This window comes from Pezoporus wallicus, unplaced genomic scaffold, assembly GCF_028554395.1.
Source record: "Pezoporus wallicus isolate ANWC-B61680 ecotype Strahan unplaced genomic scaffold, APGP_CSIRO_Pwel_v1 contig_3486, whole genome shotgun sequence".
Classification (NCBI taxonomy): domain Eukaryota; kingdom Metazoa; phylum Chordata; class Aves; order Psittaciformes; family Psittacidae; genus Pezoporus; species Pezoporus wallicus.
The window spans coordinates 3,387,454-3,458,844 of NW_026642292.1; the positions used below are offsets into that span (position 1 = coordinate 3,387,454).

General features: G+C 42.8%; 2 protein-coding genes and 1 long non-coding RNA gene across 4 annotated transcripts; 1 reads left to right on the top strand and 2 right to left on the bottom strand.

The window, feature by feature from the left end:
• The first annotated feature begins 19,979 nt into the window (after positions 1–19,979).
• ZDHHC22 (zinc finger DHHC-type palmitoyltransferase 22) lies at positions 19,980–25,884 on the top strand. The gene is made up of 2 exons (XM_057428571.1): positions 19,980–20,952; positions 24,708–25,884. The coding sequence occupies exons 1-2, from the start codon at positions 20,391–20,393 to the stop codon at positions 24,971–24,973; spliced, it is 828 nt and encodes a 275-aa protein (XP_057284554.1). The 5' UTR covers positions 19,980–20,390; the 3' UTR covers positions 24,974–25,884.
• A 9,136-nt stretch (positions 25,885–35,020) lies between these two features.
• LOC130609517 (uncharacterized) lies at positions 35,021–37,437 on the bottom strand. The gene is made up of 2 exons (XR_008974803.1): positions 36,145–37,437; positions 35,021–35,264 (listed from the first exon to the last, which is right to left on the bottom strand). It is a non-coding gene; the product is annotated as an uncharacterized LOC130609517 (long non-coding RNA).
• A 4,117-nt stretch (positions 37,438–41,554) lies between these two features.
• On the bottom strand, positions 41,555–50,612 carry CIPC (CLOCK interacting pacemaker). Of its 2 annotated transcripts, XM_057428543.1 has the most exons (4): positions 50,410–50,612; positions 48,810–48,984; positions 47,755–47,924; positions 41,555–43,947 (listed from the first exon to the last, which is right to left on the bottom strand). In XM_057428543.1, exons 2-4 carry the CDS (start codon positions 48,880–48,882, stop codon positions 43,069–43,071), a joined length of 1,122 nt encoding a protein of 373 aa, XP_057284526.1. In that variant the 5' UTR covers positions 48,883–48,984; positions 50,410–50,612; the 3' UTR covers positions 41,555–43,068. The 2 variants fall into 2 exon arrangements, with proteins under 2 accessions (XP_057284526.1, XP_057284525.1); XM_057428542.1 differs by lacking the exon at positions 50,410–50,612 and having other exon boundaries at positions 48,810–49,267.
• Between the last annotated feature and the right edge of the window lie 20,779 nt (positions 50,613–71,391).

Below are 71,391 nucleotides of genomic sequence, written 5' to 3' on the forward strand. Positions count from 1 at the left end.
TGGGACTCAGACGATTTATGCTCTGCTGGAGCATGGTGCAGAGCACAGGTGGGCTACAACAAGGTGCATTTAGATAAAACTTTACTATAAATAAGACCTTTTCCTTGACTGGTGACTTCTAGAAGCTACTATAGCGCAAACAATAGAAGCCTAAAACTTTAGGGAACAGCTGAACAAAAAAAAAAGATTTCCAAATCTCTTTCATTGTCATTTCCTTCAGCCCCAGCAATACGTGTGATGTGGAGAAGTCACACAGCTTGCCCCCTTTACTCCAGACAAGCCAGCACCAGTCCTACAGCGTCACTGAGGCTTGGCTGCTGCCTGGCAGCAGGTGACACTGTCTGCCTCAGGAAAAGCAGAGAGGACTGTGCTGGTTTAGTACAATATGTGCTGTGCAAATGCTGAGAGGCAGAGGCTTGTGGGAGAAACAGATCTGTAGGTTTTCTAAAATTACTTGTGATTATGATTTGCCATTGAGTTCCCAATATCCAATATACTACTTCTCAGCAAGTGCAGACTGTTTTGCACAAGCCATGGCTTCTCTGACATACTGAATTATAAAATGGTTAGGATTGGAAAGGACCTTAAGATTGTCTAGTTCCAACCCCTCTGCTATGGGCAGGAATGCCTTGCATTAGACCATGTCACCCAAGGCTCTGTCCAACCTGGCCTTGAACACTGCCAGAGGTGGGGCATTCACAACTTCCCTGGGCAACCCATTCCAGTGCCTCAACACCCCCACAATAAAGAATTTCTTCCTTATATCTGACCTGAACTTCCCCTGAAGCACTGCTTAAATGGGTAAACCCATTACCCCTTGTCCTACCACTACAGTCCCTGATGAAGAGTGCCTCTCCGGCATCCTTGTTAGGCCGCCTTCAGATACTGGAAGGCTGCTATGAGGTCTCCACGCAGCCTTCTCTTCTCCAGGCTGAACAGCCCCAACTTTCTCAGCCTATCTTCATACAGGAGGTGCTCCAGTCCCCTGATCAACCTTGTGGCCCTCCTCTGGACTTGTTCCAACAGTTCCATGTCCTTTTTATGTCGAGGACACCAGAACTCTACCCAATACTCCAAGTGAGGTCTCATGAGAGCAGAATAGAGGGGCAGGATCACCTCCTTCAACCTGCTGGTCACTCTGCTTTTGAACTTCCTTCATAATGGAAACCAATACGCTCCATCAGTTAAAGTGGCAAATGCTGCTGGGAAGTCTTGACTTCTGAGCAGAGCTGGCAACCTTGCTGCTGGTGAGCTAGCCCAGTCCCAAAGGACTGACCACCCACTCCCCCTCCCTTGGTCTGCCAAAACATCAGGATCACACTAAGCTGAGAAAACCTACCCTGTGCCTATGCCATTCCTTGGAGATCACAGTATCACAGTATCACAGTATGCTAGAGATTGGAAGGGACCTCGAAAGATCATCTAGTCCAATCCCCCTGCCGGAGCAGGAACACCTAGATAATGTTACACAGGAATGTGTCCAGGCGGGTTTTCAATGTCTCCAGGGAAGGAGACTCCACAACCTCCCTGGGCAGCCTGTTCCAGTGTTCCGTCACCCTCACTGAGAAGAAGTTTCTTCTCAAGTTTAAGTGGAACCTCTTGTGTTCCAGTTTGTACCCATTACCCCTTGTCCTATCATTGTTTGCCACCGAGTAGAGCCTGGCTCCATCCTCGTGACACTCCCCCTTTATATATTTATAGACACTGATAAGGTCACCCCTCAGTCTCCTCTTCTCTAAACTATAGAGACCCAGCTCCCTCAGTCTTTCCTCATAAGGGAGATGTTCCACTCCCTTAATCATCTTCGTTGCCCTGCGCTGGACTCTCTCCAGCAGCTCCCTGTCCTTCTTGAACTGAGGGGCCCAGAACTGGACACAATATTCCAGATGGGGTCTCACCAGGGCAGAGTAGAGGGGAAGGAGGACCTCTCTCGACCTACTAACCACCCCCTTCTAATACACCCCAGGATGCCATTGGCCTTCTTAGCCACAAGGGCACAGTGTTGGCTCATGGTCATCCTGTCGTCCACTAGGACCCCCAGGTCCCTCTCCCCTACACTGCTCTCTAACAGGTCGTTCCCCAACCTATACTGGAACCTGGGGTTGTTCCTGCCCAGACGCAGGACTCTACACTTTCCCTTGTTATATTTCAACAAGTTATTCCCTGCCCAACTCTCCAGCCTGTCCAGGTCTCGCTGGATGGCAGCACAGCCTTCTGGCGTGTCAGCCACTCCTCCCAGCTTAGTGTCATCAGCAAACTTGCTGATAGTACACTCAATTCCCTCATCTAAATCGTTGATGAGTATATTAAATAATACTGGTCCCAGTACTGACCCTTGAGGCACTCCACTAGTTACAGGCCTCCAACTAGACTCCGCCCCATAGACTACAACTCTCTGGCTTCTCTCCTTCAGCCAGTTCGCAGTCCACCTCACTACCTGATCATCCAGACCACACTTCCTCAATTTAGCCGTGAGGATGCTGTGGGAGACTGTGTCAAATGCTTTGCTGATACTTGTTTCTTCCTAGCTCTGGCCCAGATTGTGCCTAGAATAGAGCAGAATAGAGAAAACAGAACAGAACTGAACCGAACCAAACCAAACTGAACTGCATGGAACTGAACAGAAGAGAACAGACCAAGAGGTAAACCCAGAGAAATCCAAGCAAGGAGAAAAAATCCTTCATTTTCCAATATGTATTGGGCCTCGGTGACTGTGACTTCATTCCAAGAAGATCCTTACAGGTTCTTCTTATGGATTTACAAGGGCTTAGGCATTGCAAGGTTTTAAGTCCCTCCACACCCCTGGGAAGCACAAGCAGCGTGTGGCTCAGCCTCCAGCTCTATGTGCAGAGCAGCCCTTTACCTCCTTCCTGCACTGCTTAAACCCTGCAGCAGTGCAGGAGAGATGCAGAGCCGCAGCCAGAGGCAGCACGAAGATGCAGCACAGGGAGCTGCTTCATAGTCGGAGCTGTAGCACTGCATCCTGCTGTCTGTGTGATGCTCCCAATTGCAATTCCCCTTTTCCATTTCTTACGGCTTTTACTATGTAAGCTGTAAAGCCCAGGCAGGCTCAGGGACTCAGGCTGAGTTTGTCTAGACACTTTTCAGGCAAGATGGTGACTACTTGAGAACAAAGACTGGAGAAAAAGACTGCTTTGCTCATCTGAAAAGAAAAAGGCTTGTAGTTTCTCCTTGGGCAGCTCCTGTGTCTCCCAGCCTCAGAGCCAAGTGCTGGCAAAGGTGCGGCATTTAGCCAGGGATGTGCCTTTGAATATCCCTGTGGAGCTGGTGTATGTCCCTGGAAAACTGCAGCTTGTGCAGGCCAGGGGCAGACTTGGGGTGGGTGTGAGTATGAAAACATCCTTTAGCTGCTGTTTCCTGCTCCTGGAGCCAACACGACTGTGTCTGTGTGCCCAAGCAGGCCAGCCTAGCATGGCACAGCAATCCCAGGATGTCCCCGTGCCGGCTGATTACCACCAGGATGGGTGGGCCAGCTGGGGTGTGGCGAGCACAACTCACAAGCCCTCATCCAGGGTTTGCCTGTAGGCAACCATGGAAGAGAGCCCTCACTTCCCTTGCACACGTAAGGGAGCCAGTGGGGCTTCATGGGGCTCTGCAGTGTGGACAGGTCTGAACATGGCAGTGGGAAACAGGGCTGGGAATAGCTGGTAGTGGCATAAGCTGGATGTTGCCTCAGACCTTCTCACCTGCAGACTGCTTCCAGGACAGAATTACTTGTTTCCTTGGAGGATTTTTTTCTTATCATTACATTATGCTCACGCTTCAAAAGGAGGAATGAATTTCTTTTCATCCCTAGGACAAGGGGGAGATTATCCCCTGGGTATTGATGGAAGCTCACACCTGAGGAGGTTAAAGTGCATTTGCCCAGCGATGCTGGGTGGTTTCCTCTGTTGTTGGCACAGCACAGGGCACAGACCTTCTGTGCTGACTTCAGCCGGGCTGTGGGCGCTTGGCATTCCTTCCAGCTGGATTCAAGTCTCCGAGCAAGCACCTGGAAAATGGAATCTGAGCAGTCTAGTCCTGGTGCAAAGGAAGGGTGAGTGAGCCTCAGGAGGGAGGCTGCTCCCCACACCTGCCTGCCTCCTTCCTGAAATACCTCCTGCCTCCCATAGCTAAGGAAACAGAGCTCCAGCAGGCAGCAGCTTCTCCCAGTGCACCACTGCTGGATCCCTGAGCATGGGAGGATGTGAGCACTGTCCGGGCAGGCAGCATCAGCCATGCACAGCCTGGCCAGGGCCTCAATGCAGGGCAGCACTTCCCACCTACCCCCCAAAATCTGTGTCAGAGCCGGCTTCGACAGACCCACATCCCCCTGCACAGGGCAGGGCTCTGCTCCTTTCCCCGGGATCTGCCTGCAGGGGATCTCTGGTCCCGAGCAAGATGCTTCTCCTTTCCCACAGGAGAACACAGGGCTCGTGCTTTGCAAAAGGAGAGGCTGGAAGAGCTGCAGCAGAGGCTGAGCCACCATCACAGCAGCCACCCCAATTCTGTTAATTAAAGGAAGTTAATTTCTTAATTTTCAAGTGCTCACCCTGGACCTTTGCAGTGCTCTCTGAAGGCAGCTTGCCATTGGGAATAGAAACTGAGGCTGCAGCTGCTAATCCAAGAAATTGCCTCTCCTCTATGCCAGCTCCCTAGTGGTCTGGTGCCTGCATGCTTGTAATTTCAAATCCACTTCGAGCATCACCAACCACCCAGGCAGCGTGACCAGGCACTAATCCGTTACATTAAAATATGCTAATTGGCTCTTCCCAATTGCTAGTCAGGCAGGACAGTGCTCAGCACTTGCAAGCATGGGAGCACTCCATGGCTTCTGGTCCCGGTTTTTTGGCTGCCCTCGGGAAGCAAGGTCTGCCCACAGTGCTGCCCAGCCACTGCCAGCCTTGCTCCAAAAGGCACCGTGGTTGGGCCATCAGCACAGGGAGCTCAAGTTGCCCAAGCCACCAGTGCAGCTGAAACCCAGCTGCTTATCTCAAAGAATACCACCCCAGCCCTCCCAGAGATCAGCCACTGCTGCCTCCAGAAGGGCCCTGAGGCTTCTCCCACCCACTCCTGTATCACTGCAAGCATCTGGTGCAGCTTCCTGCTCAGGGTTTTCCTCTATTTATCCCAGCATCCTGCCACTAGCCAAATGTTCCTCCACTCTTCCCACCCCAGATCCTGCCTTTTGCAGCATTTAGCACTTTGCTCACCCCCTTGAAGAAGGACCCATTGGATTTCTTCTTCTATACCTGCAGGCTTGCACTTGGTAACACCAAGCCAGCTTTTGTACATCAAACATCCTTTCATTACTCTGGACGCAGCTAGTCTGTACTTCCCCAGAGGTCAGGCCCACTGCCCACCTACCCTTTCAACAACAGACACACTGACCTGTCCCCATGTCTGCTCTGAAAGCCCAGGGCATGCTGTGTTGCTTCCTTGTGGTCTGGACATGCATGCAGATACGAATGCAGGTTAATTCCCTCTGGGGAAAACACATCCCCCTCTGTGATGCACATGTGTGTAAGAAAGAAACAAAATAAATATGTGGTTTATGGAGCCTAAAGTGGAGGTCATGGATCAGAGTCGAATCTTTCCTGCAAGTCTCAGGGAAATGACCCCTCCATGTCACGAGTTGCAACTGCCAGTTCCTGACAGAGGAGAAGATCCAGGCTGAGCACCTGACCTTCAGGAAATGGCATTTGCTGTGATGATTCGAGCAATGAAAGATTGATTGCAGAGATGCCAGGGAAAAGTGATGGTGTTTTTAATGAGAATGTCAGTGGATTATGGGGGAAGGATGTAAGCTGACAGGCTGAGCCTAGAGACCCAGCGAGGAAGATGCCCATCATGTAATGAACCATATTACTGTTCTGGCCAAAAGCAGGCCTCTGTGTGCAGGCTGTCCCTGCCCACATTCCCAGCCTTCCTGGGAGCAAACACTCAATGCACTGATGTTCTCCCCAGCTAAAATAGTTGCCAGCAGCGCAGCTAGCAAATACATGGTGGCCTGGCCCTTTATGAAAATCATTAACTCTAAATAGGCTGTATCACATACAAAATGCACAACAAAACCTAGCTCGTCATCCTTTTCTCCATGTACAGAATAGCAACATAAAAAGATATTTCTGTGGACTAGCATTCTGCTTCTAGAAGCAGCTGGTAGCAAACACCTCTAGAAGAACATAAGAACAGAGCACTGTCCTCTCCCACTCACCAGCACAAGGCATCCTGTACCTGCAAATTGTTCTTGTAAGAGATTTGGGTGCCATATACAATGTGGTCATCCAGAACACCTTGCAGCAAAGGGCTGCATGGGTAAGCCACATGTTGTGTGAAGAGCACAACTCCTCTTTACTCTTCTGACACACTCATGAGCTGTTTTCACCCACTTCTTAGCCTGGAACATGCAGTCAATTTTTGAGCCTAGTCATCAACAAGTAATTATTTAGTAATTTCCCTGATCATGGTGTTGGCTTTACTTACAGTTCATCATCTTCAACTTGCTTCATCGTGATCTTTACACTTCCTTTCTCCCTCCTCTCCTTTCCACATGCGCTAAAATGAAGCCACCACTCAAGTAGAGGTAATATAGGGTTGAACAGGCTGGAGTTACAAGAAGGAGGATCTGGGAATGCTCAAATGACCTGAAACTAGAAGAGAAACATGAGTGAATGACATACGATTAACGGCTAACAATGCTACCCCAGGACAAGAGTAGAGTCCTGAAACACTGGTGGTCACTGGTGATCAGGGCCTTGTTTCTGGTCCTTCATCCATCTTCTCAGGTAGCTCAGCAACTGGCAGCTCTGCCACTGCTTCAGCAGATCTCCAAGAGCCTCAGGCAGAGCTCTAGCACACTGACACAAGGTAGATGCAGCAGCTCTTTTGCTCCCTGTCGGTGACCAATCCAGTATGTGTGTCAGTTGTGCTGGAGTGAGTTTGGTGGTCTGTGATGATTTTCTCTCTGTAGCTCCTTCATTTGCTGCTACTTCCCCTTGGGCAAGATGATGAAGGCTTTGGGGAGGTGACTTGATCCCACCCTGGCAGTGAGGGTGGGATTGCAGCTTCCTTTCAGCTTAGTTGTTGCTCAGTTTCCTCTGGCTGCCTCTCTGGTAAGGGAGAGCATAGGAAGGAGTCATGCTTCCCTGAAGAAGACCATGTTTGTAGATGTCTGGGGCCTCCAGCTGGGGGGTAGTCAGGGCCACACAAGGGTTGCCCAGACTACCCAAGTAGGAGCAGGCTTTGGAAGCAGCTTGTCAGGGCTTTCTGTGGTGAGTCTGTTTGTAGGGCTGTGCTTCCTTTCCCTTCCCTTCCCTTCCCTATTCCTTCTCTTTCTCTTTCCTTCCTTTCCTTTCACTTTCCTATTCTTTTCTGAGTCCTTCCCTTCCCATAATTGCCCTTTCCTTCCCTTTCTTATCCTTTCCCTACCCCTTCTCTAGCACTTCCCTAGTGTTTCCCGAGCCCTTCCCTAGTCTTTCCCTAGGGTTTCCCAGGTCTTTCCCTAGTCTTTCCGTAGCCCTTCCTAGCCATTCCCTAGTCTTTCCCTAGCCCTTCCCAAGTCATTCCCTAGTCTTTCCCTAGCCCTTCCCTAGTTTTCCCTAGCCCTTCCCTAGTCTTTCCCTAGTCTTTCCCTAGCCCTTCCCAAGTCTTTCCCTAGTCTTTCCCTAGCCCTTCCATAGCCCTTCCCTAGTCTTTCCCTAGCCTTTCCCAAGTCTTTCCCTAGTATTTCCCTAGCCCTTCCCAAGTCTTTCCCTAGCCCTTCCCAAGTCCTTCCCTAGCCCTTCCCAAGACTTTCCCTAGTCTTTCCCTAGCCGTTCCCTAGCCCTTCCCTAGTCTTTCCCTAGCCCTTCCTTAGCACCTTCCTTAGTCTTTCCCTAGTCTTTCCCTAGCCCTTCCCAAGTCTTTCCCTAGCCCTTCCCAAGTCTTTCCCTAGCCCTTCCCTAGTCCTTATTTAGTTTTCCCTAGTCTTTCCCTAGCCCTTCCTAAGTCTTTCACTAGCCCTTCCCAAGTCTTTCCCTAGTCTTTCCTTAGCCCTTCCCTAGTCATTCCTTAGTCTTTCCCTAGCCCTTCCTTAGCACCTTCCTTAGTGTTTCCCTAGTCTTTCCCTAGCCCTTCCCTAGAATTTCCCTAGCCCTTCCCAAGTCTTTTCCGAGTCTTTCCCTAGCCCTTCCCTAGTCCTTCCTTAGTCTTTCCCTAGTCTTTCCCTAGCCTTTCCCTAGCCCTTCCCTAGTCTTTCCCTAGCTATTCCCAAGTCCTTCCCTAGTCTTTCCCTAGCTCTTCCTTGTCCTTTCCTAGACCTTCCCTAGTAATTCCTTAGTTTTTTTCCTAGTCTTTCCCTAGCCTTTCCCTAGTATTTCCCTAGCCTTTCCCTAGCCTTTCCGTAGCCCTTCCTTAGTCTTTACCTAGTCTTTCCCTAGGCCTTCCCTAGTCCTTCCTTAGTCTTTCCCTAGTCTTTCCTTAGTCTTTCCCTAGCCTTTCCCTAGTCCTTCCCAAGTCTTTCCCTAGCCCTTCCCAAGTCTTTCCCTAGTGTTTCCCTAGGGTTTCCCTAGCCCTTCCCAAGTCTTTCCCTAGCCATTCCCTAGCCCTTCCCTAGCTGTTCCCTAGCCCTTCCCTAGTCTTTCCCTAGCCTCTCCCAAGTCTTCCCTAGCCTTTCCCTAGCCTTTCCCTAGCCTTTCCCTAGTCCTTCCTTAGTCTTTCCCTAGTCTTTCCTTAGTCTTTCCCTAGCCCTTCCTTAGTCTTTCCTTAGTCTTTCCCTAGAATTTCCCTAGCCCTTCCCTAGCCCTTCCCAAGTCTTTCCGTAGTCTTCCCCTAGCCCTTCTCTAGTTTTCCCTAGCCCTTCCCAAGTCTTTCCGTAGTCTTTCCCTAGTCCTTCATTAGTCTTTCCCTAGTCTTTCCTTAGTCTTTCCCTAGCCCTTCCCTAGTCTTTCCCTAGCCTTTCCCTAGCCTTTCCCTAGTCTTTCCTTAGTCTTTCCCTAGCCCTTCCCTAGCCCTTCCCTAGTCTTTCCTTAGCCTTTCCCTAGTCTTTCCTCAGTCTTTCCCTAGCCCTTCCCTAGTCTTTCCCTCTCTTCCCTAGTACTTCCTTAGTCTTTCCCTAGCCCTTTCCTAGTCTTTCCCTATTCCCTCCCGTCGCTTCCCTGCCTCCCAGCGAGCTCCCAGCACCACCTGCCGGCTAGCCCGGACATCCCCGCCGCTCCCGGTGTGTGGGGCAGCTCTGCAGTCCCCATGTGCCAGCCGCTCCCCAGTAGCCCCGGCTGCCGTTCCCCATGTGGGATGGGCTCTTCCGTCGTACGGGGACCTGCAGCTCTTCCCCGGCTGCAGAGGTGCCGGAGAGGGGCCAGCGGCAGTCCTGGAAAAGGGGGTGGGGGGGAGGAGGGGCCCGGGGAGGGTAGCTGGGTGCCCGGGGAGGTCGCAGGAGAAGTACTGGGGTCGGGAGGGTGCTTTGGAAGCCGGTGTCTCCTGCTCAGCCCCCCTCCCGGCCATCACCCCAGCCCCTCCACTGGCTCTTTCTAATTCCGACCACCCTCGTCTTTCCAGCTTTCACAACACACAGAAGTCCCCTTCATCCCCACGTCTTCACCTCTTCCACTCCTATTTCCCAGCTCCTTCCACACCACACCAGGGCTCCCCTTGGCACAATCCACTCGGAACCCCCAACGTGACCCTGTCCCTGCTCCCACCTACGTGGCTGCTGTCCCTGTGCTCTCTGGACACAGGCTGCTCACTGCCCCCCTCCAGCTCTATGGGGCAGCCCCCTTTCCTCAGCTGTGAGTGAAGCAGATTCTGGCTTCTGCTGCTGGCTGGCATTTTGGAAAGCTGGTACTGGCTGTGCATACCCCAAATCCACCACACAGGAATCTGAGAGAAGTAAGTGAAGACAAGTCTGGAGCAAGTCCAAGTCTCACTGCAAGGGGACTTCTCCCTTGTATTTATTCTTCTTTTTCCTGTTTTCTCCCAATAACTCTTACTGGGTCTTCAGGGGTGAATAATTCACCTCGCTCATTGCTGTTTACACTGCTGTCCTCTGTAGTCATCCTCTGCAGTCCTCCACTGAGGAGGTCTGCTGCTCCTCCACTGCAGTGCTCTCCTGGGTTTTCCTTGTTCAGTCACTGCCCCTGCAAAGAAGGGGCAAGAGCTAAGGCTGAAGGTAGCACCCCCACAACAGATACTACACTGGCTCTGTTGGCCCTGGACCATCACTGGCCTGTGGAGATGCCCAGAAGCTTGAGAATGAGGGAAAATATTATCTGGCAGGAGTATGCCCACTCTTCAGGCAGTCAGATGTGTGGTTGTCTCGATATGGTGCCATCAGCCTAACCCTGGGCTCACTCAGAGCAGTGCCAAGGGTTTCATTTGTTTGATACCAAATACATCAGGTGGTTCCTGGAATGCGGCAAACAGCTATCCATGATCTAATTGTGGCTTTCTTTTCCTTCAGCCAAGAAAAGAAAGGAGCATCTTTAGTTCTTTTTCCTTGGCTTATTTAGGGAGATGATATTACTGGGACAAGGTTTACCCTTCAGCCCTGCCCAGCTCAGAAAGGATATTGGCCTCAGGGCCCAAGGGATATCTTCATACATCCCAGGCACAAAGAAATATTGTTGCCTCTCCTGGGAGTCCAGGCCACATGGGGGCTGGAAACCGGTGAATGTGGGGCTGCCTCCAGCCTCCTCAGAAGAGAACCTGGTTCTGCCTCTCATCCTTTTCCTGATCAGGGCTTAGAATTTCTTCCTCTAAAGCAAGCCAGATCTGTTCCAGGAAAAGATGCTTTTCATCATCAGTATGGACAGAATGCTGCCTAGAGGATGCCCTGGATGGTGAATGGGACTCAACAGAGGTTTGGCTTAGTGCTGCACAGAAAACACCTCGTCCCCCTCAGGGATCAGTGTGGGAATCTGTTCCATGTGAGCACTGGACTGGTCAGGATAATGGCCCTTTTTCTGCACCAAATCCAGGGCTTAAAGGCTTAAATATGTGCTCAGAAAGTGAAGTGCCTGGGCTCTAGCTCCTTCTAATCTGTCAGAGATTGAGCCCAGTATCTTTCATACCCAGGTACCTGATGGGACGGGACTGGCTGCTTCAATGGAGCTGGGCAACTGTCCATATGGCACATGGGGACAGCAAAGGGGAAGAAGTGAGATGGTTTTTGACTTGGCACTAGGGGCTGGAGGGCTGGTCTCTGCTGTCGGTGCTGTTAGTGCATTTTACATAATGGAAACAGCACCACTGGGGATGGTGGAAACAAAGCAGGCAGAACCTGGCCCTTTGTTTAGCAAACACGTAGCTAAAACCATTGCCACCTGCAGTGTGGCTGAGGCAGTGGCTGTGTGCAGTGCATGTAGTGCACTAGCTGAGAGCATTTTTGCAGAGCCAAAGTAATTTAGGAACTGCTGTTATAGACCCACTGGAGGAGCATCTTGATGGCAAGGGCGGCAGCCATGTGGTGGCAGGGAGAGATCAGTTCTCCCAGAGCACTGCTGTGGCAGGCAGGAGGATTAATCCTAGTCTATTTTCTGGAATTGATTTAACACTCTGTTCATTTATCTGCAACTTCTGCTGAAACATTTCATATTTCAGATCTGATTTCACTGTTCCCAAGGCTGAAAGGCTTACTTCTCTGGAGAGCAGCAGTTCTGCAAGAGAACAACAAGTAGGAGCCCTAGGGAAGCAGCAAAAGGGAAGGAATATTTTATCTTTAGTAACTGGTCATTTCCATTTTGTAGACAGTGCAAGAAGAACCATCTGGTGGGTGCTGAATATTCACTATGTAAACAGTGGCTTGGTTATGAATATGTGCATGTGTTATTGTTCTTTATTATTTATAGGATTGCCTAGGTGTGCATGACACTTCACAAGCAGAAAGGAAGACCAGGACTCTTGTGCCTTTATGTGCCTGATACAGATTTGACACAATGCTTAACAACAACAGAGCAGATGAGGTTTGGGCACCCAGCTGGAGGTGGGGAGGAAGGTGCCAACCCTGTGAAGCAGGGCAGTGCACAGCTTTTGGAGCTGCTCCCACAGACAGTAGGTTGCTTCAGATTACCACCCTCACATATTTATGTCCTTTACTTTGGGTTTTAATCCTCCCCTGCAATAAGCACAATTTACATTTATTATTTTGATTCTCTACTGCTTAAGAGCTCTGCCCCGCAGTGTCCTGTCTGGAAATGATGCAGAACAAAATGAAAATGGGTTCAATACCTTTCCTTGCTGTGGTATTCACCTAGGGGTGATGGAACCACTCAGTTGGCTTTATCTGTTTGGCTCAGGAGCTTCAAATCAGTCAGCTGAAACAGAAAGGGACATTTTGTTGTGTACTGTTCTACTAGCCGAAGTATCTTGAAAGCAGGAAGAGTCCAATCAAATCCCTGGATGACATCTTGTTGTCAGGGTATAATGTCTGGTACCAAAGCTTTCTGGGGATGATGGGAGTTAGAGAGCACCCAGACACCTGCAGAAGATACTCAGAGCTTTGCAGGAAGAAATGTAGCATTTTCCCCTTCTCCTCCTCCCTTTTCTTTGCTCTGCCTAAGCTTTCCTATAGTTTTTTTTTTGCCACAGCATTCATCCTTTTCTCTGGTACCCAGCCAGATGTGGTCAGGGTTTAATGAAGGGGGCAGCTGTAGGCACTTGAAGGGAAGGATCTCGGGTCCCTTGGGGTGACACTTCAAACACTGTTATGGAGACAGGGCTCAGGGTCACCTGCAGGGCAAAGGGGATGGAGGAGTGGGTGCACCACTGCCAGGGACAATAGCCATGGGCTGAGCTAAGGCCCATAAGTCCCTTCTACCCTGCAACAGTCCCTTCCCTTCTGTCCTCAACAGTTTTCCTTCCTGCTGTTACACTCTGACACACTGAACTTTACTGAATTGCAAAAGTTTGTTTCCTGACACCACCAGCAAGCAGCAAGTGAGCCAAATGTTGATTTTTGTGACAGCTTTCCTAACACAGCAGGGCACACTCTAAACTGTGACTCAGTGCACTTGTTTCTAGCAGGCCTGGTGCTTCATTGTACAGGCCAGCTAGAACAGCCCAGAGCATCACCAACAATGCAGTATCCCAGCTCCTTGGAAACACATTTTCCCTTTGGTCTTTATCATCTGCTCCCAAAAAGATGACAAGATGTCTATATGACTCCAGGGATGAGGGAGATAGGCTAGGAAGGACAGAGAGACACATAAGGACTTTCACACAGGGTGAGTCAATGTTAGTGACTGCTCTATGATTTTTTGTGACAATAGCTCTGTATTCCTTGTTCAGCATCTGTAAATAGAGGGTATCCCGCAGTCACAGGTCTCCCCCTGTGAGTCACCACCAGCATCAGAGGAATGCAACCATCATGGGAGCTCCTTGGTTGCAGGAGGAGAAACAGTCCCATGTAGCCAGCTCAGGCAGAGCACAGAAAATAAATTAGCTAATGTTTTAAAGGATGGCCTTCCTTGTAGTGTAGGCACCAAGTCCAGTTAAAAAAAAAATAAAAATAATAAAAGAAATATATATATATACTGTGAATTAGGAGACCCCAAAGACATGTATTAGAAAGCCACAAGTTTTTTCCTTGTCTAAATATACCCTTGGTGCTCTTGCTACTGGAGTCACCAGAGTCTTGGACTTTCTGGCAGAAGCAACAGCCTGGTCTGTGCAGTGGGCTGCTATTTAGATGTTCGGAAGGTAGGTTTTGGTTGATAGACATAAAATATCTTTTACAGCCTACTCAAGAACTTTTTCTTCATTTGGAGGGGCTTGACCCTTTGTCAATAAACGTTTCACTCTGTCTTCTGAAGTGCTGGACATCTACTCACTAAAGAACATCGTCACGGGGAAAGGTGGAGAACAAGCTCTTTTGAAGAGCTGGGTTCTAGGTGCATTTTTCCCCTCTGAATTCCATTTCTCCTCTTCATTCACATGGCTTACTGACCTGAAAATGTCTCTCAAATACAAAGATACAGCAAGCCATGGATATATCATTGGGTGGCAGATTATTTTACTCATTTACTTTAGAACTGTCTGGATTGGTTTTCAAAGCATGTCTCTATTGGAATCATAATGTGTCCCTGCATAAATACCTTGTACACCAAACGTTACATACTAGCTTAGTTTTACACTGAATGATAAGCTGGGAGGTTTGTAATGAGAAAAGAGCAGCTGTACCAGCCTGGGGAAGCCTCGGCATACTGAAGCAGGAGGTATGGCTGTATAAAAATGCTCTCTTTCTCAACACTGTCCTTGAAGGAAGGAAGAGGGAAGGGCAGGTGAAGATTGGCCAGATGGGAGCTGAAAAAGAGTTTCAGTAGCTTAAGTCATAAATTGAGACACAGCACACACTTGACAGTGTGCTAAAGTCATGCCCATCTGTCAAGCATTTAGTTACCATCTCTCCTCTTGTTAGTAAGTGTCCTCCTCACTGAACCTCCCAGCAGAACTGATATACCACAACTGGCAATCTACATCAAAAATGTAGATGATAAAATATGACTACTTGCTGTCGATGAGCCTGGCCTCAGTGCTGGGGTCCCTCTGCTCTCAGGTAGTTGAACAACACTACCAATATCCCTGGTCCTTCAGTCTTTTTTTCAGAGGTTTCCAAAACACAATCCAAAGGAAAGGATTGAGGGAAAAAGGGTGGCTTCATCTAGAGAAGACATGGTAGCCACTTTCAAGTATGTGAAAGACTGCAGAGTGAAAGGGTTCATCTTTCTCTGTAGCCACTAGGCGAGGACTAAGGCCTTAGACTGCTACAAGGGAATGTGTCAAGTTAGGCATGAAGAAATACTCTGAAAGGATAACAGTGAACTGAATAGATTGCCTGGAGGTGGTGGAGAAGCTCCACCTCCAGAGATCTTCAGGACCTGATCATTTTTAAAGCTAAATAACTGGGAAAAGAGAAAAAAAAAAAAAAAGGAAAGAAAAGAGGCCCAGAAAGCCTTGATAAGACTTGTATTTAAGCGATAATTTAAGGCAAGCAGCACCGGATTTATGACAAACCATAAATTTCTTCCTAATGATCACAGCAAATAGCAGAAATTAACTCGCTCATTTCAGAGAAAAACCACCATCAGACTGTATCATGAATGCTAAACTAATGGGGCTGTCTGAGGCAATGCACGTTTGGAGTTGGAAGAAATTATACATAATTTGGGATTCAATTTAAATCGAGACCTTGAAAGATGTTGAGCAGGCTGTATCAGAGCATGGCATTCACTGAAACTGTATTTTATTCTTCTTAAAACATCTGAGCACAGACAACTCAGAGATCTGGGAACCAAGCTACCAAAACTGTCACCTGCCAGTCATCATCAAGTGTAGCCCAGGTTATTGAACTAGAAGATGAAAGCACCAGTTGGATGACAGCTGTATAGATTTTTCCAGCGCCTTCTCACCCCGCTTGCTGAAGGGACATAAGGGAAAGGGCCCATAGCAGAGAAAGCCCCCGCCTGGACTGGACATAGGGGAGAGCAGAATGGTGACACTCAGCAATGTCAAGTCTGGGGTGAGGGAGAGGGGCTGGCTGTGATATGCTGTGCTAATTTCTGGAGGACATCTACACAGTATGTAATAACAACAATAAATTGCTCTTACAGGAATTCCTTATGCCCAGCTGTCAAGGTTTTCCAAAGAAAGGCATACAGCATAATCTCTACCCTATTCAAAAACCAGGAAAATATTGACACATGGGTGAAGTGATTTACCTATGGTTGAAAGGTGGGATGGGGAAATACTCCATCTCATGGGTCACAAGCAGACTCTGTCCAAGGGAACTCTATCTCCACAGAGAAGGAAAACTGAGATAATATTTATGAGTGCCACACATCCAAGTTCTCTCATTATGTTGGTTTTACAGCAGGAAAATATCAAATTCCTGCAGTAAATATTGTTATTTTCTAATGCTTGCTCCAAATTAACTACTGTTCTTGTTATTCACATACTCCCTGTGCTCATCTCCTTATCTACCCATCTTGCATACACATGCACGTGCATAGGCAAATTCATCCCCAGACAACTTCTCCCCCGTCCTGCCAACAGCTCATCATATCAACACTACAGCACTGAATGAGGAATTACTTTTTTTTTGGTGTTTTTTTTTGGTGGGTTTTTCTTTTTTTTTTTTTTTTACTTTATCCTAAAATATGAAGCCAGTATTTTGACAGTGACAGATCATAAGCATCACTTTGCAGGAGCATCTTAAAGAGAATGGGGGGGGGGGGAATCTGCTTCACCATTCTTCCATTCCAGTGGAAAATGGATTTTTCCTTCCCTTCCCTTCCCTTCCCTTCCCTTCCCTTCCCTTCCCTATTCCTTCCCTACCCTTTTCCTATTCCCTCCCTTTCTTTTCCTATTCCTTCCCTTCCCCTCCTTTCCCTTCCCTATCCTTTCCCTGTTCCTTCCCTTCCCTTCCTTTCCCTATTCTTTCCCTTCCCTTCCTTTCTCTGTTCCTTCCCTATTCTTTCCCTTCCTTTCCCTATTCCTTCCCTATTCCTTCTCTTCTCTATTCCTTCACTTCCCTATTCTTTCCCTACTCTTTTCCTGTTCCCTCCCTTTCTTTTCCTATTCCTTCCCTTCCTTTCCACTCCTTTCCTTTCCCTTCCCTACTCCTTCCCTATTCTTTCCCTATTCCTTCCCTTCCATTTCCTATTCCTTCCCTTCCCCTCCCTTCCCTTCCTTTCCCTCTTCCTTCCCTTCAATTTCCTATTCCTTCCCTTCCCCTCCCTTCCCTTCCTTTCCCTATTCCTTCCCTTCAATTTCCTATTCCTTCCCCTCCCTTCCCTTCCTTTCTCTATTCCTTCCCTATTCTTTCCCTATTCCTTCCCTTGCATTTCCTATTCCTTCCCCTCCCTTCCCTTCCTTTCCCCATTCCTTCCCTATTCCTTCCCTACTCTTTTCCTATTCCCTCCCTTTCTTTTCCTATTCCTTCCATTCCTTCCATATTCTTTCCCTATTCCTTCCCTTCAATTTCCTATTCCTTCCCCTCCCTTCCCTTCCTTTCCCTATTCCTTCCCTATTCCTTCCCCTGCCTTCCCCTTCCTTTCCCTGTTCCTTCCGTATTCTTTCCCTATTCCTTCCCTTCCATTTCCTATTCCTTCCCTTCCCCTCACTTCCCTTCTTTTTCCCATTCCTTCCCTATTCCTTCCCTTCCTCTCCCTTCTGCTTCCTTTCCCTATTCCTTACCTATTCCTTCTCTTCCCTTCCCCTCCCTTCCCCTTCCTTTCCCTATTCCTTCCCTATACTTTCCCTATTCCTTACCTATTCCTTCTCTTCTCTTCCTCTCCCTTCCCCTTCCTTTCCCTATTCCTTCCCTTCCATTTCCTATTCCTTCCCCTCCCTTCCCTTCCTTTCCCTATCCCTTCCCTTCCTTTCCCTATTCCTTCCCTATTCCTTCCCTTCCCCTCCCTTCCCCTTCCTTTCCCCATTCCTTTCTTTCCCTTCTGTTCCATTCCCTTCCCTCTCCCTTCCCTCTTCCCTTCCTTTTCCCTTCCCCCTTCCCTTCCTTTTCCCTTCCCTTCCCTCTCCCTTCCCTCTCCCTCTCCCTCTCCCTCTCCCTTCCCTTCCCTTCCCTTCCCTTCCCTTCCCTTCCCTTCCTTATTCTTTCCCTTCCCTGTTCCTTCCTTATCACTTCCCTTTCACTATTCCTTCCCTTCCTTTCTTCCTCTCTCCCTCCCTCTGCTTGGTTACAGCTCCTGACACTCCCTACGGAGGCAGGATTAATGTCATCCATGAGACACAGTCCCTTCACTCAGTCTTCCAGGACATGAAAAGGCTTCTCTGTATTTTTTGTTATTATTATTTTGATGTAAGCTGTTAAAACATGGAGAAAACACAGTCTGCTTATGTAAAGATAAAACCCAGGCTGGATCCTGTATCTCTATTGCAAGGCTCAGTCTACTTTAAATTGATGAGTTGAGGGAGCATTGGAGATTTTTATTCTCAGTAGTTGTGACAGGAGAATGAGGGAGGTGGGAGTGAAAGCTGGATCAGTTCTGAGCAGCTTTCCCTCCAGTTCCGCCGAAGATGTCTCTCGGTGGTTTGTCACTGCAGATCCAGTGCCTACAGGCTTGGTTTGCTCCTGCTTTTATTAGTGACACTGTTTTTTCTCAGAAATGTTGAATCATGGAAGTTATCTGGGACAAAAAAGTTAGGTCTGATGAAGAACCCTGCTACACCTGCGCAGCAGACAAACACAGCCACTCTCCTCTCCTCCAGGCCTCTCTCCCTAGACACTGAGACATGAAACATGTTTCAATCTTGCTCTGAACCTCCAGGCAAAGTGAGAGTCTCTTTTGGAGGAGCAGAATCTGTGCTGAGAGGCTGGCTAGTAAGCCCAGGACCTGAGATTTGGTTAAACACATCTTTCTTTGACTTTTGACCAGAGCAGAGTTTGCCTGCCTCCAGAGGCAAAGCTGCAGCTCAACAGCTCTCTTCTCTCCCTTTCTTCTCTCATGGGTGGCTCATCTGTGGGAGCGAGACAGGGATGCTTTTCATCAGAGCTGGGAGGGTGCTGCACGGAGGTGTGTAGGAGAGCGAGAGGCTGCATCTGTGTAGACAGTACAAGGGCTGTGTAGGTGGGCAGAGTGGGGTGAGGGTGGGCAGCTGTCAGAGGGTAAACACATGTCTGCAAAGCTTCTACCAGCATGCCACAATGCCCAGGCACCACCTGCCCAGCTCAAATCGTTTCCTAGCTACCTGCTGTTGTGCAAAGGTGCCCTACAAACCCAGGTTGGCTCTGAACCTGCAGAGATGTTCCCTCATTTTTCCTCTTGCCTCGTATGCTGGTTCCAACTGGGGCAGCTTTGGGGCATAGGGAGACACACTGCAACCTCATCCTGCCTCCCACATCCACACTGCGGGAAGGAAAGATGCTCTACTGTCTGGGAAGAGCAGGAGGTCCCTTTCCACCCTTCTGCTCTCCCCGTGGGTCTGTCAGAACCTCAGCGCCCCAGGCAGATCTCGGCACAGCCAGGGGCAGGTGGCGGGACCCGGCGCAGGTGCGGGTGGTGCTGAAGGGAGAGCTCCAGTCCATCGAGCGGGGACGGGCCGGAAAGGGGCACCGGCAGAGACAGGAACACCGGCAGGGATAGAGTCGAGAGAGGGAGAGGACCAGGCAAGAACAAGTCTGGGGAGGGAGGGAGAGAGAGCGAAGGAGAGGGAGAAGAGAGGACAGGGACTGAAAAGCACAGAACAAGGAGAGAGAGACAGGCAAAGAGACGGACAAACACGGGTCGAGAGGGTACGGCAGGCACAAGGCCGAACCGGGCGGGACAAGAAAAAAGGGAAAGGGAGAGGGAAAGGGAGAGGGAAAGGGAGAGCGAGAGGAAGGGGGAGTCCGCGGCTCGGCATGGCCGGGGGTCTCGCCTCGGCGGGGGGTAGCAGCGTCTCCGCCGCCGCCAGACATGCCGGTACCGGGCGGCCCCCGCCGCCCCTGGGGACAAGGGGACTGCAGGGTGGCGGCGTGCAGCCCCCCGCGCCGCAGGGACAAGGGGAGCCCTATCCCCCCGGCCATGGGGCTCTGCAGGCACCGCAGCGCTGAGGAGCGCTGGGGGTGCTGGCGAGGGAGTGATTGGTGTGCCGGGGCACTCACATCGCCACCCGGACGTCTCCCCTCTGCGTTTGGTCCCCCGGGCTTTTCTGTGATGCAAGGCAATGCAAGCTGAGCCCCGGGGCCGGGGGTTCGGGTCTAGGGTGACCGTCAGGCCAGCGGAGATGCGCCGTGCCCGATCGGAGCCGCGGCTGCGGGGCCGCCCGGCTCGGTAGCCCCGAGCCGCAGGTTGCATCCGAACAGCACTTGACCAGCTGTTTCGTGCATTTTCTAATTTCGTGCAGAGCAGGGCAGCGGTCATAGAGGTAATCTGTAGATCCGTGGCTTTAAAGGATAAATTAGAGCGTTGGATTTGATCCGTAATGCAGTGGATTAGAGCAACCTCTCCCCCCTCCCCTTCTCCCCCCGCCCCCCCGCCTTTTCAATTCACTCCCCCCTCCTCCAGCACCACCTTTTTTTCCTCTCATGCAATACCAAAACTGACCCCGCCTGGCAGAGGGACTCTGCTCGGCGAGCAGAGCGGTGCCCGCACCGCCGGCACACCGCGGGAGCCGCCGCTCCCCCCGACCCTCCGCAGCACCTCCGGGGCACCGCGGCTGCAAGTACCCGCGGCAGGCGCCGGGCTGGGGGGACTCCTCCGGGCGCTGGGGAGCGGTCACTGCCCACGGGCTGTTCCTTTGTCCCAGCCCGGCCGCGACCGTGGGGCGGCGGCGGCGGCGACTGAGAGCGGCCCCCGGAGGGCATTTCCAGGAGGCAGCGGGGCCGGGACCCGGCAGGAAATGGAAGGATGAAGTGTGCAGCCGGAGCGGTGATGTTCCTTCTCTCCTTGCTTTCCCCTGCAGGAACGTAATCCGCAATGCTAGTTCTCAGGTTTCTCAATGTTGTCGCTCCAGCCTACTTCTTGTGCATCTCCCTAGTGACCTTCGTCCTCCAGATCTTTCTCTTCATCCCCAGCATGTTCAGAGACCCTTCCACCACCCCACTTTTCTCTCCTGCTCTGCTGCATGGGGCCCTCTTCCTCTTCCTCTCAGCTAATGCCTTAGGCAACTACGTCCTTGTGATCCAGAGCTCCCCCGAGGACTTGGGCAAGGGCTTAAATTTGGGCAAAGGATCCGAAGTGGTGGCGGACTGGCTGGATGGAAGCAGGTCCCCTGGTTCAGCCTTGCCCAGCACTCACTTCTGTAGACTGTGTGCCAGAGTCACCCAGAGGCATGACCACCACTGTTTCTTCACAGGGAACTGCATTGGGAGCAGGAACATGCGAAACTTCATCATGTTCTGCCTCTACACCTCCCTGGCTTGCCTCGATTCCCTGGTGGCAGGCATGGCTTACATTTCTGCTGCACTCTCCATGTCCTTTGCGAACCCTCTGGCCTTCCTCACTCTGCTGCCTCATTCCATCAGCCAGTTCTTCTCAGGTAAGGACTCCTTCCTCAGAGATGAGGAGCATGTTCCTTCTCCCAGATGCTTGGGTTGCAGGGGATATGATCTTCCTCTGGTAGCTGTGTGGGTCAGCTGTGGTGGGGAAATGGGCCAGAGGGACAATTGTCTGTGTTCAACAAATCTCACTTTGCAGGCTAGAGACAGCCTTTGCAAAGGACTTCATTTCATCTGAAATAGAGGCTGGGACTTACTCTGGATTGCAGACACAACCCGATTTCTAATGCATTAGGTTCTGGAAAATGCCCCATAGCCAGCTTGCCAGTGATAGAATAGGGCTATCTGTCATGCAGGAAGTGTGTTGCGATTAGATGGAGGAGAGGGATTTCCTCTTTGTACTGCAGGTGAGGGGGATCTTTTGCCTGGCCTGCATGCAGAGGTAGGGAGGACTGTAGGGTTTTGTATCCTAAAAGTCTGCAGGTTCCCCTTATCCGAGTCAAGATACTCTCATTCTCTTCACTCAGGTCCACTCTCCCCCTTCACTATGGGGGGGGACTATGCTGACAGCCTAAACTCTTACTCTGTCCTGGAAGTGACTGCTGGAAATGCCCTTTCTCCCTCCCTGCCCCCGCAAGCAGCTCATGTCTTACACGCTTAGATCAGCTTTTGTTAGACTAAAATACATATCCCATATATTTTAGATTTGCAGCTTCAGTAAGCAGGGCCTGGAGTCTGTTTTGGCTCATGCACTGTCACCAGAAATGTTGAATGGGATCTGAGTGTGGAGTCTGCTGCTGGGAATACAGGAGCCAGAGAGGCCCTTTAGCTGTTCAGATTCCAGCCTGGGTTTGCAGGATTGCCCTCTGAAAACAAACAAGTATCTCTCTACTTGGCAAATTAGCAGATTTGTCATGGTAATCACTGAGAGACAATAAACACGAAATCCTGCCATGGCATTTTTATGGAGTCCTTTTTCCAAGTAGAAGAATTTTTGTAAATAATGTTGCATGAGCTTCACTAACATTAAAAACACTGGAAATGTTTTTCCCTTGTGCCTAAACTCAGCACAGCAGCCTGGGAGGGAGAGCAGGGGTGTGGGAGGAGATTATCAAGGAATTAGTTCTCTCTCTTTGACTCTGAGGATCCATCTGCACCGAGCTGGGTTCTGGCATGTGTTTGAAGAGCCACTGAAGTGCCCCAGCTCTGGTGTCAGCAAGTGCAGTGCCAAAGACAGCACGTGGGCAATGGTTGAGAGGGACACAGAGGGCTGGGAGCCAGAACACCCTCTGCAGGCAGCAGCTCCCACCCAGCCTCTAGCTCTGTCAGGGTGAAAACTGCTGCCTCACAGAGCAGTATATAGTTGTCTTGGTTGCTTGGGAGGCAGGGCCTGCCAGGTTTCTACCGGCGCAGTTAACCTCCAGTTCGGGAAAGAGAAACAGCCCAGAATAGTTGTCTATATAATATTTTTCAGCTAACATAACTATTACTTTAGTGTTGTAGGATCTAAACAGAGCATTGCCATAGTAGGGAAAAAACTTTCTTCGTCTCCATCATGCTCTCTGCACTGGAGGAGGACTAAAAGAAGGATGAAGGGTGAATATGCTGGACTTATGTCAATTGAGTGTTCACTGCTTTCATGCTGGGAAAAATTTCACTTGGCTTACTCTGCCCAGACTTTGCTTGGACATGGATTTCAGAATCTGACCCAGAGTCTATAATTTCAGCCTGTGATTCAGCTTTTCTAGCATAGATAATGTATGGCAATAAGATTGAGATCACAACAGCTCAGCTAGAGCAAAAGTGAATCTGAGAATAAAATGGGCTGTGGTGATGATGGACGAATGGAGGGCCTTTTTGTAAACACAGGTCAGATTGGATCCATAAATTCTAAAAAATGCTTTATGTAGGTAACCTGAATTAAAAAATCACATATCTGAAGAGCATGGCTCAGAGATGCTTAATATTTGCAAGGGGATTCAAGGATAATTACTTTCTTGATGTTAAATTTCATCAGCTCATAGAAATAAAGCTTACAGCTGCCTTGTAAAAGCTCTAAAGAAAACAGTTATCTTTCTCCATATCCTACCTGAATAGGAGCTGTAAGAAAGAACAAATGTCTGTCCCAGTCTGGTCCAGTAAAAGAGGAGCAGAGAAGCCCATATTTAGCTTAATCTATCTACCTGATAGATTAAGATATTCTGACAGAATTAGTATGAGGATTTTTCATCATCCCAAGGGGCTTGTTCTTCCCTTGCTGTATTGCTTACGAAGCCCACTGAGCTGAATGGAATCTAATGAGAAGGGAAAGACAACATTGCATTTAGAAAAAAACTGAATGACTTCTGTGCCTTTTCAAGTGAGGACAATCTCTGAAAGCTTGAGACTGTAGTTAGTGTCCTTACAAATCATCCTCAGAGAAGCCTGCTAGCTGAGCCCAAAGCTTGATGTGATTGTCACTGCTCAGCCCCTATCTCTCACTTACAGCACTGCCAGGTGGAGAAACTGGGATTCACAGATTGCAAAACTAAATGACACCACCTAATCCAGCCTTCTGTATAAGAGGCAAGAGATTCTTATTCAGCCACACTTGCATTGAACTTCAAACTGGAACAGCCACGCACCTGTTTTATGCACCACACCTCTACCTTCCATGTAATCCCTGCTCCAGAAGAAATGCTTTTGTAGGGCCTTAGAGCAACAAGAGCTTTTACCTGCCCAAGCCCGTCTGCCCCATGGTCTTCCAGAGGGACAGGAGCATGTGAGAGCTTTTTCATTGCTAAGCCTCACAGGAACCAGTGAGAGGACAGCCACTATTTATACCAGTATTGACATGCATTTAATTTGCTTTCTGTGCCTTTATATAAACATGGATATTTAATAATATACCAACATACACAGAATATGTGTGTACACATTCATATGCACACACAGAGTTATTATTTTAATGGGTTTTAGATCTGCCTATGCACTGTAAGGTCACCCAGTGATACCTGCTATTATTCTATCTTCCAGAAGGAGTTCTAAAATCATTGTAGAGGAAGAGGCCCACAGACTATTTTTATTTAACTATATTCAACATAAATACATACTACAAAAGCTGTTGAATTAGGAGTTTCTGACCTACAAAGTATTTTGAGTATTCTAGAAGCAGCTTTAAAAAGGGTATTTGGATTGTATTTTGGAAAGTTTTATGTTTCTGTTTCTTGTATTCATATGAAAACTGTCTGTGCTCAATGGTAGAAAAGTAATTTCTGTTTTATTTTTCCTTTAACATTTTTATTTATATATACATATATATATATATGCACATAGCAATATGAGAGAGAAATACCAGTATTAATGCACATGGTAAAGCTTCTGGAAGCATCTACATGCTGTAGGACCCACATCTTTTTTCAAAAGGAACCTAGAAATCTTAGATTCACTGTGATGAGGGAGTAGATCCTTAAGTAAATTAACCAAACTTCAAAATAGTGCTGAAGTCTTACAGATATGTTTCACTTCTGACTGAATTTGACCCTATAATCTAGAATATAACAGCAATAACAGCAAAGGAGAAGTGTGTGGAGACCATTATCATTTTATTATTTCCCCAGCAAGGTCCATTGCATCAGATGCTACAAAGGAAACAATTTTACATAGTTAGAGGAACCAGCCTGTCTCACTCCTAACTCCGTGCTTGTGGTGAGACAATATAGGCAGCTTATCTTGGGGCTGAGTGTTACCCTGGCATGTGAAGTGTGTCTGAACTCTTTCTCTTATTGTCCTACCCCCCCCGACTCTTGTCCTGCAGGAGCTCTCCTTAGCTCTGAGATGTTTGTCATCCTCATGCTCTACCTCTGGCTTGGGATTGGACTGGCCTGCGCTGGCTTCTGCTGCCACCAGATACTGCTGATCCTTCGTGGGCAGACGCGGTACCAGGTGCGGAAGGGGATGGTGGTAAGAGCCCGGCCCTGGAGGGAGAACCTGCAAGAGGTCTTTGGCAAGAGGTGGCTGCTAGGACTACTCATCCCTGTGCTGAACGTGGGAAGTGACTGCCGTAGGCAGAAAGAGAAATAAAATACCTGGGAACGTGTGTGTGTATCCCATGTACACACCACCTTCCCTCTTCTCTCCCACTGTCTCCTGGATCACTAAAGAGATGGGCTACTCCATCTCTCAGGATTGCAGTCTCCGTGGGAGGAAATGACTGGCTATCAAACAGAATAAATTTAGCATATTAACAAGGAGATCACAAACCACGTAGATGAAGAGTTACTGCAGCTTAGTAGTCACATCAGTGCACCTGCATATGTGGCAACAGTCTGTGAACTAGCAGAAAAATTAGTCAGACCCTTCTGTGGCTTCCTGCCTTACTCCTCCAGCCCCCAGCCTCATTAGCCACCCTGTATAGTCCCTAATGAACCGCAGCAGGAGCTTCAGAGAGCGTGGGCTGTTGTGGTAGACTGCAAAAAGGGTGTCTGTTCCATAGGAGGGATTTGCAGGGTGCCTTTTCTGGCTCTTATATACTTGAGGTGACTTCATAGTACTGAGAAGCCTTTAATGACAGAACTGCAATGCAATCAAGCTGCCTAGGAGCAGGATATGCACATGGCTAATGCGGCAGGCAAACCTCTCCAGAGGCTAGAAAATCAGGGAGAGAAAGAGAAATTCAGAATTTGTCATTTCTGTTCTTGATCTGCTCCCTATGCAATGGTAAGTCAGGACTGCAGCTCTGCTACTTATTTTTAGCAGTCCTTTGCCCAATGACACAGTCCAGGCAGAGCTGCCCTTCTGATGGGGAACAGCAAGCAGATAAATCACAATCAGACAGAGGCACAAGGAGAGGAAACCGCAAAGGTGAATGAAAAGGCTGTGTCTGAGAAGCTGTGAAATGAGGCAGGCTACGCCTGCCTGGGAGAGAGAGAGAACAAGTGTGGGTACACAGCGAGCTGTCAGGAGGGTGCCAGGAGCCCTGCTGATGTGTCTGAACCCTGCAGGGGGCACCTGCACCATTAATGCTGTGAAGAGCTCAAAATCCCAGCAGATGGGGAGGTTTTCCAGCTGGTCAGGGTGCTTCACTTTGCGCTAAAACAAACAGAAAGATGTTTACCTCGGACATCCCTGCCACACCATATTTACAGGCTCTCCAGCGCAATTCCCTCTTGCACTGCTGCAGAGGGGTAAATTCCTCCATGTTATAACTCCATTAAGGAGGTTAATGGAATTACTACAGGGATTAATCAGCCTAATGTGTTGGTTGTTTTCTAGCTGCAGCAACAGCCCATGAGATCAGTGCTGAGATCCTGTGCTAATAGGTGCCTTAAGAAAGGATACCCTGACATCTCTACCAGGATCATAGCACTGGATTCCCCAGCAGCTGCAGCAGGAAGCCTCCATTTTGGCAAACTGCATTGGCTTATGTGGGCTGGGTAGGAATCCATTGCTTCTCCTTAATAGGCTGGGGAGTATGCGGACAAGTTGTGAAAAATGTTATTTCTTCCCCAGAAACTCTCTCAATGCATCCCAGGTAGGGGAATGCACTTGCTTTCATTCTTGCATTTCTCATGAGGAAGAACAGAGGCACTCATTCCTACAGGCTTTGTAAGCATCTTATACCACTTGACACTTGCATACACGTTTGGATCAATAACAAACTCAGTCTATTGTGATGAGCAGAGTAACCATGAAAGTATACTGGAAAAACCCTTAGCTGGAAAATTAAAACATGTAGGATATACGTCCTTCCACATTATGTGTGTTCACATGAACGTACTGCTGTTTCCATGTGTAATATGCTGTATTTCACTAACAGTGAACAATAAAAAGTGTTCTGCTTTTTTTAGGTGAGCTGTATTGTGCTTTTTGACAGTTCATTAGCTGTCTCTGGACATTGGTTACAGCATACACACGGACATGTCGAAGGAAAAACTTAGGGTTTGTTTATTGGCCTTGCCATATAAGTTTGGGTAAGTCCTTTCACCCTTCCTACTTTAATGTTCAAATTCATCTAATAACCAACTTGCAGATCCATTCTAATTTCTATTTATAAATGACACTGTCAACCTCAACTGAAAGCTATAGAAAAATTAAGCTATTACCATTGCCCACAAACAGCATCTCAATGTAAATTATTCCTTACTGGCACAATGGCATCAAGGTGAGCAGACAGTCACCTTGTTGCTGGATCCAAAGCCAGTGCCTTGTGCCATACACCTTGCCTTGGAAGGATTCCCAGGATTATTCTTATTCCACAGACTGGTTGATCCAGCTTCTTTTCTTTTGTCTGTTTCTAAAAGCAACAGGCTCCAAACATTTCAGCAGCAGCTTTCTCACATAAACAGAAATTATGGTTTGATACCCTCTCCCTCTGCTTTTGATGTTTGTTTGGCACTGCAGTCTCATGGCACACAGCACCTGCAGCCACGCTGTCTCAGACTTAAGCTCTTCAGGGTCGCATGCTGAAAAGGGCACAACCAACTCAGAGTTTTGGTGGGGCACTCTGCAAGGACAGCCCCCATGCAGCACAACAGGATTAGCTGCCCATGAAGGCCGCTGCCTCTTCACACCAGGGTTGGATTGCACCCTGCCCTTGTGTCAGGGTCACAGATGTCTGCCCTCACTGTGAAGTCTCAGTCCTTGCTGGAGTACAGGCAGATCCCAGGTTGAGTAACTGCAGTGCAGCTCCATACAATTATTCTTTCTGTCAGACACCTGTGTTCCTGCCTGCAAATTGCTGTATCACCATTTTATGCAGCTAAACAGTTTCTTTGCAGCAAACTACTGGATTTCAGTAGTGGTGGGACTTTCAGATGGATACAGCCTTTACAGTTATGATCTTCTGGGATGAAAAGAGCTATAAAAATGTAACATTAGGCTGACCCTGTATATTGGCTTATTTCTCTGCTTGTTCCCAAGTGTGTGGAGTGCCCTGTTTGGGGTAGAGTAGTGGTTCTGCAGGAGCAGTTGAGAGTAGCTCTAATTATCCAGCCACCCTGACATCCCTTCCTTGTCATATTTTGTGCTTCCACTTACAGAAATCCTTGGCAAGAAAATGTAACAGGGCTCAATGACTGTGAACAGAACCTTTGCTCTTAGCTATGATTTAGTAAATGAAGGCTGAGCTGAATGGCAATGTCATAAAGTCTAAATCTGTTCGATGGCTCTGAAGTTTCAAAAGGATAAATAATAAAAGCTTCTCATTTTCTGCGCTTAGAGAGCCATTACTTATTATTTGCATTTTATTATATAGCAGCTGCAATAACAAATGTATTTTGGAACATGATTTATTGTGACAATGTTCTAAATACTTATAAATGTTTTAAAAATAAAACACTTTGGGCTTCTCTGGAAAATCAGATGAGCATCAATTCTTGTCTAATGATGCTAGTGGCTGAAGTAAAAGATTCCTATTGCTTAAGACGTTGGACAGAAACTATAGACTTTTGCTTAGTGGCTTGTCTATTTTAAGTGTGGCTATTTGAAAAAAAAATGGTGGCACCTCTAAGGTGTCAGAATTCTGCCCAATGACAGCATAAAACAAATTAGGGGATGCAACTGGGATGCAACACAGAAGTCTGATCTTATATATAGTAAGAATCTCATACAAAATAAGTAGATGGCTTTCCTCTTCATACTACACTATTAGGCAGTGCTCAAGGCCTGCATGCAAAAGGTCTTCATTGGACATCCTCAGAGATTATAGAGTTAAAACAAGAAGAGCCTCAAGCAATAAGGCACAGGGAACATATGAGAAAAAGATGACGTGAAATAGCATTTATCTTTTTTAAGAAATAGCCAACTAAAGGGAGATGATCACAGTCTAAAAATACTTGCAAGGAGACAGAATAGATGAATGAGGAGATTCGTTAACTGTAAGGAAATAGCTGGAGGAGGACGGGCAGTCTTGGGTTGAGGGAAAGAAAAGCTGAGGTCAGAGCTTAGGGTATCTATCTTTAAAATAGTCAGAAGAGAGCAATCAAAAAAAGTAGCCCCAGTGAGAGCAGAAGTGATTTGAAGTTGGTAGGGATGATGGACTGAGAGCCATCAGGCAGTGGGAGGTATGACAACAGAATTCAAGTTGTCTTCATTGATTGTTGACTGAATGGATACAATGAAAGGCCAGACTGAGAAAACTGATTTCTAATCAATTTCTGCACAAAACATCTAAAATCCCATTAGAGCCAAAAAGGTTTTCTCTCTTGAACAGCAAATGATGTTACAAGCAGGAGGTGCATGGGTAGAAGTCTTAAGTAGCAACAGCAGAGTCTTTATAGTTCTCTTCAAGTTATTTAAAGACTATCCAGAACTGTTATGATTGAAGTAAAGCAATGGCCTGCTTGCTCAGTAGAAATAAATAAAGGGAGAAGAAAATGTAAAGAATATGTGGAGTCTCTGTGCCCTGCTAGATATTTAAATCAATGGAAACACAATGTCAGATAACTTTTATTAAGACAACTTATATTAAGGAACACTAAGATGTTCTCTAATAACTACATGTCCATGTTGAGGTTCTCTGCTTTTCCAGCTCTTTTCCAGCAAGCTGGGGGAATAAGGAATCCTGACCAGCACAGGTGCTCATGGTAGCATGTATTGATCCCATTATTTTCTTCTCCAGGTAACACCTATAACACTCAGAAAGATGGATTTGTCTGATAAAACTTTGATTAATAAAGCCATTTACTACACTAAAAAAAAACTTGCTTGAGATTTTGGAAGTGTTATTGTCAAGGCAAAGAATTTTCCCTTTTCTCTTCAAGCCACAGTATAGGGTATAAAAAAATCTTTCAGACCCATCTATCCATGTCTCTAAACTAGTATGCACTAGACTGCAATTTTATGAGTGCTCTAGGTGTCTTCCCTTATGTGCCATTGTCACTAACCGTCCAAGGAAATAAGACAATTTCTGCATATGAAGCCATGAAAGAAGGCACAAGAAAATAAAGGGACTGACTACAGAAAGAAAAGGTGGCAACAAAGTTTTACCAAGCTACCAGTGATACAGTTCATGGAGATCTAAAATCTCTTTTAAAGGCTCTGGAAACAAAGCTCAAAAAAAACCCCATATTTTTTCATGCCAGGAGGAAAGCTGAAATTTCAAATCAAACTGTAAGACCCAGTTTCTGACTGCAATAATTTGAGTTATAGTTTGGGCATGAGTTCAGCCCACCACCACCTCAGATCATTCCGTTGCTTTAGGTAGTCAGAAATTTGTCCATGTAGTCAATGCAGATGGCAGGCACAGTAAGCCTGAGCAGAGCCAATGTCCTGCTGCAAGAGGTGCCATCAGCTCAGAAAGAAATGTTACTATCTGGGCTGTCAACAGCACACTAAAAGCCTCTTACCTCAAGCAATGATCTTTTAAGTAACACAGAAGCTTTCTATCAGACCCAGGTTTGGGGTAGAAGAAATTCTATAATCAGGATGGAGGCAAACACCACATCTCTCCCTTTGACAACTTCTTTTCGGCTTTGGTTACTGACTGCTCCTTATGAATTAATTTGCCCAAAACTTTGTCCAGCATCATCCAATCAGCTACTGGCATCTTCTGGGAAAGAATGAATTTCAGCAGGGGCTTGTTAGGTTATGTATTACGTTGACAGGAAAAGGGTAGAAAAGTGGGAAATATGTGAAGGAGGGTGCCAACCCTGCCTACGAATTCTAGAATGATGAACAAACTCAACAGGAGCCTGCAGAATAAGATGGCAGCATTTCAGACTGCATATGGAGATGAACTTACAGAAAAATAAATAAATTAATAATAAAAAAATTACAATGAGCCTTTCCATGGTGCTCGGATGTAATAAAGACATGGAATATTATATTCAGTTTTGCCTTCATTAGTTAAACCAGATGGAGTTCACAGAAAAGCCAGAAATTATTAAGAAGGTGAGAAATGGATTTGAAAGGGGGGAAAATGGTTATATTTGCCTGGCTTAGGTAACTACAGCCAAAGTGGATGTGAGGAAAATGTGGCAACCATCCATGTGTTTTGGAGGGTGGGAGAAATAATTCTTGTTGGATAAACAAACATTGACTAGAAATAGAGCTCAATTTAAGAAAAGGAAATTACATGTTAACATCCCAGGAAATATTTTCAAACTGCAGTTCTTCCACTGTCAGCCGTAGAATAAGCTTCTGCTGGGGAAGCTGAAAACTTCACATCTAGGGAGCTGCAAGAACTGAAAAGGGCAAACCACAGTGAATAGGGAACTGCCTGTGTTGCTGGAAAACAGTGGTAGAAAATAAACCAGAGAAACTTCCACTTTTTACCTAGACAGTTGCTCAAGCTTAAGCCAAGAGGAGCTAAATACTGATCATATTCACCTGAGATTTGTTTATATTATTATGACCCTTTCCTATTCTGCATTGCACTTCTCACCATCTCAGCTGAGTTAAAAGTATTTATTAGTACCAGTGCTTTATTCAATAGAGGTTACATGAAATACAAATAGTTGTGCAAATAATTATATATAGGGATATGTGTTGAAAGAAGCATAAACTAGTGTTTTGGTCTTCTCTTTACAAGGATGGGATAAGAGAATGTGATTCCCACATGGGTTCTGTGTGTAAATGCTACAGCAATGATTGAGAAACGGCAGAGAATATTATGATTTTATATCCCTAGTTTTTTATTCATTTATGAATTATATTTCTCAGCATTTCAATAGGACTAAGAGATACTTAAACAGCTTATGGTTTTACCCACTTTTGTACTTTCAAGTACTGCCTGAATGACCACTCTGTGTATGTATACTGAAGAAAACATATCAGTATTTCTATTTGATTTTTTTTTAATCTTTAAATGAACAGTGAGGTATGTTAACTTCCATAACACAACTTTCAGATGGCTTGGAGAAACACTGCATGTTAAGAACTTCTGGAAATGTAAGGACCCTTATATAGAGGTCAGGGAGGGGGAAGGAGGGTGGTGAGTATGTGGCTATGTGGTACTTAGTTGCTGACTGGGTTTAAACCACAACATAAATACATGCAAACTGAGACATGAAATAGATTTAAGATCACTTTCAAATTCTGACATCATTTTAAGATATTTTTTGTTCTTCACTCTTGCTCCGTCTCCCTCTCTTTATGAATCTAATACAGGGAAACCCTTTTGATAAAACACAGCAGGTCATGTAGAAAAGATTTACATGGAAGAACTGGGAGACCATCACAGTATCTGAGAAATAACAAAGAGGAGAAAGTAGACATTTCATTAGCTCAGCTATTATTATATATGAATCAACTAGAATGACCTTTTATACTTGTTTGAAAAAATTTACTTACTGAAACCCCAGTGGCAATGTAACCAATATGTAATTTAAATTTCCACCAAAAGCCTAAAATTAAGGTTTACATTTAAGTGTTAAGAGGCTCTATGGATTTTCAGTCCCCATGGGAAGTCCCTGAGGCATTAGAAGCATAACTCTGGTGGTCAGAAGTCTCCAGTACCACATGAGAGCAAGTAATCCTTTTGCAGTCAACTGGCTAAATGTCAAGTCTTTTAACAAATGTGAATTTTGCAAGGGACACTCAATCACTTGGGTTATGTAGATAAACAAATAACAAGACTGCGCCCCTAAAGTTTCTTCCAGGCATACAAAAGTTCCGCTCATTAATGAACTACCACAGATTACAAGCCATCTGAGAGAATTATAAATCTTTATCCTGTCTTGAAAATCAGTCCTTATAAATCCTATGTCCTGATCTTTTTCACCTTGGAATTTGACAAATCCCAGTGTTTCTCTAACAAAATTAGCAAACTGTGTAAACACAGATAAGCAAGCAGGACAGAAGCTCCATGGTTGAAGAGACAATAATGAAAATACTCAGTCCTACTAGTTGCAGAGCACCATAGCTCAGCGTGGGAAAAAAGATTTGAGCATATTCTTAGCTTCAAGCATATTCTTAGCTTCAAGCATAGACATAGTCCCAATAACTACATCTGCACTCTTCACACCTTCCATTTTACTCATGTGTTTCTCAGTTCTGTTGGCTCTGCTGCAGTACTCAATGTCTTCCAGGACTGTACTGAGGGACTTTTTCTCATTTCAAATACTGAAACTTTTTAGATACAAAATGTAACATCTGATAAGCCTCCAGGCATTTGACCCCAGTTTCACATGTTGCATTACTACAGTTACATGAACAGGTTTACATGCTGGGGAGGAAAATGACATGTGTGGGCATAAATGAATACATGAGTGGGGCGAGACAGATGTCTCCTTACACAACGAAAGGTTTTTTTAGTGTCTGCGACACAGTCAGCTAACACTCTCTTCACTCCCATAGCCTATCAACCTTAAGATATTTATAATAATTTCCTTGGATAAGCATAGAAGTAGAGATTTTAGTCCCCTATATTACTTACTTTCAGTTTTCCAAACCATAAGGAACCTGTCTTTATACTCACTTGTGGAATGTATTATGAGAAATTAGCCCAGTGAGTACATAGCTTAATTTATTTACATGAAATAAAATATAGGTTAGTATAACCACATAGATCCTCAGCCTTTAGAAAATCCAGCACCAGAAGCATGACAGCCCATAGCCGTAACTTGTAATAAATACCAATATTGCAATTTGTATACAAGAAGCTTAAAGCACTTTATAATAGGGAACAAGTATTGCTTTTTCATGTTACAGCTGAGAAGATCAAAGTGCCTTTTCTTAAGGTGAGACAAAGAGCAGAGCCTGGGGCCATCTCAATTCCAACCATATGTTATTGTTTGAAATATTTCATGCAGCAGTAGCACTGCTGGTGCCAAGTGCTTTTGAGCTGGGTACAATTTGCAGGATTAAAACCACAGACTTAAGCCTACGGCATACTTTCTGGCTGGAGGAAAGAGGAGGGGAGAAGAACAAGCACTCAATGAAAGCAGTGAATACATCTCCACCATCAAAACACATTTCTGCTTATACATCTAGATCAAATGGAAAAAAAAACCACCTCTTTGTGGTTAAAAGTACTGCCTTCAGATTTTTTAAAAGAAACCTGAAAAACTGCTTTAGGACACTGTGTGGATGGTTACCTTAAAATCTGTGAGAAAAATCCTTGGTAACATTGCTGTTCGGTATTCTTTCCCTTTCCTCTGCCTTTGTTTTCCTGCTTTACTAACAGCTGCCACCTACTTATGGCATTAACTTTGCGGAATTTACTTCATCTTTTCCACTTTCTTCCCCTCAAATTGCTGAGAATTTAGGCATCAGCCATATGGCAACCAGTTCCTCACTCAAATTTCTCTTATTTTATCTTCTACCTGATGAGACTGTTTAGACTACAGAAGAGGAATGGAAAATTACAGTGCACTGAGAACGGTGTATGATTTAAAACATTTTGTCATGCCAACAAAATACTGAACATCAATAATGATCCCTAAAACAAGATTGGGAGCTGATATTACACATCATAAATATCACATCTATATCAAGATCTTTTTTAAATTAATAAGAAAGAGACCAGGGCAAATCTCAAAGAAAGGAAAAAGTCCAAAAGCATATGTTAGACATGTCAGTGCTACTGGTGTTTGTTGGACATTAAATGTGAACACAATTGCCAATATTAATTTCCTCCTGTTATGTGTACTCAAGTTAGAGCAGTTCTGACCTGGAGCTTGGGTACCATGGAAATATCTGAGAAGAGTCCAAGAAGAACTGAGTGCTGCTATATTTGTTAGCATCCCAAACAGAAACAGTTTCAGGCAGACAGAGACTTATTTTAGTCACATTTATATTCTGAAGGGAATTTAAATGGATGCAGTAGTCCATTTACTGAAAAATGATGTGCTAAGGACTGACCTTGCATTAGAACAGGATGTGAAGAAATTACAAAAGCATGCCTAAACTTCAGCTAAGCTGTGGTGAAAAACTGGGTGTTTTCCTCCCTTCCCCATACTAATGTAAGATGCAGGCAGTGGCCTGTTACTGTTACTGTCATTATTGTTTAAGATAATAGTGAATATTTGCAGGACTACTGAGTGCTTGTTTGTTACTGAACCAAGTGCCAGAACAGCGAGATGAAGCAAGCATGCAGGTATTCCTCTAAGGTTTTCACACGTGGATAACAGAGCTTATCATGACATGGAACAGGAAACATTATATCGGGGGTAATCTTGCCCTCAGGAATTCAGGATTTTTATTCTATTGGCATTCACCTGCTTCCACTCACCCAACTAAGCTCACTGATAAACTAACCCCTTTTGCACGCAATGACAGTAGTGTCTCAGTCTGGTAGGTGTTTAGGTGCTGGAGAAGCAGTGGAATTTGAAAAAAAAGCAAGCCTTAGAAACTGCAATAATGCTTTCCATAACCTTGCTGGCTCCAGGATCAGGCAGAGGCAGTTCATGTAACACAGCTGGTTTAAGTTTGGCTGCAGAAAAAATGAACAGGGTAACAATTTCAATGTGCAGGCCAGTTTTATATTTGCATACCAGCCTTTCAAAAGAATAGATCCTTTGCGTTTAGCTTTGAGGCACATGTCTGAGCTGTCCAGCTTGATTCTGAACTGCTAGAAACCAGTCAGGGCCATTGGCATGCCTCTACTACAAGTCTCTACCCAAGTGCTGCCATTGCAGACCATAAGTGCTACAGCAATAGACCCTCAGTGCAGTTCACCACTCTGCTCTGTTCCAGTTCAGGCTGGCTGCAGCTCCTATTACACATCTGGAGGCATTTCATTATTATTATCTTCAAGCTCAGACTTGCCTTCCTTGCACAATTAGTGTGGAAATAAATGTTTCAGAATTCTTTCTGGCCATTTCTCACACAATTGAGGTCAGCAACACACTGTCAGATCTTCTCAGAAAGTGTGCTGCAAGCATGGTCAGCAATAGGATGTCGAAAAGTGAGAGGCAATTTCACTTTGATGAAGAGTATCTTATTCTGGCTTCCAAGCATGTTTGGACACTTTGCATAGCATTATCATTTGCATGGGAGACTATGCTTAGCAAGAATACAAAACAATGGGCATTGCTAACATTCACTCTGGGTAAAACAGCTTTCCTACTGTCTACTCATATTTCACACTTTCCACATGAAACACTGCTCATCTCACAAAATATTCGCTGCATTGAACTCTTCCTCTGGCAAATGTAGAGCAAGGCCTATCTGGCATAGCCATGTTTTGCAGCAAACAAAAACCTTTTTTTTTCTTTTTTTAATTAGAACTTTTAGGGATATGATGAAAAAATGGTATTTGTACTCTTTAAGCTAGCAATTTTCTCAGGAGATGCTGTTTCATCCTCACTTACCCAGGAGCTCTCTATTAGTCTCATCCATTGTAGAGAACTGAGCAGTTCTGGCTGTCTATGCAGGCTTCTGTTCTCCAGCATGAGGTGATGGAACCACTCATCAAAGTTGGGGTACTACTTCCTGTAGAGGCAACCCAAAACAATCCGGGAGAAGGGGATGAGGGTAAAGAGAAACAACATCTTCCCCCACTTCCACAGTCCACACTATTTCCATAGTGCTTGAGATTCACTGAAAAATGAATGCTATGACTAATGCTGCAAAAGACTAAGCTGCCAGCCAAAATACATTTTCATTTCCAATAAAAACACAGGACTTTTCCATTGAAAACACATAAATTTTTCAAGCAGTCCTATCTCTTAAAAAACAATAAGGATTGGTTTTCTGTCTGTTATTGGATTTCTTAGTCTTGGTAACTATAAGTGGCCTAAAAAAACCCCGTACTATTGCGATGAAAAAAAGGTAAGACTGCCTAAGTGGGCATGGTAAGAGGCATTCCAGTTCCATTAGACTAACTCAATTAATTTAATTGCAGTAAGAACAAGAAGAAAACAATGAAGAAGCTGATGAAACTCCCCTTTTGGCCCTGGAAAGCCCACTTCCTCCATTTCTTAAAATGCACAAGATGCAGAAGAAATCTTTCCACTGGCAGTGCTTCAGTTCAAGATGGAAATTACATTGCTGCAGTGCAGAATGGCAAAAGCATTTCACAAAATTTTTTGTTGAGCAATTAGAAAAAAGCCAGATATATTCCTTGCATTCATGACAACAGCTTGATTTCCACTTCAAAAAGTAATTCAGGACATTTGAAACAACAGTTATTAGCCATTTTAAAGTCAGCAAGTCTGAATAAGTTGTGATAGAAAATGTAACAGGTACTAACCAACAAGCTCTCTGGACCATCAATACTACTTCAATGAATTTTAGACCACTAGGAAAGATTTCAGAAGGCTGAGGGGATGAAAGAATTAACAAGGCATCAGCTTTTCAGTGGGTAGGTAAACTGATCTGAATGAACAAAGGCTGGACACCTGAGAGAAAGTAGTGGAATAACCCATAATTTGTGATTAATCAAGGACCTATAAAGCAAAAAAAAAATTAGAAGTGATAAAGCTTATAAGAAATAGAGCTGGTCAAGTAAAACGAACACCTTATTTTGATGAGCAAGAATTAAAAATTGGTAAAGGACAAAGCCAACAAAGATACAACATTTTACTTCTGTTGAGCATTTAACAGTGTGCCCCATGACACAGACTGAAGCCAGAATTATACAAATCAAATGGATGCTATGAAATGCGTTATGCTTTCTGAATTGTATAGAGAGATCTATTAAGCACTGCCTTCTACTCTTACCTTGAAAATGGTATGAAACTGGCATTATTTAACATTATTTTTAATAATTAGAATACAATGCAAAATTACCTTCAAAATCTGAAGACAAAAAAGTTTTGAGGAGAGAAGCAGAGGTAACTAATAAATGCAATTGGTCACTTATTAAAATAATTTGTTTTGCTTTCTGGCCGCAAACTACATTCAAAGGAGTGCGGAAACACATTTAAAGGACAGTTCGCCAACTGCAGAAGCAACAGAAGCAAACTTTCAATCAGATGCCATGGTCAAGGCTGCAATGAAAATTAGGCAGAATAGCAGTAGGGAGGGTTGATACTGGACAACTCTTCTAGCAATCCTGTTTTGCTATTAAAGTTACTGTTCCAATTAAAAATTAATTTAAATAATTTTAAAGGATCCAAAGAAGAGTGCCACAGATGAATAAAGGATTCAAATATTTGACAGCTTAATCGGTTACTTTAAAAAAGAAAGCTGACGATTGACTTGTTCAGTTTGTAAATGCCTACAATGAAACCAGCAATGTCACAGCATGAGCTTCAGTTTAGCAGACAAAAGGCAAAAGATCTGACAGCTGGATACTGAAAGACAACAAATTCAGGCTCTATGTAAGAGGCAGATTTTTAACAGTAAGTAATTATGTTTTGAACAATTTGGGTGGATTCTTCATCACTAGGAGCTTTCAAATCAAAGCAGGATGCTTCCTCTAAAAACACACTTTAGTTCAAACAGGAATTTGAGGAAGTCTTGGAAACTGTGCTCTACAAGAGAGCAGACTGAACACATGGTGTTCCCTTCTGCCTTCTGAATAGATTATACTGAAACACTTAGTTTATCTCACAGACATACCTCAAAGGAAGCACAGATTTAAGAAAGGAAGAAAAATTGTATTTTGGTCACTCTGGACCACGTAATACACTTGGGGCTATATGGCTGTGTTTCACAGAGGCCCAAAAAGAAATACTACCTAGAAACAGCAAGAGTGAACAGTTGTGTAGGTAGGGAACCCACATTTCTGTCCCAGGAATTATGAGAACAAAAGCAGTAACAGCATGCTGCCTTCAACCTCGTGGATGCCAGAAATTTTTCATGCCAGAAGACTGCTCAGCCCAAGCCTGTGAGGGTCCTGCTCCTTTCAGGCTCTTTGTGTGTCATGAGAAAGAAAAACAAGACAGATGCAGTGCACCTGAAAAAAGCAACTAATGTTTTTGGCCTCAATGAAATGAAGGTGAACAGGCCTGACATCCTGCAGATAGACTTCATCATGTAAAAAAAAAGCTAGCCAGAATGGACAGAGACCTGAAAATTTCCTGCTTCAGTTGTACCCATACCTTTTAATAACACAAAATTTGCAAGCACTGAGTTTTCAGTCTTGGGGAATAAAATTACTTCAATTGACAGCACCCCTTTTTGGATTTAAAGCAATGAGATTCAAATTATTGCCTTGTCTGGTGCCACATAAGAACTTTGACCAGAATCTCTTGTACCTTAGGAAATGATCTCATGTCACAAGGCTGCTGGATAGCCTGAGCATGACTGCCTAGTTCTCACTGTAAGAGTCATCTCTGAACAAAGAAAAGACCGTAAAGATGGCCACATTTTGAAAAACGTGCTTTGGTGAAAAGCTGGTATACAGATTGAGTTAAAGAATGTTCTTCAAGAGAGAGAGTAAAAAGATCCTTACTTCACAATTTAGAACTTGTGCATACACAGCTGACAAGATTAATATGCAGTGTAGGAGTTCACCCGCACAGACGGTGAGCATAATGTACAGTCATCACATAGAGATAACAGTTCCGAGGTGGAAAAATCTTTCCAGGTTGTTCATGACACATCTATGGCAATGGTCACCCATGACAATATATTTTTAGAGTTCTGTACAGCCCACTTTTACTCATGCTCCTCCCACAGTCCCTTTAATTCATAACATAGTGTTAAAGCTCATGTGACTCTCTTTGGAGAGAGAAATCATAGTACCACTTTTGGATCGGCACTTTCCTACATGGGCAACAGGCTGCCAAGCAAGCTTCCGAACAAAGGACTTTGCCGTTTAACAGCACTAAAATAACCCACAAACTTTTCAAGTATAGATTTTATTTCGTTCATATTTCACAGTCTGCTTCTGTAAAGTTTTAGCAAAAAGGTCATGTTCTATAACAGAGTAGGCTACTGCATTCAGAGCTGGCAACAGACTTCAAAATTACAGAAAATGTTTACATTCCAACTAGAGCAGTAGAATTTCAAAAGTACATAGTAATCAAAAATACCAACATTTATTAAAACAATAGAAAAACTGCAGTCTGTCTGAACCATCAACCTACCCTGCCTGCTAGGTGTCAGCAACAACCGAAGCCACAGCAGGCCATCTGACTGATTTTTTAGACTGGGCCTGCTGTCTTCAACTAATTTGTTAATGCAAAGTTTTGCTGCTTCAAAGGTCAAAAAAATTATCCGTAGGCTCACTGCTTACAGGTTTCCAATCAGAGAAGCTAATGTTTCTGCTCAAATCATCCTACCCAGAATAAAGACCTGTTCTGGTCCTGATGCAGTCAATTAATTTTCTCAGCACAGTTCCAAGCTAACCTATTTTATTAAATTGCAGCTAAGAAAGGAAAGCCCTTATTGTTTAAAGGTTTATCAGGGCTTCCAGGAATAAAGGCAGCTAAGAGAATCTAAACAGAATGGTACTTGATGACATTACTTATCACTAGGGGTCTTCAACATCCTTTTTTCATAGATGTTGCGTCAAGATTTGCAGTTATCTAGAGATACGGTTCCTAAGGGGCTCCAGATTTACATGTAATAGTTCCAGAGTGTATTTTTCTAGTTCAGCAAATACTATTTAAGTCTGGACTGATGCCCAGTAGGAGATTTCTAACCAGCTGCTGAACTCTAGTCACAGATTTATTGAATAGGTATTTATGCAAATTATACCAGCTGAAAGGCTCATCAGCTATAAGCACACCCGCATCAGCCCACCCTCAGTGCTGTCAGGCAAAAAAATATATGCGATTCTGTGTTGACTATGAGACATTTCTATCAGCTATAGTCTCCTTAAGTCAAAAAGTATTACACTGCAAGGCTAGCATTTCCTTCCTCTTACTCTGTCAGAACAGTGGAAATAGGATGGACGTCACCAGCAGACCCACTTTTTCTTATCTCAAACAGCTAAGACTGTACTTTTTTTCTGACTTGCTTTCATTTTAGGTAGCCTATCATCTTGTTTTCTAGGACAATCAATTCCTAAAATATATATATTTTGAACTTCAAATTCTCCTATTTGATGGGTAGAATAAGAATTTTAGGAAAAGTAGGAAAGATATCCTATGTATTTTCTCACATCTCACCTCTAGGCACATACAGGTATCCAATCAATAGAATTCCCTGCTACTGCTTCCTCTCCTTCCTGTAAGCTCAGAAAAATCAAGCTTATTTTTTGGGATTCTTTCACAAATGACCTAAGGTACCATCACATCTATCCTGCCAAATATTATTCAGTGCAGGTATCACAACTGATTCCAAAGAAGCTACATCAGACATGACCTACATTATTGCACTGTATTATCCTGCCTTCTAGGTTTGCTGGCTGAGTTTTGCTATTGCTGTGCTGCAATTTATGAGAAATCCTGGTATGCACAACTACAGCATGTATATTTAAAAAAATACATGACAACACAGTCTGTGAACACTTTTCTTTCAATCAATTCCCACCTAGTGCACTAGTCTTGAGCAGGTGGGCAGGACACCTGGCAAGGCATAGCTCCACTAGGCTGAATCCTGGCACAGTATTTCTCTCTAGGCCTATGGACAAAACTTTACTATGGACAGTACAAATATGACTCAGATTTCTCCTCTTTGTGAGGCATGTACAGCATTTCTTTCCATCAATGTAAAAAGAGGAAAACCCCTTAAAAGAGAGAATTCCCTTACAATTTCTCTAATGCATGTATTTGAGGAAGACTACAAAAGCACTCTACACAATCTTCTGCAATATCGATTCCGAGAGGCATCAGAAAATGGAAAGGACTTGTCACAAATCAGCAAGACATCCACCTCACTTTCAAGTTTCTTTTTTTTAAGAACCTGAAAGAGATAACAGCAGTGATCAAAGCATCAAAATACCCAGTCACCGAGTCAGCATGACTTTTTGAAAATGTTGTCAGACAGAAAGGAACACACCATAAACAATCCAGAGTCCTTAATGTTCTTAGACGAAGTCATTCTTAGTTCTTTACACAGACTGCCTCTGAAAAAAGCCCTTCAGACTGGAGGGAGTGACATAGTTAAGTGTCTAGATAAACTGAAAATAAATGTCTGTAGAACAACTTCTGTAACATGACTACTGTGGATCTCTACTAGTCAGGCCTAATACCTTATGCAGACAGTAGTGTTAGCTGTATCTCAAGGCAAGCAGGCTAGGAATGATACAAACCTACTCAGAAGAAAAAATGTTTTGGGATTTTGTTCTTGGTTTGGGATTGCTGAGGTTTTTTTATGTTCAAATTCAAGGTAGATAAATTTTTTTTGGGAGATTAGCCAACCTGACATCCCCATCCCCCAGTACATTCATCTAATTTCTCTAAACAAAAAAAAGAGAAAGGGGATGGGAGAAGGACTTGTTTCATCACAGGCCATTTATGCTCCTTTTCCTTTCAACTCTTTTTTTTTTTTAATAGTTAGTTATCTGATTTCACAAGAAAGAAAAAAAAAGGAACAGTTTATGCTTGTAAACTAAGGATACACATATCAAATAATATGCAACTAGTCTTGCTGAATTAATCCCGGTGAATATCTTCCTTGTGCTATTCTAAAAAGAAGTTACTGCAGTCTTTAATAACAATGTTTAATCTGTTAGCCACTGAGAAAATCCAAACCACTTTCCTTGTACACTTGTGAGCCATTAATAAACATGGCTTTGGAACAAAACAAACACTTCCAGTGCAAGCCTTGTGACTTTCACTCATTCAAATTGTACAGACCAGAATCAAAAGTATACTCATCAAAACACATCATTTCCCTTGGGTCTTAAGACACTCATGACACTGACCAAAGATTGCAATGAATACAGAATGCTAATTCAAATGCAATAAACCCCCCAAAACAAGACTCTGCTATAACAAAGGACAGCAACAGCCTAAAAATATCACCCCACCAGCCTAAGTTTCCTCTCCTCTCCCCAACGCCTTTCATCTAATTGCAACTGATAATGGTCCAATACTGGGGCCTGTTGTGCTTTTCCATCCTCAGAACTGACTATCTGAAGAGGGGACCAGGAAGATATTTGCTTGCAAAATACTGCAAATGACTGTCTTTACGGCAAGAATGGGAACATGCCAGCAAAGCACATCCAAGCTGATAGAGCCCCAGGAAGTACATGAAGTTAGCATGTAGCTCAAGGTCACACCATAGTAGTAAGCACCCATTTGTCAAGACCCCACCAGGCTGTTCCAGTCCCACAGCTGGCTCTGAAGACAAGTCATTCAAGACATGTCACTTTGCAAGTCCTGGACTCAGAAAATGCTCAAGTAAAAGCTTGAGACAGGAAACAGGAGGCACAAAAATAACTTGACCAATAGCTACTATATATTGGGATAAGGGGGATCTGCAAGGTTACCATCAGCTTTATCAGATCCCGTTAGAGATGCTTCTAGCTCTGCCCATGACTGTGGAGCATTGTTCTTTATTGCCTCTATGAAAAGCTGTGTTTGATGCTTCAGTCGGTCCAGCTCAGCCTGAGTCACCTGGTTCTGATGAATGAGCTCCTTGGTTTTTAAAGTGATCTCCAGCAATCCTGACCTGCGTAGGACAACAAGTGTGTTCTGAAAGCGTCTGCATTTGCTTTGCTGTTGCAAGAGCAGCTCAGGGGTAGTGCAAATCTCTTCTGGTATCAATGGGGGGCTCCACACTGCAGACTGCATTGTAGTCTGTGCTGCACTCTCGCTCTCAGGAGAGGTGCACTTTGTTGCCTGCAGAGTCCCAAAAGGCAAAAGGGGAGTCAAACCCGGCAGTTTCTGAGTGTCACTAGAAACACGATGAAAACCAGGAAGAGCTGACAGTTTTCCACTTGTCACTAGAGTTGAAGAACTCTGCTGGTTAGACTCCTGAGGGGTCTTAAAGCTAACTGGTAGGTGGGCAAAAGGACTAGTAGGCATGCCTGTGCTCCTTGATACGGGAGAACTCTCCATCTTGGGTGTTTCTGTGCAGAGTCGTTTAGGGCAACTGGTTTCCTGACATTCTTCTAGATCAAAGGAGCGATCTCTCTTGCAGGGCTGTGGTGCTATTTTGGGAAAAGAATTCAGGATGGGCAGGTAATTAGTGGAGTCATTTCTCTTTTTCCCAACAGGGTGAGGGTTTATGGGAGGTGGGATTGATGGACGAAGAAAGACTAGCTGTGGCTGAGCTGGAATCACTTCAAAGGATGGCTGCACAGTCCAAGACTGGAGCTGTGATGAACACCCCTGAGAAGCATAAACAGGGAAAAAACAGAAGTCTTACAATAAAATTGTAGAAAAGGATCAAAAAACCTTAAATGAAACAGGTGGACTGTGCCATTTCTCCATATTTGATATATGCTGTCCCATTAATACATGCTGAACAGTTTTCCATCAAACTCATCCTTCTCTTTCTCCGACAACAGAGCATAGCACTAGAATCAAAGCTGTCATCCATAATCCTTTTACTGTGGAACAGCAGATACATTTAAAAACAATTCAATCTGAATTTATACATGCTTTCCTAGATGAAGATTACAGTACATGCTTATATTGTACAATGCTTATGTAAAAGTTTGACCTAGACTTGGGCTCAAACAACAAGTGCACAGAAAAGTTGGAAAAGAATTAAGCATTGTGGTTATATTTTTAAAGAGTCAAAGAAAGACCGTACAGACATTTTAGGAACAATTCAGACTCCCTCTTTGTTGAAAGGCAGCACTCTAATCTTGTCAATTCTATTCTTATAGCAAGCTTTTGAAATCATTATTCAATAAAGACGACAGCTGTTCAGTAAGTTTTGCAATCTTAAGTACAAAACAGTTTCAATACATTTAAAACCATGAAGAAGAAAAAAAAAAAAAGCTGAATATCAACCAATGTAAGGAAAAAAGCCTTTTGTAACCCTCGAGCAGTTTAACTCCATAGCACTGGTGATAAAGTGCACACTAGTGAACCTTAAAAGCATTATATTTTAAGAAAAATACCCAAGTTTTCACTCTCTCCCACAAGCCACACTCTGCAATATAGGAGAATACATCAATTTCTACAAGACACCATCTCTTCCTCTTTCAATACATTACCATGGATCTTCATGAGATCTCCTGGCCAAAAAGCATACCTGCTTTTCTCCAAACGTACACAATGGTCTAATAAGAGATACCATTTCTTTCTGAAGCAAAATTTCACTTCTTCATATATTTAAGTCATTGCCACCACAATTAATATAATATACTGCCACCTGCTTTTCCAGTTCCTTATGACTTGGAATGCTAGAGGCAGGCCTGCTGAATGCACAGTTTTTAGTGCAAATACATTTTACTGGGTTTTGAACTATATTGAGCCACATGAAATGCACCTCCTTTCCCCTAGTCTCATAAAATTTAAACTGGCAAATGCTACCATTTCTCCCAGGAAAGGACTTGAACTTGTCACAAGCAGCTATTATGGAGATGAGGTTCACCTATTCTGACACAGAATTTCTTTGGTTCAGTTGGCAAGACTCTTACGGAACAGGGGTACAAAACAACTACCTGTAAAAATAAATATTACCTTGCCACAGAAGACAGGACAAACACGTTCAAAAGAAAAGAATCTCGAGATGTTAGAAGTATATAAATACTGTGGCTATACAAACCTAGGACTGAACAAGCAGTCTTAAGAAGCATGGTTTTGGAGTCAGAATTAATCATTTACTGCACAACTGTGCAGCATCTAGTACAGCAGAGCCCTAAAGTCATTGAAGTTAGAAGAGCTGTGGTAGCTGTTTATCTTGTTCTGTTTTCTCCTATGTCTATTACCTACTTTCTTCTTTGCATTCATGCTGCATTCTGATCTTGCTCTCCTACCCAAAATCTCATTTTCAGTAGAGAAGTGTTGGGTCTGGGTGGTTTTGGGGTGTCGTGGGAGGTTTGTTTTTTTTTTAATGAAGGCTAACATCCTGCACATACCAGCGTAACTTGTCTAAAAGGCTTTCAAAAGAGTTACAGAAACCGTGCCACAAGCCCCGCTGTGTTCCAGAGAATTAATCCCTGCTTCCCTGCTTGATTTATTTTTTTAATAACATTGTTAGCTGTTTACACTCTGAAACTGGGACAGCAGGTAACCACCACTGCGCAGGATTACAGTGGTTCTAAGGCAGAAGGATGATGCTGGCTGAAACTGATAAATAGCAGTAACTGGATGCTGGCTTTTTTGTTTGTTTTGTTTTTTTTTTTTGTCCAGCAAGTCCAACTCAGGGCTGTGCTGAAAAGCCCATTTTAACAAGATAACCATCTGAGGTAACTAAGCATAAAGGAAAGAGGCAGAAAGACACTCCATTGTTATTATTTTGACCTGGCCTTACTGTTTTTGTTTATTGCAGCAAACATTTTTCAGTTCAACATTACTGTCCTTAACCATATGTAATTAAGACTCAGAAGTTATAATGCACTATCAAAAGAACCGAGTCTGGTAATTTTACCCATCTCCAACTCTTACTCCCAAATTTCCTTTTTGATACACTACCAGGTTTTTTAATATTTTTAATATATTTTTAATATAAATATACATATAAAAGCTACTTTGTATCAGCTACATGTCCTAACTGTTTGCAACACAACCTGGAGTTTAACACTAGACTACCACTGCAATCAGTGTTTTTGAGGTATGGGCCAAAGGCTATCAATAAGCCTTTGGTGAAGCTTGTCTACTCCCTGCTATACAAAAACTTCAGCATTTGTTTATACAGTATTTTGTCCACACATATAGGAACATGACTATAAAATTGTTTCTTGCCAAAATAAAGCTCATAGATCAGAACCACAGAATGGTTAAGGCTGTAAACGACCTTAAAGATCACCTAGTTCCAACCTCTCTCACACCTCACAGTAGACAGTATCACCCAAGGCTCTGTCCAAACTGGCCTTGAACACCGCCAGAGATGGAGCATTTACCACTTCTTTGGGCAACCTGTTCCAGTGCTTCACCAACCTCACAGTAAAGAACTGCTTCCTTAGATCTAACCTCAATCTTCCGTTTAAGTTTCAACCCATTACTCCTTGGCCTATTGCTACAGTCCCTGATGAAGAGTCCTTCTCTGGCACCCTTGTAGGTGCCCTTCAGATACTGGAAGGCTGCTATGAGGTCTCCACGCAGCCTTCTCTTCTCCAGGCTGAACAGCTCAAACTTTCTCAGCCTGTCTTATCTCCCCCACAAATGCACAATCTGCCAAGCACTAACAGAAAACTATATTTATATCAGCATTGTGACACTATATTTGAATTTTATAGGTTTTACTTGTTGTTATAAAAGATTCAGTAGAAAAGGAATCAGGATATATATTTGTTTTTCCTCTTCTCGCTGTATTCTGACATGTATTCTAATAAAAAAAAAAGCTGAAGAACTTTCCCTCTGCTCAGAAAACTTGTACACAGCAAGAGGTCTAATAACACGGCAATACTTTGAACTTGCAGCTCTCCTATCTTCTGTTACGATGTAAACATTACCAGTCTTAGGGATGTGCTGGAGGGCAACAGGTAACAAGATACTGGAATACATAAATAGGGAATGTAATTGTTGCAGTGTGAGCTATCACACAGAGCTAAGAGAAATAACTGATAAAGTAAAAATATGCCTTCAGATACAAATTTAATGTTTTCACTTGTAAACATCCTGGATTAGCATTTCCCACTGTACATAAAGCACATTTAGGCCGTAAGAACTAAGAAGCAAAACCTATCATCCTATTTTATCATCTTTACTGAATGAAAATGAAAATACCAGCTTTCAAAAGGAAAAACACTCACTTTTTTTCGTTTACTCTTTGGTGCTATTAACATAACATTCTTAAAGATCTATTTTTTGTGGGATCCCTTTAAGAGGAAAAGGTTTAATAGATGTAGCAGAGCTTCTCCATTTCACTTTTTCCATCTTAGTGATTCTAACTGGCACAATAGAACTTTTCAAGTTACCAGCTGCTATCTGGATTCCAACAACTTTGTAAAATATTTGAGAAAGGAAAAATACTACAATAAAGAACATGCAACATTTTTCAGGAGATTATTTCTTCCCTACCTGCTTAACTAACACATTTTTCATTACAACCATAGGAGAAAGTGCAGGAAAGGGGTTGCCTGCGGCCATTGGGCGTTGCCAAGGCCCATCCTCTACATTCCAACACGACGCATTCAGCATGTCCTCTGAGTCAGTCTGCTCCATAGCACTCAGGCACTCTGAACTTCCATCTGCCAAATGTAGAATTCAGCTGTTAGTTGTTTCATGCTTGCTACCAACTTTCAGTTCCACTATTCTGCTTTCTTTCAACCAAGACACAAACAACAACAAAGTTCAGTTCTGGAACACCAATAAAATTAGACCTGCTGTGACAGCTGTCAAATAGCCTTTAACAAAAGGCTTCATATATCAGGCTAGTCCTCATGCAGATACTGTCTCCTCCCCCCTCAAAATTATTACTTTTTGTTATTTCATATTTAATCTCCAAATGACTGCACAGTATCATGAAGATTGCTCTAAAACATGGTGCAGCAAAGAACTATGGGCTCCAGCACTGCACAGCCAGTCTGTGCTGCAGGCATTTTGTGTCTTGAAATCTTCTATCTCTCACAAAAGCTCTTTTTCTTTGTGGGTTTCTTTTTGTTTTGTTTGTTTTTCCTTTAAAAGCCATCTCTTCACAGTTTTATTGAGTATTAAAACAGCACATTGTGTCTACATTTTACTGATGTTATACAAATTACTCTCTGGTCAAATCACAACAGAGATTAGGCAGCATAATCCAACAGTTCATTCATCACTGCAAAGAAAAAAAAGTAATTTTGCCATCCCCACTTCTAGACTCCTAAGTGTAAGAGTCTTCATTTCTTTACTAGGCACATTTTAAATTCCCATGCCATTCAAATTCACAGAAAGAACTTCATAACTACACAAAGCTCTACTCCAGAACAGTTTGATGGTATGATGATTGCAGATGCAATCTGTTTTATACAGAAAGACCCTCTCAGTTAATGAGGCATAAATGACAAGGGGCTAAGAGACAGATTGGTCAAATGTGACTAATAAAAGCAAAGTCTGAGCAAGATAACACACAAAAGGAATGCAGTGATTTTCTAAACCTGAATATCCAGAGTCCTTGTCAGATTCAGCTGCCGCCATGCTCAAATGCTGGTTCAAGCTCTTCAATGCCATCACTTTGCCCAGTAGTTCCTTGAGAGTCTCAACAGGTGACTATATTGTCTCCATGCTTCCATAGTGCCACAGCTGGTTTTTAACACTTTTTCCATTGAAGAACTACAAAACAGTTAAGAATAAAAAGGGCCTTTCTCTGAATCCAAGGAAAGTTCCACCAGTATAAGACAACAAAGGGAGCCATAGTTGTCCTTATAGAAAACTGGTTATCAAAGGTTTCCTGTATCTGTTAAACAATCTGTAGAATTCTATTAAACTCCCAGCTTCACATTTGCTGTTTCTCACACATTTAGATTAGCAACGCTTGCCAATGAAAAAAGAGTTTATTCCCTGCAAAATTCCCTAAACTATGCATGCTTAATAACACATTACAGAGTAGAAAAGATGGGCAACAAATCTGTGTATCAACTAACACTTTACATTGTAGAATTATCCAGACTGAAATTTTTCATCTCCCTTAGGCTGATTTTTTAAGTTTTGGGAAAGTTTCCATGACCTGATCTTTCATGGATTTCTACATCAACTACAAGAGAACAGGGTACAACTGTTAAGCCCTTTAGGGTAGGTTAAAAATTGCCAAAAAAACTAAGGCATAGGAAGGAAGAAATTAAATAAAGCAGAAATAAACTAGATATTTAAAAAATCTTTATTTTTTCCTACTGCTGTGAATGCCATCCATGAATCAAAGGTATTTCAGAAGTACTGAAGACATGGATGCACCTCTCACATTCAGGTCCTTTCTTCAGTTGGTTGAGCAAGTCAGAGTATAGTACAGGTCAGTCAATCTGACTGAAGCACCTGAAGCAGAATCGTGTAATACTTACACTGAGTAAAGTACATGATAGATTCATCTGGAGAGCACAATGAGCAAGTAATTTCTAACTCCATTATGAATTCTATCAGACAAGGTAATAATTCCTTAATGTACACACAAAACTTGGGAAATAGGAAGGCAACTTCTTGATCTGCCAAAGACATAATGCCTAAGCTCAACAACATGGGTAATCAAGATAAAGTAGCAGCTAGAAAGCATGTGGTTGTTATCTGTAATTAAATCAATGCCCCTCTAAATCAAGTGGTATAGTTACTTATTTCTTTTTACACTGCCAGTGAGCTAATTGGAGACTTTCACGCCAGAAATATCTCAGATTTTCCAAAGAATGAAATGTAGATATAAAATTACTGTACTAGACATGTTTCTCCACCCCTAAAAAAAAGGCAAAACAAACTAAAGGCCAAAGGCTATTTATAAACAACTTTTTTTTTTTTCCCCTCAAGAATTTAAAGTTACTCAGGCAACTTTTATCTCAAAAAAATTAGCTATCTCAGGGACTGCATCCCAGAACAAGTCAACTGTGCTGGGTGAAGCCCACACAACAAACAGATGAACCTGCAAAGCTGTGGCTTTGTTAATACAGTCTGTTTCACCCTCAAGAGTAAAGTAAGTCATCACAAGAAAGCAAGTGATTAGAGAACATGCTGGGGCTAAAGAAATCCATACTGCTAAAAGCACAACACATACGATACCTGCAATGCACTCCTATGGGGAAATGCCCTCTTCTTCCCACACCCAGAATGAGAACACTGGAAAGCTGAAAATAAAAGCTATGAAAATGTATAGTTACATTGTGGCCTCCCATACTACAGACTTGCCACAACGTTCCAATGCTTCCTGAGGGCAGGCAGAGTATAGTAAGAGAGAGCAAAGGTTCTGCTTCTATTAAAGAAGGTAGCTGGCCAACAGACAAATGACAGAATGAAGTGCAGAAATAACTTTTAATATTTGTAGAAATTATTTTCCTATAAAACAACCCTTTGAAGTTCTACCTCATGTTAGAGTTGTACATTTATTTAAACTGCAACTACGGTAACCCAGGAGTCTGCATCAGTCAGACCAGCAGTCCATTAACAGTTATATCCAGTGCAAGCTACTACAAATGACATTGCAGCTGGCATTCTGGAATAACCCACCCTGAAAAGCAAGTTTCTTCCTAAGGTCCTGACAACTGGTTGTTATTCTGCTCCAAGAACTCAAGCCCTGGCACCTCCAGTAATGAATTCTATATGTTAGATGTAGTGCTGAGCTTGTAGGGCAACTGTCTATGTTACTACAAGAAAAAGAGGATAATGGCCAGTGGAAGGGAATTTCCTCAGTAGCTACTTGCATCATTTTTACTTTCCATCTTCAGTCACACCTGCTAACAGGTATGGAGCAAAGGTAACTACATAAGAGCAAACTAAATGCTATCCCTGGAATGGAAAATGAATCTTAAGGTAAGGTTTAAGTCCCGATCCATGCTTTTGTTACTTAGACCTTTCCAAAATGTTATTTTTAAATAACGTGGTATATATTGATGCTAATCTCCAAAAAACTAAGCACTAAAGCCAGAAGGAGGGTTAGAAATAAGTAGGGTAAGAACACACCATCTGCTAGGGAACCTTTGGGAAGGGGTTGGCACATCGTCTTCTCTTCCCTTATGGAAAATAAATCAAAACAGCGACAAAACCACAACCGAAAACAAACCAACCAGAAGGGCCACTCTCTCCAGACGCGGACGTAGGATCGCTCCTGCCAAGCTGCCCGACCGGCAGGCAGGAGCACCGGCAGGAAGCACCGGGCGCCATCCCCGACGCCTAGGGCCCTCCTTTCCGGCACAGCTGCGGGAGCTGACCCTACCCGACCGCCCTCCCGGGGCTTCGCCCGTACGCAAGGCTATGCCGGCAGGACGCCCTCGCACTGGACCTGGCGGACAGAGAGGCCTCCGCTCAGGCGGACCGGGACACCAGCTTTGGGGACCGGGACACCAGCTTTGGGGGCCGAGCCCCCGCCCCGCCACACAGCGAGGCGAAGTGGGCGGCAGGCCCCACAGGAACCACGAATCCCTCACGGCCACCTCCCCCCGCACCAAACCACCCCTCACCTGCCTTCAGTCCGCCACATCGCTAGCCCCGCCAGCCGCGCATGCGCAGCAGCCTACCATGGCGCACAAACCTCCTCAGCGCCTAGACAGCATCACCCCGGAAGGGGAAAGCCGGCTGCCATGGTCCCCTCGGCGCGCAGGCGCACAGGGGTTGGCGTGTGCGTCTGAGGTAATCGGGCGCCATGGTCAGAGGCGGAGGTTGGGGTAGTCTTGATCTGTCTAGATACTGTGCAAGGGGATACAGTCCGTCGCTACAGAGAAGTTTAGTGTTTTGTAGAGCTTTTCTCACTCCAGGAATGAGAGATGACAGCAAAAAACTTAAGATGCTCATAGCCTCTTACAAAATGAGGAAAGCAGCACCAAGGAGATCGAGAAGCTTTCAACTTGTTTCAAAGAGGAAAAACACGTCAGAAGGAGGAGTTGTTATGAGTAAAGGATAGCCTTCTACGTGGCTAGTAAATATGAGATAGTGAAAGAAATAATGTAGATTTGCTTTCCATGAACTGCATATAAACCAAGGGCAAATAAGTAAGATGAAGTGAATCCTCTGGTTCAATGAATACAACTTGAATAGCTATTTTTGTTCTGAGAACTGCACCCAAAAGTCTCAGAATTTTGCATTCAGACATGAAAGCCATTTCATTAGGGAAAACTGAAAGGCTGTGTGAAAGGGCTGAGCAAAGACACAGTGAATTTCCTGAACAAAAAATGAACGAAAGAATCCATTGTTATCATGGCCTTGTTAAAGAACGTGAAACACACTGAGTAGAAAGATCAACATGATTTCATAAATCCCTGTGTGAAAAAGAGAAGGGCCTTTACTCTCAGCATAGTCTCATAAAAAAGCTATCAAATGCAAAAGGAAAATGTCCAGGATTAGGTGAAATGACACTGTCTTTTTGAAATTGTGACACAGAATGGATTCCACTCCAAATCATCTGAAGTGCTGTGGGAGAGCACATACTCCTAGGATGTAGTTCTGAGTATTCAAATACCAAAGTTGGCTCTGAGTTAGTCTGAACAGTACTGTGAGATGTGTGATCTCTAGACTGTGGATTTGGATCCCTTACTGCTCAGGAGGTTTCAGTACTGAGCAAAAGCATACTCAGGATGCCATTGCATCATGATACTTGCTCAGGCCGGGTCCCGGTTGTCTTATCCTCAGAAACAACCCTTACTTATCTCCAAAGAGACCAGATTTTTCAGATGTGGAGCGTGGGTGCTCACTGAAAACAGCTCATGAGAGAGTGAACAGTCTGTATTTGGGACAGATAACCTGCCGTTCAGTTGAGGTGATTGAGAAAAGATTTGGAATTTGTGATACCAGGCCTTCATCCAAGGGGCAGCTGGTAGGAGAACTGAAATGCTGTACTGTTTGATGGAGAAGTTTTTTGGGTAGCCAAGGTAAACCTCTGTTTTAAATACACTAAATCTTAATCACCTGAATTCTCCTTGAATTCAGTTGAATTAAACCTTAGGTTTTATTGAGCATTATCACCTGAATTCTCCTGCTCCAAAATACACTTTTTAAAATTATTTTAATAATATCTCTGCTGTCGCCCTTTCTCTCCCTTTTCCTTTCATTTGATTCTTCATTAATACAAGTTCTGGTTTACTATGTTTTCAGTGGCAATAGGATGTTTTCCTTTTTTTTCATGTGTTGCACTGTGGTTTGTTTGTTTATCCTAATGGTGATCACTTCAGCAAGTATTACTTTTTTGTTCACTTCCCTGTTTCTTCTGGTCATACAGCAGGAGAAGAGAGAGTGAAAAGAATATGGGTAAAGTATGACTGCATGTTTACTCATTTTCGGTGAGTAAACATGCAGTCAACATATTTACTCACATAAGCTGAGTAAACGTGCAGTTTACTCACCTAAACACTTTCACTAAAAAAAAAATAAAGTGTTGAATCTCTTCCAGGAGAAGATGCAGAAATCATCTTTCATGCCTTCAGAGGGACAACAGCATGTATTTATACAATGAGGCAGTTAAATAATAGATCTTGTGTGGTTGCTGAACAATTAATAAAGGTGTTGATGCATGGGCTTCATAAATGCCTATGGTACAGAGAATCTTTTGTCCTAACAGCAGTAGAAAGAAATGTTTGGCAAACTTAGGAAGTAAATCATAGCCAGGTTAGAAGAAGAGCGTGGTTTCATTATGCATTGTCTGAACTGGAGAGGTTAGGTGTTTGTCTGAAAACACTGTGTACTCAATCTTTTTCTTCATATCCTCACCAGTTTATTTTGCTATTACCCGCAAAATACAGTTTAGTCGATATTGCATTACATTAAGTTAGTCTGCAAATAAATAGCTTTATTCATTTCACTTTATTGAACAAAGTCTAACTTTTATGGTATGTTGATACAGATATCTTTGTTCCTTCTATTATCTATTTTTTGTTATTTTAATGCATTAGGAGAAGAATATTGTTCAAGCGTTGCTAAGTTTTCTTTGGTCTCAACCAAAGAATTAATGCTTGTGGATAAAGTATTTGCTTCATCTTTCAGCAGAGGGACACTAAATCTCAAATGTGTTTCCTTTTATTTTGGTGTTAGCTGTGTTGTTGGACATTAAAACTATATTAAAACTCAAGATCTGTTTGAAAGGACATTCAGCATGTGGGTTAATAATTAATATTTAATAAATATCAAAGCATCAAGGAAATACTGTGTAATCACTTGCTCTGACCTATAGGCTATCACAGGTATAGAATTTCACCCAGCAGTTGAGTTCACAAGATTTTTCTCTAATGAAGGTGTTTTAGCAATGGCTTTTCTTCTACATTTCAACTTTATCTAGCTGTTTCCTTTTCAAAGTACATACCTTTCAGAATCTTGTATCAATCTGTAACTTTATCTTTACCATAAATGTCTCCAAATTAAGGGAAGGCAGTATGATGATAATTTAACATTAACAAATGATTTGTAGAGATGGCATATCAAGAATAAAGCACCTTTGATGCTCTATACGCTCTTCTGTACCATATTATGTTGGAGGAGAAGAAAGGTGGATTTAATACCCCTTAGACACTGGTAGACTCTTGGGCCAGCTGAGGATTTGGGGAAGCTATGCAGAAGAGCAGGCCCAGAAACTGCTTTTCATCTGTACAGCATCAGATCATTTCAGCAGGTCAGAGTACTTTGGAGGGTGTCATGTGCTTTCATACTACCTCACTTCCCCAGCACAGTTACCATCTCTCTCTGTCTTTGATAAAGCCTGCAGCATGTGGAAAGCTAACAGGGTGTGGAAGGATGGATCTACTTAATTGGTGCAGTGCCCTCAGGGAAATCACCTCATGATATTGTTATTTTCCGATGGAGAAATCTATAGGATTTATAGTGTCACAAAGGAGCTACCGTTTACTCCAAAGTAGGATAAATGTCATGTTTTTGAGGAGATCAGAAATCATTTGGGTTTGTATTTCAAATGTTGATAGTTGCTTTGGGAGCTTTTCTTGTTGTCAGTATCGTCAGTGTCAAGTCTGATAAGGCCATCTCTGTCAACTGTTTTATATGTATTGTAATTTGTCCAGTGTCTTCATTTTTTTCTGTTGCATCTTAATTTTGTGAACCTGAGAACAATGATAAGTATCTTCACATTCTCCACGGCTTCTGCATTCCTGCATTATATCTAATAACCACTGGGTGTCATGTGTCTCTTTGAATTACAGTATATAGGGAAGGTCAAACTGGGTCCAATCAAGGGCTGCCTCTGGCCTTTTTTTCAAGATTAAAAGAGCTATCTACTTTACATAAAATTACAATAAGTAGTCCCAAATCTTACATTAAAACAATTTTATTTATATACCAAGGGCAACAAATATGAGATAGGGATACTACAAACAAGAGCCTAATTTTCTACACTATTTATTCCCAATACCATTCACCCAGTTGACTGAAGGACACATTGGTGAAAAAAACCTAAGATGTCAGTAATTAATGGTGGCTTGGTAACATAAATGAATAATATAGCAGAATTAAGGCTGCACTGGTGATTTCAAATCTGTATTTTCCTATTTGATGGGGACTATATTAAAGAATATTATTTTGAGATGGATTTGGGTCTATTATTTCCTGTCATTTTTGCAAGCAAATAGACAAGAATCCATTACTTTATGTGCAAGGATAGCAAAATAACCTCATGCAGAAGAGAATTTGAACCTTGAACCCTCAATACAGACCTCTGCTAGGGAGGATTACAGATTAGCCATATTACTTGCACATAGAAGGATTAAATTTTCTATGGACTAGTCATTGGAGAGATCATATGATACGGTAACATTGATACAGCCACATGTTGTGCTCACAGTATGGATAGATGAGCCAAGGATATAGACTGGATGTAGGCTTTCTGAGAAGCTCAGATGCCACTCTGACTCAGTTGCTTTCCCTGTAGATTTGTTGGTGGCATTAATCTGTTGCATGTGGCTTCTCTTAGTAGTGGTTGAGGCTTTGCTTAATGATATGATGATGAAACGTTCAGAATTGCTAGAGCCAGTTGAAGACAAATACAGAACAGGCTCTTGGTTCACAGGGCAAAGTATGTTTCCATATTCTAGGGTACAGTAGCAGGATCTGTCTTACCTTTAACTTAGAAATCTAGGCTGCACAGACTGTCAGAATAATCTGAATTGAACATTTGTGTCCAAGGCTGTAGGAATTGTCAAGTCTTCTAGGAGAAGATCAAGGAAAAGCTGCTGAGTACGGACTTTTCTAGTGGCCTGTGTATAGAGTAGCCAAATCTGAGTGGATTTTTATGAGACTAGAAGAAGGCAGTGCCTTGATGTAGTACTCCACAGAGCCTTGAGCGACATGGTCTAGTGTGAGGCATCCCTGCCCATGGCAGTGGTTTGGAACTACATAATCTTAAGGTCTTTCCAACCCTAACCATTCTATGATTCTGTGATCTTCAGACCAGTTTTCTAAACTTATCAAATGTAACAGCTCTTCTGAAGAGGTCTTCCCAAGAGATCTGTATAAGAGGATGGTGATATCAATTAGAATATGCTTTTGTTCTGGAATCACTTGTGGACCTTAAGGTGAGGTCCATAATGGCTGTGTTAGCAAGCCTCTGCTCAGGGAAGTACTGGAAACAATTTCCAGTGAGACAGCAGAATGGACAGAATATACCAGTTAGATTCCTAATCCAATTGCAAGGCTGATTTCTGTTGTGCTGAATTCAGAGGGATCTACTGGGTGCTCAGCACTCTTGAAAATGGGGCCACTTGTTTGCATGTCTTCAGGAAAATAAAGCTTCTTGGAAATGCTCTGACAGTAGTTGTCTTCCAGATTGTATTAATTTAACAAAAGTAAAACCTTGATGGAATATGTGTCAATATTGTTGCAAAGTTCACTGAAACATTACTTGTTTTATTTTGATGCTTACAGTAGTAAATACAATGTTAATCAGTACAATACAAAACTAAAAAGAAATAAAATGGCAGTCAAATACAGTGGTGTTCCACTTTGCTTTATCTAATTGAAACATAGTTACTGGTTTTGGTACAAACTTTTGAAATCTTGGAATTTCCTTGAAGGCAAAAATACTGTCCTTCTTTTATTAAAATTAATATAGCCCTCTGAATTTCCAGCCTTCCAGAACTGTTTTAATACTTCTGTCAAGTGTGATTGTTATGGTGATCAGATAAAATGGAGGATTGGACAGTGATGCCTGATAAAGGTAGATTTCTGGTCCTAGGATAATTCATATCATTTGATTTGTGATATGCTGCTGTAATATTGTGCTCCTTTGTATCATTGCTGCATGGAAAGAAATAGCATTGATATTAAATGTTTGTATGTTCCTGCAGACCAGAGAAAGGAACCTGTAATGGAATAACAGAAATGACAAGCATACCCAGGCTGTCACGCTCCTGACAAGCTCTGCTATGTGAGCACACTGCTTCAGTAGGGCAAAAGCAAAGTACACCAAGCACAGCAGACTATTTAGCAGATGTTTATGGCATTTGTGGCTCCAGGACTAGCCCCGTGTAGATATAAGACTGAATTAGGTTTTCTTTCCATTTTGCCGAGGGCAGGAAAATCATATCCGGTTAGGGAAGACAGTTTTTCACTCTTTTAGGAAATTCTCCACATGATGGCAGTAAAAAACCTCTGGAATTCAGAGGTGGTATCTGTTTCACCTTCAAAAGCCAAAGGGAAAAAACAACCAAGGTGAAGAACTGAGTATGTGACTGAGCTTTTATGTTTCTCATTTTTCTCCTGGTAGTCCTTAAATTCCCCAGATAGTTTTCCAGACAGGAAGGCTACATGCAGCCTGGCACAAGGAGAATAGGTCACCTGTCACACTATACTAGGGCGCAGTGTCACTCACAGGCACAACTTCAAAAGATATTTTTGGTTTCTTATGCTGTGTATTAATGTGCTGAGGGAGACGATAAGAAAAAAGAATGTTGTTTTTAATCCCTGTGCAAACACTTGTCCCTGTCCAAAGAGCTTGGGGACTGTAGCTCATCACTTCAAGCCACGTAGCAGGGGGCACTTGGGTGAGGACCCAATTTGCCCCAACTGGGCTTTTGACCAGCTTGGTTTGATTGCTGTAACAATGCCAGACAGAGATTAGTTGTGGAATGAATTTGCAGTTGGGACTCAGCCTGTCTAGAGTGCTTGGATAGCTTGGTGTATGGAAGCACTTAGAGGGGAGTGTATTTAAAGAACCCAGAGGCAGCTGTGTGGCTAAAATTAAAATGCTTTTTTATTGTGTTGGTTTTGCTTGGTTTCCTGTTGCACACTCTGGACCTGTCTTACGAGAGCAAATGAGCAAAGGAAGGGAACGACTCAAAGAGGTGAAATCGATCCTAGAAATTCCTGCTTAGCTTTTTACAGCTTGGATGCACCAGATATTTGACATGAAAAGGCCTGTGGCTAAAACAGTCCTTGAAAGTCTCAACTTCATATTCATATGCCTTTCATTCCATTCTTCATTCATTCAGACCATAGATTTTCTTTTTGTGTTTGTGCAAGAATTGCTGCTCCAAAACTTGATTCCCATCTTTCCTTCCCAGAATACCGGAAGTCTAATTCACCAGTAGCACCAAAAGTAGTTACTGTGGCTGATCAAAACATGTAAAAATATCAAATACAAATACAAGTGGCAGAAAAATACTGGTCTGTAAATGAATGCATAAAGTAGAACTTACAGATGAATCAGATCAAGATCTCCAGTAAAGCAAAGTTAAAAATATAGAATCACAGAATAACAGAATGGTTAGGGTTGGAAATAACTTTAAGATCACCTAGTTCCAACCTCTCTGCCATGGGCAGGGAAGCATTGCAATAGACTGTGTCACCCAAGGCTCTCTCCAGCCTGGCCTTGAACACTGCCAGGGATGGAGCATTTACCACTTTGGGCAACCTGTTCCAATGCGTCACCATCCTCACAGTAATGAACTTCTTCCTTATATCTAACCTGAACTTCCCCTGTTTAAGTTTGAACATGTTACCCCTTGTCCTATCACTACAGTCCCTAATGAACAGTCCCTTCCCAGCATTCCTGTAGGCCCCCTTCAGGTGCTGGAAGGCTGCTATGAGGTCTCCACGCAGCCTTCTCTTCTCCAGGCTGAACAGCCCCAATTTCCTCAGCTTCTCTTTGTATGGGAGGTGCTTCAGCGGCTTTATCAATCCCTGTGTTCCAACAGCTCCATGTCCTTCTTATGTTGAGGACACCAGAACTGCACACAGTACTCCAGGTGAGGTCTCACGAGAGTAGAGGGGCAGGATCACGTCCTTCGACCTGCTGGTCACGCTCCTCTTGATGCAGCCCAGGATACAGTTGACTTTCTTGGCTGTGAGCACACACTGCTGGCTCATGTTCAGTTTCTTGTCAAGCAAATATAAACAAGGTTGGTTTATAATCAATAGAGCAATTACTCCTATAAGAGATAATTTTCTTTGAGAGAGCATATTACTTAGAAGTCTTAGCATAAAATTTAGCAATAAATTTATACTCAGACTCTTCTGATGTGAGGCATTATTACCCCAGAATAGCACATGGGGAATTAGGAAATAGATTTAAAAACTTGGCCAAGGTCATGTAGGAAGCCTGTGTCAGAATGAAAAAAAACATGAGAATGGTAAGGGCAGTTCCTGTTCACTATTTCCCTGTCTGATCATGTGTCTTATAGTGGTTGTAGAGCCTTCCTGTCAGCCTAAGAACTCACTTAGTCTGATGCCTTAAAAGCTGTTTTGGAGACAAATACAAAACTCTAAGTTATAGGCAGCCTGGGGTATGATTCCACATGGTCTTTTAGGAAAGATTTGTTTATCTGTCACAGTGAATGTAAAGGGGCTATTCAAATAAACAGGCACCCCTCTCCAAACCAACAAATGCACTCATTCTGTTTACTTAAAATGCCCTCTAAACGTTTTCTAATTACAAGTCACATTACAAGTCACAAAGGCTTCCTAAATAGTAGGAACACTATTAGGGAGTGAGATAAAGTGTCCAGCCTACCTTGCCACTGATAAATGGGAAAGTGAAAGTGAGAGGCGTAACTCCCCAATCCGTGAAACCATAGGTTGATCATAGTTTATAAACAGAATTGTGTCGCTCATCCTTTGCTAGTATAGCAAAACTTTGTTTTCCTAAAAGATTAGGTTCTTTGTATACATGTAGCACTCCCATTCATGCCAAGGGGAGTTACCATTGCAGCCTGAACCCCCAGGTCAGCAGCACTGAAAGGGTCACATTAGCAGGTTGAACTCTGGCTGTGTCAATGGTACTCTAGAGATAGTGTAACCAAAAATCAGGGGGTAGTCCACAGTTCTGATTAAACCACCAAAATTGAAACTGTTAGTTGTCTAAATCACCCTTCTGCATCAGCAATCATTTTGGTCTGTGTTTTGGGTATTCTGCTGAAATCTGTGAGGGGTGAAAGATTCAGGAACAGTGGCCCTATTAAACCCTGCCAAAGACTGTGGCTTTCACAAGTACCAACTTCCCCTTTTTTTTTGTTGCATAGACAATACAGCTGTGGTATCCCTGTACATGCTGATTACATTTTCTGGTTTGTGTTTCCTCTTCAGAAGTAGCTCACTTGCGAATGACCCTGTGTGATGAGTAAGAGAAGTTCAGCATGCAGTTTTGATTCTACAAAAGGGCCTGTTGGTAATTTCAATGCATGTTTCCTAAGTCCTCGGAAAGGTCACTGGGGGTCTCCATTACGTGCAGTCTAGAGCCTGCTACAATTTTCTCATACAATTTAATCTGCTGCCTGGATGGCCTCCAGTATACAAGCAACTGACAATCTATAGTCTTTGGAATTAATTTCCTGGAATCATGGAAGGCCTGCGTGGCCTCCAGATGACAGATGTGTACTGGAGCTCTTAGTGCAGCAAGATGCTTTACAGAGATGACAGAAAATTCGCCTCATTTCAGCATTTTCTGTAGGCTTTTAAATCATCTTCTAGTGATTTTAGGAATAAAGTTATCACTAAGTTGCAAGTGTCATTCTGAGTGGGCATTATTAATAATAATCTTTTGCTTTCTGTAGCACTTAGCGTCTGGGGACCTTTCTGGGTTTATAAATATTCTTTAAGATAAACACCACGCTTATGAATTTGCTAATTTTTGTCATAGTCATTTTATAGCTGGGAAACCAAAAATCAAGGGACAGATAAATGAGCTGCCAAAGTTCACACACAAGGGAAATGTCGTCACCAGAAAAAAGGGTTTAATCTTAGCATTTATTTTAAGCAGTTAATATGGATTCATGCTTTAACTCTCTCGTCTTCATTAAGTTTATACCTGTACTTTGTTTAAAGCACATAAAAAGTATGTGTTCTTTTCAGTAAACACAATACCCACTTATGTAGCACAATGAGAAAATAATGTGAGATTTCTAACTTATTCTCTGGTTTAAAGGCCAAATATTATTCTGTATACAGAAAATGCTACTAAATCTGGACTATATGTGCCATTCTTTCCTCTTACAGTATATAGCAGAAAAAAAACACATCTCAGACCGAGAGTCACCAGAAAAAAAAACAACTAACTAGTGGCAAATGTACATCAGAAAAAATTTTGCATTTTCATTGAAAAATACAAATACAAGGAGTTCCACGAGGATGGGTGTTAATTTTCTCCCTTGATGACAGGCTAAGCAGGCATCTGAGGCCTGAATGGTCTGGTATCTATTCAAGTCTAGAAATGTCTCTTCAAACATAAAAATCAGGAACAGAAAATAGGAACAGAAAAGCTGGAGTTCTTAATACAACTCTACTGGCATAGTAATGGCTTGTTAGAATGGCTTGTAAGACTTGTGAGTATAAGGGCACATATGGTGACTTGTCCAGAAAGAGGATACATAAACCTGTTATGCGATCAGGGAGATTTCTTTTGAAATCCCAAGGCAGAAGTATCTGTAGCATAAGGCTTGAGTGCAGCAGTTTTGACCCTTTGGTGGGGGTGGCACTGTTTTGGGGTGGTTTTGTTTTCCTTGAGAAACTAGCCAAATCCTCTGAGGCATAAACTTTCATAAGAGATGGTAAAAAGCAGTTTGCATAGACATCAGCTGGAAAAGAACATAACAGCTTACAGAGAGAGTGCAAAATTGTTATTGTTACAGCCTTGGTACAGAAAGTAGAGGAAGGAACTAAAGAGGTCAGAATACAGTCTACAGCAGCCTTGTGCTGAATAGGATGTGGATAAGAACATGAGAGTGGAAGAGAACTTACGGGAAAATTAAAGTATCCATGATCCTTTTGAAAGAAAGAAGGGAGAACAACAATATAGAAAAAGGGGATTTCAAGAAAGCAGACTTCAACAAGCTCAGGATACTGGAAGATCACATGTCGTGGAAGAGAAGTTTAAAGGAACAAAGGTATTAAGCTCTTCCTGGTAAAAAACATGCTATTTAGAATTTAATGATCCCAATGCAAAGAAAGAGCAGCAAGCATATAACAAGAAATCATCTGGTTAAGTCGTATACGTTGACCTCAAACGCGTGAAAGAGTCATACGGGAAATGAAAATTATGTGAGATTATTAGGATTAGTATAAAGGAATGCATAAATATGTGGTGACAGAAATCAGAAAGAACAAGGCACAGAAGAAGTTGTAATTAAGAGGAACAAGAAACCTTTTATAAGTAACCGGCTTAAAAAATATGTTTTTATAAAGAACATTGCAGTTTATGACTATTGAGTTTTTACTTGAATTTTGTGAGGAATAAGAGAAAGACTGAGAAACTATTCAGTACTCAGTAGAGAGGGAAAACTAGTAATGTAAGATGTCTTAGGCTAAAACATCTAATGCTTTTCTTTGTTTCAGTGTTCATTAAAGAGATCTACTGTAATCATGTGGCTAATATATTTATTATGAAAAACAAAGGAGCATGATCTTACAGCCTAATAAAATGGACTCTAGCTTATTTAAAGTGTTGGCCAAAACTATTTAAAGCTGTCAGCAGGCATCTCTCATAACATGGAGATGCTTGCTAATGCTCTAGGAAATTAAAAAAGGACAAATGTAGTGCTTAAAGAGTAAAAAGAAGCAGCCAGGGAATCTTACATCGGTCAATTTAACTGTATTTCCTAAAACAAACAAACAAACAAACAAACAAAAACAAAAAAACTCCACCAAACGAACAAAAAAAAAAACCCCACACAAATAACCCCACCTTAAAACAACTAATGAACAAATAATCCAGTGAGTTGTATTTAAGCATCTGGAAGATAGCAAAGAAATGGCTAACAGACAGAATGGATCTGTTGAGAGCAGTCCCTATCAAGCCTGTTTCCTTTCTGCTTAGGGCTAATAGGCTGTAAACAGAAGAGCAATAATAGATGTTGTGTATCTTGACTTCAGCAGAGTTTCTGACCATCTTTACATGTCATACATGTATACCACATTTTTCTAAGCAAAGCAGGGAAACTTGATACAAACACCATGGTGGTTAAGATTAGTGCAGAATGATACAGAAAGCATACTCAGACAATAGTTAGCAATGGTTGTAGTAGTAGCAAAATAGCAAAAGTAATCAGCACTGTCGAATTGGAAGGGTGTATCAACTGGGTTGAACAAGCATCTCTCCTGTGTCTCGTGCTATTTGATATTTTCAGTACTGGCTTAGGGATGGAATACAGGGTATGTTTATTACATTTACAGATGGCAGTAGGCTGGCCACAGTAAGTTGGAGGACAGAACTCAAATTTAAAATGGTCTTGGCCAGTTGGAGAAGCAATCTGGAAAACTGGATGCAGTTCAATGTAGAGAAATGAGAAGTATCGTATTTAGGTGGGATTATGCAGCTTTAACAGCTTGGCATAGGAAATAACTGGCTAGTTCTTTAGAAAAGGATCTGGGGGATAGAGCACGTCTCCCTTGGATGCAAAACCAGAAATGTAGCCTATAAGATATAGGAAATGATGGTACTCAGCATCACTAAGGTCTCACCTAGATTATTGTAGTTAGTATTTAGTATTACACTTCACAAAGGGGGTGGGTTAACTGGAGTAAATCCAGAGGAGAACCAGAGTGATCATAATTTGTGAGGAAAGTTTGAAACACCGGTGGTGTTTAGCCTATACAAAAAAAAACCCTGAGGTGAAATATGTCTTCTGGGCTACCCCAGAAAGGGAATAATTTTTCTCTGTGTTTGTCATAGATGGGACAAGAACTCAGAGTTCTAAAATGCAGCTAGAGAAATTCAAATTAGATATTGGGAGGAATAAGCAGGAATAAAGAAGCACTGGCACATGTTGTGAAGAGATGATGTCATCTCTCTCGTAATAGAGTTCTTTATATTCAGACTACCTGTGCTCTGAAGTGTTACTGATATTTCTGTCCTGCACTAGGACAGTAGGTAGACAAGATGAGCTTTCAAGGTCCTTTCCAGTGGCATCTTATATCAGAAGTTTGCCCTTCTCCAACCTTGGCAGCACTGTCTTGTGTATATGTCAAGCACTTCATACAACATTGATGGCAACCAAGCACTTTTCACTAATATTCACTTCAGTCAATTCTTTAAATGGAAACAGGTATTCTGATTTGTTGGGAGGATCTTGGGAGGATTTTCTTTATCTATTAAGTACCCTGTGGAATTGGGGGCAGAAATCATTGGACTTCTATGCAGTAGATACTTAAAGCAAAAATAACTTCCTTGGTTTCACTATAAAAGTCACCATCAGCTATAATCCATCTTCATTTTCCCTTTTCCCATGTTTTTCCTCCACAAGCTTTTTAAAATACTGCATTGGGAGCTTCAAGTTGACTTCTTACTTAGTATGAAAATTTTGGCTTTACCTAACAAAATTCTAAAGGTCATATCTTTAGTTCATTTAGAAACTGCAAGTTCTGTTTAAAGCATCTTCTCACCAAAGGAGATCACAAAGCCTTAGCACTCCTTTGCTTGCAAAGTAAGAACTCAGAGTATTATTCTTATAGCTCAGTAATATGGTTGTAAGTCACAAAAGAGTGTATGTTGAATTGTGTAGTAGAAAACTAGCTCCAGACCTTCAGTAACTTGAAAAAAAAATCAGGATAATTTTATAGAAAAGAAACTCCCAAATAATATATTTTTCCAGAAGTTAGGTCTCATTTCACCTTTATTCCCATCTCCCTTTTTGTACAGGAAATCTTTGTCAGATACGTATAAAACTATAAAATACTTTTTCTTTGTACTAAGCATTAGCATAGTTACAGAACTGGAACACATGATAGTCACAGGAGAACAGAGATGGAGATAAATGTTAGATATTGTGAAGGAGAAAATAGGTAAGAGCATCATGTAATCAAGGATGGGTTTGATCTGTTAGAAATTAATGGACGATAAATCACTGGAGAAGATGACTATCATGTCTTATTTTAATTCTTTACAGTGTTAAATTCAGGAAGTGGTTATTTTTATGGTAATTTTAGTAAATGGGAAAGCTTTTTATTAACACACCAAATAGGTAATTTAACGTAGTTATTACTAAACTGCCATGTATATTAACCTGGGTTGGGAAATGGAATACTAAAAGACTTAGTGGGAAAAAATGATTGGAGAGACTGAAGTTAAGAAAACAGCTCATTTTTCTGAAGTGAAATGTAAGCATTGTCAAGAGTTGTTAAATCACAAGATAAAAAGAATTCACACTTATTTCAAAAAGAAAATTAGTTTCTTCAGAGTCTCCACATCAAATGAATGAAGCTTTGTCTGTTCAAGTGGAAGAGAAAACATGGGTTTGATGATCTTCCAAGTGAGACATCTTCAGTGTCATTGAAAGTTAGCCACAATGAAAATGTAATTCCCTACTCTAGGTTTTCCAGCAGCTCTTCAACAGCAACCCCTTTCAGAGCATTCTCAGTTCATCTGTGAAAACCACAATATGACAGATCAATGGGTGACTGCATTTAAAAAAAAAAAAAAGGAAAGAAAGAAAAGAAATGAAGGCAAAGGCTTGAACTTGATATAAAGTTGCAACCTTCTTCTAAAAACATCACCTCCAGTTAGCACAAAATGAGCAATTTAAAAGTGATTGAACCACTTTGCCCTGAATACTCTCATTCAGACAGATTTAAATTTGTGGTTTCATATTAGATACTGCAAATGAAGAGAACAGCTAAAAGCATCAACTTTGACATTGAAGCAAGTGGTTCATTTCACATGAGAAATAATCCAATAATGGATACAAGTGTCCATACAGAAAAACGAGTTATTTCTTAATGCTGTCTATTTTTTGTCTGAGAAGAAAAGCAAAGAATATTGTGTCCAGATTGTTATAGATGTTGCCCACTAGTTCAAAGGAAAAGCATGAAAGGGATCTTTTAATTTGTTATGATGATGGAAATAAAGAGAATAAAGCTATTTACATTAAAAATCACTTTAAGCATCTCTATGTTAGATGTTCAATATATATTGACAATATAATTGTGGAATAATACAGCATCTGACGCCATCACATGGCACATTTTGGGAGCTCAAATACTCTTTCGCAACCATCAGTCTCATGTTTGCTTAATTAGAAGAGGATTGATGCTGTACCTTCCCAACACCATTTGGCGGAACATCATGGAAAATTGCTGACCTGATTTTCATTTACAGTGAAGTGATAGCTGGAATTGCATTAAGTGACCTAAACACACCTGTAATTCCATTTTACACCATCTAAGGAAAATTATGTCATCTTTTTGACAAAGAAATCAGGTCTAAAAGGTCTCTATAATTTCATTAGAAATAACAGAGGCATTCAAAATTATGTTGAGCCCAAAGTGAGCTGTGGTCAAAACACAGGAGATTTTACTGGGTTTGTTTTACAGATATGCTGCATTTACAAAAGCTGTTACACTGTGGTTTTGATGGGTAGAAAGCTTATGGACATACAAATTTACTGTCACGGTCACAATAGCAAAATAGCACGTCTAATTAACAGCTAGAACCACACAGGAAAAAAAAGATGTTATTTGACTGTTTTGGGGGTTTTTATAATCAGAAATGTTACTTTGCCAGCACCACTGTTTATTAATACAGTTGCCAGCATTTGGTCTAAATTAAGCAGAAGTAGCAGAAATGTGGGAGGTAGGCTCTAAACCTACTTTTCTTCCTTCTTTTAACACTTACAGCCTTTGTACACTGAAATATATAGGCAGAAGTTATGTCACAATTTATGTCAGAGTAGTAAAATTTAGGAGTAGAATCACAGTGGATAGATACAAAAATTCTGAAAGATGTCAGTTTTGCAAAATATATACAGTTTTGTTCAGCAAGCTCAGTATGCCTCTGTTGTGATTCAGATTAATTTGGTTGAACTGTTAATCTCTGAAAATCACTGCTTTTTAAATTTTGAATGGCTTGTTAGAATCTGGCAGCCAAATTCACTGAGCATGCTCTAGCTCGAGTCATCTTTCTTCAACCTGACACATCTCGTTTCTAAAAGGAGTAAAAATGGTCTGTTTCTCAAAACTCTCTGAACAGGCTAGCATGGACCATGACTTTTCCAGAAATCATTCTTCTGGAGTGCCATGGCAACAGAGAGGAAACTGGCAAGACCTTTGTTCTATCTTAAAGCTTCTGCTTCTTGCTAAAAAGGGGAATGGAGGAGAGAGAAGGCAACCTACCTGACATACAAAGGAATGAGTAGGAGAGGATAGTCAGGGGTGAGGTAGGGGTACAGTATATGTCAAGATGTAAGAACAGCACAAACTAGAATCAGTAAACAAAAAGGGAGGAAAAGAAAGTCTTCAATTAACAGTTCCAGTGTTCTTTTGCTATCATAAAATATATCTGAAAGCTACTAGCAAAGTGCATCTTTCCCTGTAAGGGGAAAATGGATGACCCAGGGAATTACAGACCAGTCAGTCTCACCTCTGTGCCTGGCAAAATCTTGGAGCAGATTCTCCTGGAGGGCATGCTAAGGCACATGAAAATCAACAAGGTGTTTGGTGACAGCCAGCATGGCTTGACCAAGGGGAAATCCTGCCTGACCAATTTGGTGGCCTTCTATGATGGGTCTACGGAACTGATGGACAGGGCTAGAGCAGCTGATGTCATCTACCTGGACTTGTGCAAAGCATTCGACACTGTCCCACATGACATCCTTGTCTCTAATCAATTTGATAGGTGGATCACTCAGTGGATAAAGAACTGGCTGGATGGCCACACGCAAAGAGTTGCGGTCAATGGCTCAATGTCTGGCTGGAGACCAGTAACAAGCGGTGTCCCTCAGGGATCAGTGTTGGGACCGGTCTTGTTCACCATCTTCGTCGCTGACATGGACAGTGGGATTGAGTGTGCCCTCAGCAAGTTTGCCGATGACACCAAGCTGTGTGGTTCAGTTGATACGCTGGAGGGAAGGAATGCCATCCAGAGGGACCTTGACACGCTTGTGAGGTGGACTGATGCCAACCTCATGAAGTTTAACCATGCCAAGTGCAAGGTCCTACACCTGGGTCAGAGCAATCCCAGGCACAGCTACAGGTTGGGCAAAGAGATTCAGAGCAGCCCTGCAGAGAAGGACTTGGGGGTGTTGGTCGATGAGAAAATGAACATGAGCCAGCTTCAGTGTGCACTCACAGCCCAGAAAGCCAACCCTATCCTGGGCTGCATCAAAAGGAGCGTGACCAGCAGGTCGAAGGAGGTGATCCTGCCCCTCTACTCTGCTCTCGTGAGACCTCACTTGGAGTATTGTGTGCAGTTCTGGTTTCCTCAACATAAAAAGGACATGGAACTGTTGGAACGAGTCTATAGGAGGGCCACGAGGATGATAAGGGGACTGGAGCACTTCCCGTATAAAGATAGGCTGAGAGAGTTGGGGCTGTTCAGCATGGAGACCTCATAGCAGCCTTCTAGTATCTGAAGGGGGCCTATAGGGATGCTGGGGAGGGACTCTTCATTAGAGACTGTAGTGATAGGACAAGGGGTAACGGGTTAGAACTTAAACAGGGAGAGTTTAGATTGGATATAAGGAAGAAATTCTTTCCTGTTAGGGTGGTGAAGCACTGGAATGGGGTGCCCAGGGAGGTTGTGAGTGCTCCATCCCTGGCAGTGTTCAAGGCCAGGCTGGACGAAGCCTTGGATGATATGGTTTAGTGTGAGGTGTCCCTGCCCATGGCAGGGGTTGGAACTAGATGATCTTAAGGTCCTTTCCAACCCTAACTATTCTATGATTGTATGATTGTCTACCCTCTGACCTGTATTGGAATTTGCCATTTATACCGGTTATTTTGTTAGTGCAGTCTGACTTGACAGCAGCATGTATTATGAACTTAGAGTCCTGTTATCTTAGAGATCAACATAGATCCATACCATGGAATTTGCATTTGCCCCAAATTAATTATCTTTTCTATGAAACTAGAACAATATTAAGGTTGTGCTAACATTCTGGAAGGTAAGCAGACTGGCCCAAGTAACTATAGATCTGTTAGCCTGGCATCAATCCATGCCCATATAATTGAAAGTTTTTAAGGATTTATTAGAAAAAATAATTAAAGAATGGATATGAGTGCCAGTCAAAGTAGATTTACAGAAAATGTCTAGTCAAAGAAGTGTGATTGATATTTATGTTTACTAATTTATAGGAGCAATCTGTACAGATTCTTATAAGATGGTTGAATTGGTACTAAAAAAAAACATTCTAATTCAGGATCAACAGGGCATGTGCTGCTCTGCTTGAAGGACTTGGAATACAAAAAAGGAGTTGGCATTAGGGAGTCATCATGTATGGAGTTTACCTTGCACAGGGATTGATACTAATGCTATCAGGAGGTTAGTGGAAGTCTAATGCTAGTCACTATTTCCCCCATTATTTTGATAAATACGTGTTGCTATATGTATTTGGTAAAATTTGTCGATCAGACAAAAACGGGAGAAATAGTGAATACTGAATGAATCCAGAGCAATCTTACAGGATCACCTGGACTATTTGATTAGCTATGCCCATTCAATGGAAGTTATATCTTAGCCCTTCCAAAAGCAAGATCATATATTTAGGGTCAGAAAACATATTGTCTGTTGGTCTATTATAAGATGGGTTGTTTCCTGGGGAACAGTGATTCTGAAAAGACTTCAGGGTCACAGTGGAAAAATGACTCAACATGGGTTCCTAGTGTAATGATTTGGCAAAAATAGGTCATTTGAATAGGAAGTGGACCACTTGAGAGGTCATGTAAATTTTAGATATGCAATTGGCACTGGAATCTTCAGTAAGTTTCTGAGGCTTGCATTTTAAAAAGAACGGTAAGCACTTGAAGGATAGAGAGCCACAGCAATTATTCTGAAGAACTCCTTTGGAGTTTGAAAACTGAAGAGCTCAGTTTTAGTTCAGAGAGAGAGAAAGAGAGTTTATTTGGTTACAATTATAAATACTTTCTTGCAGAGAAAACCTCACATTGTAAATGGCTCTTCATTTTATGGCAGGTAGGCATAGCACAATAGCGTCCTTTTTTGCTGGAACCTGTATCCAGGTAAATTCACATAAGAAATGAAACTCAAATTTTTTAATAGTGAGAGAAAAAGCTACAGAGGAAGATAGAGATTCTTCATCCTCTAAAATGAAGATTTGGAAGTTTCTGCAAAGAAATGGGAGTAATCTTCAAATCAAAATAGGATTGGGTTTCTTTTTTTACATGCATTAGTGGAAAATAAGTTAGTAGCCTTAGCATAGGGTGAAATTTAATAGGCTGTGATATGCTAGATAATTCATCTAAAGGATTTAAAAATCTTTTGCAACCTATAAATTTATAGGGGCAGAAAATTTTACTTACAAAAATATCTCAAAAGAGTTTTAAAGTTCTAAGTCATGAATTCTGAAAAAGGAAAAACAGAATGTAGGCTTCCTGGCCAAACTGTTTTATCTGTGCCTTATGAAATAGTCCAATTACATGTTCTTAGATGCTGGAAGTCATGTAAGAAATGGCTAAAGGTACAAAAGAGGTAAAAAGATAGTGTCTGGGTAAAGCAGTACCATGGTAATGTTATGTGATCATGCAATTATAAACTTATTCTAATGAATATGCATAAACAAAACTACTGGTGGCATTTACCAGCTTCTGAATGCTTGTCTCTGCAACATTGTGATCCTTTAATGGGAGCAGTGAGACTGAAGAGGAATGAGAAAGAGGCCAGGACAATCAAATTGGGAAAGA

Excerpts from the sequence above, each read along its gene's own strand:
- ZDHHC22 (XM_057428571.1), top strand. The coding sequence starts at position 20,391 with ATGCTAGTTCTCAGGTTTCTCAATGTTGTCGCTCCAGCCTACTTCTTG. Across the intron at positions 20,953-24,707 it reads CATCAGCCAGTTCTTCTCAG|GAGCTCTCCTTAGCTCTGAG; the intron begins GTAAGGACTCCT and ends CTTGTCCTGCAG.
- CIPC (XM_057428543.1), bottom strand. The coding sequence starts at position 48,882 with ATGGCATTGAAGAGCTTGAACCAGCATTTGAGCATGGCGGCAGCTGAA. Across the intron at positions 47,925-48,809 it reads CAAGGACTCTGGATATTCAG|ATGGAAGTTCAGAGTGCCTG; the intron begins GTTTAGAAAATC and ends TACATTTGGCAG. Across the intron at positions 43,948-47,754 it reads AAAATGTGTTAGTTAAGCAG|GGGTGTTCATCACAGCTCCA; the intron begins GTAGGGAAGAAA and ends TATGCTTCTCAG.